We start from the raw sequence: 72,089 nt of genomic DNA, 5'->3' as shown, positions 1-72,089 counted from the left end.
AACTTGCCAGAGGTCATGTAGACATTGAGCAGAGTAGATTGAATTGAGCAGCTCATCAGACAGGGTTGTGCTGTTTCATCTGAGTCAGCAGACAAACTGCTCAGCAAGTAACAAGAAGTTTGGAAATGTAGGAGTGATATTGCTCATGAAAACTAGGAAAAAACCTGCCTGATGTCAGCATATGGGACATATATGGTCTAATTCAGGGGCCTCATCAGCTCAGAGGGAACATGCTTTCCACTAAATTCTGTTTCAACATAGCTGAAGATGAAGCATTTTCAGATCTCTCCTTGAGAGAGTAGTTGTCATGTGTCCCATGTTTTGGGCATGCTACTTCCAAATATTTGTTTGTAGTGGACTTCTTTTTCCTTTTTCCCTTACTCAAGGAAACTTCCCCTTCCCTTCCTTTCCCTTCCCTTCCCTTCCCTTCCCTTCCCTTCCCTTCCCTTCCCTTCCCTTTCTCTCACCATAACAGACAAAGTTAATCCAAACATGGAAAGCTGTCTACAATGAAAAGATCACTTAAAGCAAATGAATGAAATTCCGTGTTGGGGAGGCACTCTTCACCTCTTTCAGTGGTTTAGCTGTTGACCAGCAACTTCCAGGGAAAACAAGATGAGTTATAATAAATCAGGCAGATAACAGTATAGACAGAAAACAGGATGCATTTAAAAACAACTTGGGAATGAGGATAAGTAAAGAAATTTTGTCAAAAGAGCCTAATGAGTTTCAGGAATACCAAAATAAGAATGTCTGCAAAAGCTATTTTAATATGCAATGGATTGTTACAGTCAGCATCATGTACCCATATATACACAAATACAGAGACATGCACACACATATACATATATATGAATAGTCTTGATGCTATTTTAATCTTAAATTAATCTCAGATTTTAATACTGCCAGGTGTTCAAGATGGTTAATCAGTATACTGTCTGCAGCTGATACATATCCGGGGATAGGAAGGAAGGAACCTGAAGGCACCTGCCTTCCTACAGTATGCTCACAGGCTATGTTTGATGTATGAGGCAGTACAACAATTTGCTGGCAAGCTGGAAATAGTGAGCCAAGGTGACTTGGACATTCAGCAGCAGTAGTCAGTGACTAAGAGTCAATGCTGCATGTCAGAGATTCTGCAGGTGTACCATGTCAGATCCTGCAGCTGGATCCAAACATTCATCTTCTACATATATAGTGGATTTCATAGTAGGAGAATAGGCAAGCTCATTCATGACTTAATTTAATCAGATGGATCAAAAGCTAACAGGCACTTCTGCCATGTGGTCCAGATTGCTAAGGTATAGCCTTTCAGCCCATCCACACAGCTAAAATCTCCCACTAAGTTCTCACATCACAGTAGTTCTCACATCCCACATGTCAGTAGCACCCTTAACTCTGCCATGGACAAGTATGTCTTGTTCCACTCATTTCTATTCATATAGTTTGTTCTCCTATGGCTTGCATTCATCTGAGAGATGTTTCACACTTCTTCCTTTTCTCTAACATATGAAATAGGGACAGGTTCTTTTTACCTTTATAGCTTTTCACAGACCATCATGCCCCTTCTCAGATTCTTCTCAGCAGTATGAAGTGATATGAAAACACACTGAAATACAAGAAAATCCATTTAAACATTAGAAAACACTTTCTTATTGTAAAGGTGGTTTAACAGAGGAATAGGTTGCCCAGAAAGGTTGTGGAGCCTGCATCCCTGGAGATATTCAAAACCCAACTGCACATGGTCCTGGGCAAACTACTCTCACTAACCCTGCTTGAACAGGGAAGGGCTGGACTAGGTGATCTCAAGAGGTCCCTTCCCACTTCAGCGATTCTGTGATTCAATGAACTTATCTACCATCTCTCATTCATTATTGAACTGATGACTCTTCCTTCCAAAAAACATTGCTAGCAGCTTACGCCACCTAGGAGTTATATTTCCAAACATGTCCCCATGCCCAGGAAAACCTCCCTACAAACTTCTGCAAAGCTCCCCTCTTCAAGACTCTCCTGAAAACTTTGTTGCAGTCTATAAAGCCTATAAAAGTAATGTGTCAAGATGTAGACAGTTGCTGTGTCTACTTGTTACTCCGACTGTACTTCTATGCCTGCTCCTCCCTTTATAATTCAGGTTGTAAAATGCCTGAGACACAAACTATGCTTGGGTTTTATACTGCACCTACCGCCACTGTTTTGTTGTACATAAGTAGGACTGCTAGACACCCAATGAAAAGAAAGATAAGTAAGTACCCCCAGAATAGTCACAGCATGTTCCAGATTGAGTCAAAATTAAAATAAAGGTCTTAAACACCATTTTCAGTGTTAAGGAATTGTTTAGCTTGTACAAATACACAGAAACTGTAAAGCACCTGGAATCTAAGGTATTTCTTTGTTTGCTGTACTATGCATTTAAGTTTCACCAATTCCATGGAATTTAGCCTGAACTTTGTTAGCAACTATGGTGATTAACTGTAATAAATGAAGTGACAAAGGTGCCTCAGACTTTATTTACTGGGGAGTAAGGAGCAGCTAGAAACAGAAAACTGCTTTTCACAGACAGGTCATTCAGTCAGCCACTTACATAGACTGTTAATATACAGATGGGTTTTGAATCACTTGCCTCCACCTGTATGAATAGGTCTGTTTCTCCCCTTCTTTTTAATGGTGACGTGCTGAGTGCAACGAGACAGGCAGATAAAGTTCTGAAGGAGTTCCCATCAGGGGATGGAGTGGCACTGTGTCCTAGACAGATACATTTCCTCCAACTTACTTACCCTATGCACTGCAGTGTAAGCCTGCTGTCTGAGCAGGAGAAGTTGCTTTCCCATGTGTTTCTGGCTCTCACTGGCAGCAGAGAAGATGCTGTGTTGAATGTAACTATAACTATACATCCTGCTGTCCCTTTTCTTTGATGCAACAGGGTAGGAGGGAAGACCTTAAACAGGACTGCAGTTGCGGGCGGCCAATTATCTAGCAGAACGTTTGGGAAAGATCTTTTTGCTGTTTACACTTCATTACTAACTGTGCAGAAAGCAATTAACACCTGGCCCCTCTTCTTTCATTTCTGATACCTGTATAAACAGCAAAAAGGATGCTACAAGCAGCAGAAGAAATTCAGACTGATCTCTGTGATGAGAGTGATCTACTCAGTCCAGATGCACCAAACCCAGCAATGTTCTGTACTTGTCTCATACTGATCTCCATTCAAATAAGGCAGCAGCTGGAACAGCCAGGAAACACTGACCTCTTTGTCATAATGATAATAACAATACTGTAGCAGCTTTTAAAGTATGAAATTAGTAGCTTGATTAGAGCAATAAAATGTTCTCCTAGGATTTCATGAGATGAGCAGGAGTGCAGAAGGTTTTGCTTCCTTTTGGCAAGGTATCAGAGTGACGTGATACCTATGGTGTCAGGCAGTGTAAGGTTTTGCTGTGTTTCATTGCATCCGCTTGAATAGAAACACACATATGTCTATTACTGTGGTATAAAATTCACTGTGTGTATGAAAAGCTGACCCTTACATCACCAGAATTAACTTCCCTGCCTATGTTGGTCTCTTTTCAATGTTCCATACCCAAAGTCCTTAGAAACAGAACACTGGCACAGTTCTGCTGCGTAGACAGAAAGAAAAGCCAAACCAACCTCTTTCCTAGTGCATTACACCCATATTCCCCAGAAACATCTCCTTACTCAAAACATAGAAATGCTCATTTCCTCGTGTCCACACAATTTTCTTAGTTTGGGAGCAGAGAGTCACAACTTGGCCAGGTCAAAGTAGGAGAAGCTCTGGCATAGGCAGAGGAAGTCCTGAGACTTCCATACAGAGCATAAGTCAAATGATTTTGAAATATAATCTAGGGGTCGTGAAATATGTAATAAATCTAGTGCCCAGAGATGTGGTTTGAGAAATAAAACAGCTCAAGCTCCCCGTCAGCTTGGAAGGCATAACCCCACGCAGAGTTATAGGCACTAAGAAGCTCACTTGAACATAGTTTGTCGCTGTGCTTTCCCCTAAGAAACAAAACCATGCAGCACTAGCTTTATCTGCATTTCATGAAAGGCTCAGATTTTGTCCCAACAAGCCCCTGACTCTGATGATTTAGCATCCTGATAAACTGGTATTTGCGATTTTCAGCCAGGAGGCAGTAGCACCAGCTTTGCTTTTGAGGAATTATGCGTCATCTGTGAGCTGAGACTAACAGCTGACAGCGTCAAGCTCCTCTTCTACTCTGTTCCAGCATGCAGTCCAACTAGTGGTCTAAAACTGCAGTGTTTAAACGCTGCATTTGATTTAGCCTTGGTTCAGAGTATTTGATTACACCCTAGGTCTAAAGGGGTTGGGAAAACACCTCTCCCATTGGGCTTGGGAGAGCTCTCAAGTGACCTTTGAATGATTTGCATTTTTCTCTAAGGCTCCAAATAAACATACAGCCTTATAACGCACACACCTTGGGCGTAAGCAATTATTCACGACACAACAAGAAAAACACAAAAAATATGTCACTATGAATTCTTAGATGAGCTGGTTTTACTTTCTGATCTCAAAGTATTTTCTTTGTTTCATCTGTCATAAATATTTCTCTAAGCTCTTTAAATAGTATTGGCTTATTGATGTATGTGAGAAGATGACTTATTGCAGTGGCAGAACAAATTAAATTCTCTTTTAAATGTGAGCTACTAAGAGCTGCAAAAGAGAATGGGTGCTTCAATGCAAGATAAAGACCCCAAGGTCTCAGCACTAGTTGCACAACTCTGAAGGACAAATGTTAATGTGACAAACTGAACAAGGTCGCTGTTGAGACTTACTGGAGACTTACTTTCCTTCATCACTAGGACCATTATTTTTATTTACTTCTAACCAGGAAAAAAACCTGTGCTGGGCACCTACCTTTTTTTCACAGGCCTAGTGAAAGCCAGAGAATTTCAATGGCATGAATAAACTATATGATCTCCCCTGATTTCTAAAAAACTCAGCTACCGTTCAACATTAGTCTTATCACAGTGGACCTAACATCTTCCTGCAGTTTTCATTATATTGATTTCAAAACTTTATGTAACTCTTTACAGGGACTGGAGGAAAGAGAGAAAAAGAGGATGTTTAAAATGCATTGAAAACATGCTTGGCCTTGATTAAATACATATCAGTGTCAACCAGCAACCCTGTGTTAATAAGCTACCTAGCAGTGATAAACAAGTACCATGGGAGAAAGAGTGTTATAAAAAAGACTGAGATCTCATTTTCTGATTTATACTGCAGGATTTTTTTTAAAATACTGCTTTTTAATGATGTCTACACTGATCATTATTTGTGTTGCCACTAGAGAACTGGGCAGCAAGATCTTGCATTTCCTAGACCTGCTCCTGTCCTGATGGAGCTTTTCCACACCACAGCCTGGGTGAGACATCGAGGCTTCATTCACATCCAGCACCCTCAACTCCAGACAGCCCCAGAGGTCACTGCACCCTCTCCAGAGCCAACAGAGCAGTGCCCGGTGTGACAGTTTCCTCTCCTAGCTCCCTGCTGGCCATCATCCCTGGCAGACAGCTTGGTGTCAGCAGCCCTGGACTTGCCAGATGTCCTCACCCACCTGAAGATGAGCTTTCCCAAACCCATTGCTGCTCTATTTAAGCCAGAGGTGAGGAGTGTCACTAAGCTGCTAACCTGCCCTGGGTACCAAGGTCCTTGATGTGGCTCATATTTAATATTAAAGTGCTCTGTAGGCACTGCAGCTGCCTCTCCAGCATCACTGCCCTACATCTGTGCTGCCTGCAGCCAACACAGGTTCCTCTCTCCTCTCCCTCCCTGCCTTACAGCCCTGGATGTTTGACCAGGTGCATTAATAATGGGGTTTCCTTCCTGTGAATCATGGCACCATGAACAGAAACCGGCATTTAAAGGACCTGTGATTTGCTCTGCTGTAGCAAACTCTGTTTCTTGAAGGAAGCATGAAACTGAGGTTCTGACACCTTTATAATTGTATAAAATACATAATAAAATTTTCTTTTAGGTCTCCAAGTTGTACATTGAGGTCAGTAGGAAACACATCACACTGTGATCAAGGGTGATACAATGCCCCTAAAGTCAGTTTTCAGAACTCATATGTTCCCACTCTGAAAGCCTGGTGGGCTGCACAGACAAATGAACCCTCTTATACCATCTACCAGCATGCATGCATACAGTCCAGGTCACTCTGCTGTCCTTTGGCAGCCCATGAAAACCAGGCAAGGATTCCTCTTCACTCTTGCTAAATAAATGCCTGTTCTGCTGTGAGTGTTAGAGCTCCTCGACCTCTGCAGACTAGGGAGAAAGAAAGGACTGTGGGTCATACCTGACCTTTCAATAAAATAAAAAAAATAGCTTCAAGTGGGAAAACTCTTTGCTCCCTCTGTATTTCGGCAATATGCAGGAATTGGAAAAGCTGTTCTGCACTGGTATTACCAGCTAGGACCACTCACATTTGAAGCCATCTGATAAGCTTACATATTAACCCTGCTGATTTACGTTAACACTTAGCCATGGTGACAAGTACTCTTTGCACTTACTGTACACTGGCACTTTGTCTTTCTGCTTGCAAGGAATTCAAGTAGAGATTAGTGACGTTAATGAGGAAGAATAAGAGGGTGGATGTAAGCAAAGCTTGAGATATTGGCAGGTATCAAATAAGTCTGCAAAGGCAGCAAGCAGAAAATACTGGTTAACGCTCAACAGAAGTTGCACTTTCATCAGAACACAATGCTTGACAATTCAGGTCTGTCTGGTTTTGCATGTATTCTTTAAACCATTGTTAAGCTTTTTTTGTGGAAGGAAATCCATTTTTATTAATTTTGTTACAAATATCGGGATTTTTTTTTCTTTGTTTTGTTCCAACACAGAAGTTATAAAATTCAAGCCCAGAAACCACTGTTAAATAGTAAAAGTCTCATAATTCAGATACTAATGCCCTTTCTGCAGATCTACAGGGCCCGCTTTTCTCTGAAACAGAGAAGATGCAGTTGTCATTACTGCTCAGAAGTACAGTAAAAGAGTTTATTCTGTCTTTATCCTGTACAGGATTTTGTTATTGAAAACAGAGGCCTACCTGAAACAGAGAAATATGACTTAGCCAAACTATAGGCATAGCTAAACAAATCACCAGCTGCAGTTCCTTTGCCTGTTTGCTACTCCAGAACACCAAACTGTGCACAAGTTCTTCCCCAACCACAGCCGTGAACTACCTGTCTCCTAAGTGAAAGCAGAGTAAACTATTTCGTATCTATGGCAAGTGTTTCTACAAGGGCAGTTAGTGCAAGGTAGCCACAGTGCTACAAGCTCATACCCAAACTGAGACATACTTTGGCTGTGAAGCTGGACAACATCAAAAGCAAAGCACGCACCACATGTTCTGTTCTTGGAGAGGGCAGGACTGGGCTGTGGCAAAATAGTAAGTCCGAGGGACAGGCTAGCTCTGAGGTGCCAGGCAATGCAAGGGACAGAAGGAGGCAGGCAGTGCCAGAGATGCAATGCGAGGGAGGCAAAGACCTGCAGGAGATTCCAAGGCTGGTGGTCCTGAAGGGTGTGTGGAGAAAAAGGCAGAAACTTTGAGTCCTGCCTTTACCAAAAAATTGGGAACCCCTGTCTTTGTTCACACTGACCTCACTGTTACTCAACCCTGAAACTGTATCCTCAGATGAAAGGTCAAAAGCTAGGCGAAGAGACAACTCTTGTCACACTGTCCTGTCATGGGTCACTTAGGGAGCAGCTACTGATCCGTTTTCCTGCACCAGGAGATCAAATCCATGATTCCTAAAGTATTTCTGATTAACATTTTCTGCAGAGCCAGCCTTGGCTGTGTAGCCAGGTAGTTTGCTCTAAAGTGCACACCGTTTGTTGCTAGAGCTAACGTTTACTTAGCTGCATGTGGATGCTGGTGACGTTAATAGAGACAGATAGGAGGGGAGATGGAAACCAAGCCTAAGATACCAGCAGAGATTAGACAGGCATACAAAGGCAGCAAACAGAAAATATCGATTGGCACTTAGCATAGGACTGTACTCCCAAGCGAGAGCGCTCAGCTGACTCAGGAGGCTGTATTTTTCCTCTCACAATCTCCCTAAGTCATTTCAGCAATTTTACTGTGTTGCCTCTTTCCCCTCTGGCAAATAAGAATAACGCCACCTTCATAATACTCCTTTCCCAAGCCAGATAAGTAGTCAAGGCTCTTCAATCTTTTGTTCAGTTAGTTTCCCCCCCAGTTTTGTGTCATACTGTTGGTTTTATTTGCCAGTGATTTTGCTGAGCTCCTCTGAGCTCCCTGACAGTTGTTCAGTTTAAAAGAGAAATGACCGTGCTAATGCCAGTAGTCTCATCCAGGCCTTCCTCAGATAGTATAGGACGGACCGACTAGACTACAACATGCAGCTGCTGCTGTGGTGACACATACCCTGGTGTACGGTGTGGTAACAACACGCTGGTAACTCACTGCAGCTTGCCAGTTAGTACAAATCACCGAGTGTGGGTGTTGTGTGTCTGTGTGTGTCGGTGTGCTCCTGACACAACCATAGGGACTTTCAGGCTGGGGCTGCAGTAGGCCTAATTCTTTCCTGACAAAAGTGAGTTTGAGTAACAAAGGTATGCAAGAGCCAATATATGTATTTAAACAATAACAACAAAACACTGTCTAAGACATAGCAATGCTACAGAAGACACTATAAAGGGTTCAGGAAAGCTAAAGTGAAGGGAGGCCTCCACCAGAGCCACACAACAGCATCACTTTTCCACAGATGCAGCAGTCTGGATCAGTGTTTAATTAACTTCAAATTTCCTGGCCTCTGCCTAAGCCTCTCATTTATTAAAATACCAGATAAGGACTGCTGGGGTTAACTTCCTCATATTTTTTTGAAGAAAATTAAAGAATATTTCATATAAATTTACAACCAGAAAAGACTCGTATTTTCCATCATCCAAATTGGGAAGTGAAGAGAGATGGAGCATGGTAAAGGAAAAAGAGGTTGGGATTCTCAATAAGAGGATGAGGAAAAATAATAATGAGAAAACAATACAAAAGCGAATGATCGGAATGGGGAAGAGACTTAAAGAATGTCCTGTGCTGCAACCCAGGGGGAACAGCACCTTGCTTTCTTACATTGTTAGGCCATGACGACATGAACTCCAGTGTCACTGGAGACAGCATCTATCTCCTGACCCCTAAATGTGGAAAACTTGAGGTCAAGAGCAAGCAACAGGCATTGCATGACTGCTTTACAGAAGAAGGATGTAGACTGAAGAGCAACTCGTAAAAGAAACAAAGAAACTCTTGAACTGTCTTCTCTCTGCCTTTGGGAATTCAAGGGCCCTTATCCTACCATCAGCTGCAGCAATGGGGTATTTGTGGCCAGGCATGTAGGAAACTTAAATAGAGCATATTAACAAAACATATGAATGAAACAATATTCCAAAGCAAATTATTTTGGTTTTTACAAGTTGCCTTCCATGTCCGTGCTACCAATAGCAGTCAGGACAAAACTTTATTTCTTGCCATTTGTAACTGTGCAGTAGGAATATCTGGAGACTTTTGCAATACTATCTAATAGTTTGTTCAGACCTAGAATAGGACCTCATTATTGTGGCTATAGCGGATGGATAAAAGACCTTTTACTCCTTTGTAGTACCAGCCATTGAGCACACACTCCCATGTCAAAAGAAGTAAGTCACACAGCTGCAAAGTCTTCCCAGTTATGTCAGGACTGTATTTCCACCCCCACTACCAGCAGAGACAAAAATCAAAGTCTACAATATACTAAGTAGGAGATGGAAAACATCTTTATCCCTCTAGAGCTACAAAGGATCTGGACTAGGAGATCCTGTGAACATTAAAGGCAGAAAACTAACCTTGGGAGATACTTAAAAAAGACAGTGTAAAGCTGATAGGCCCTGGTTACCAAAACCAAAAGAAACAAACAATGAAACTTCACTGAAAAAATAAATACTTAGATCTCCATTGTACCTCTAAATACTACTTTAAGCATCAGTCTTTTTCAGTCGAACTACAGCATTTTTTTAGATTTCTCAAAGGATTTGGATGCTCTATTGTGGTCAGACTGTGATCTGGCTTCACTTCCCACAAATCCGTATCAAATGCAGAGAAGCAACCTGCTACACAGGCATTTTGCAGACTAAAATAGTGCAGAGCCTAATCAGGAATCTCACGGCAGGAAACAGGCCTTCCTACAACAGGAAGCGTAGGAAAGACTACTGGAGACAGCCATCCAAAAGCAGCTGCTTTGCCAAAAAAGACAAAATGGCTGTATACTGGCAACTCCTGCAGCAGGAAATCGCTGAATTAAGCACTCAATCTACAGAGCAATTTAGTATGTCATCTGCTTCCTGGCAACAGATATTTGGAATCACTTTTACATTGCATTTCAGCTCTATCTCATAACCAAGTTAAGGACAGTGTCCTCTCCAGTAAGCAAAGAGGCCAAGGTCAGAAGCTTCTCTGAATCTTACCCAGAATAAATATTTTTACCCCCTTTCCTCTCTCCATTTTCATCATTTTATCATTTCTAATTTAGGGGCCTGACATTCCTGTTTCTACTCTGATTTGGGGCCAGGGCAGACTGAGTCACTGATACAATGCCTGCCAAAGTTAACTGTGGCCTCCATGGAACTGTACAACAGAGTCTGATAGAAGATAAATATCATGTGCTACAGTCAAACAGGGAAAAGGAGGCCAATGGATTGTCTCTGTGATTTGTTTGATGGAGGGTCAGGAAACTTATTAGGAAGTTTCTCCTAAACATATATAAAAAGGAGAGAGAGAGAGAGGGAGAGGGAGGGAAGGAGGGAAAGAAAGAAAAAGAAGGAAGGAAAGAAGGAAGGGAGGGAGGGAGGGAGAGAGGAAGGAAGGAAGGAAGGAAGGAAGGAAGGAAGGAAAGATTTTTTTTCTTTGGGGCCCATGTATTGATACAGACTGTTGGCAAATTGAGTTCATTTTTCAATATTTACCCAATATGGCTGCTTGTTCATCTCACTGAAGACACAAAATATTGTTTCTGTTTCTTCATTGGTTCCTTAAGCCTTGCTGAAGACAAAATCACAGAATCACAGAATGCCTGAGGTTGGAAGGGACCTCTGGAGGTCATCTGGTCAAACCTCCCTGCTCAAGCAGGGTCATCTAGAGCCAGTTGCACCATGTCCAGACAGCTTTTGAATATCTTCAAGGATCGAGACTCTACAACCTCTCTGGCCAACATGTGGCAGTGCTCAGTCACCTTTACAGTAGGAAAGTGTTTCCTGGGATTCAGATAACACCCCCTGTATTTCAGTTTGTGCCCATTGCTTCTCTTTATTTATGCCCATTCCCATCACTGAGCACCACTGAAAAGAGCCAGGCTCCACCCTCTTTACATCCTTCTTCAGGTATTTATACACATTAATAAGATACCCTTGAGCCTGCTCTTCTCTAGGCTGAACAGTCCCAGCTCTCTCTACCTTTCCTCATAGGAGAGATGCTCCCGCCCCTTAGTCATCTTTGTGGCCCTTTGCTGGACTCTCTCTGGTATGTCAATGTCTTTTTTGTACTGAGGAGCCCAGAACTGGACCTAGCACTCCAGGTGTGTCTCACCAGTGCTGAGTAGAGGGGAAGGATCACCTCCCTCAACCTGGTGGCAACAATCCTCCTAATGCAACTCAGGATACCATTAGCCTCCTTTGCAGCAAGACATGTCTAACACAGTCATTGTGGTTTTGGCTTTGGCTTTTGAAAATAGACAATAGACTGCAGATAAAAAATACCGCAGATGAGAGAAAAAAACAGACAACAGATAATAACAATGACAGAACACAATTTTCTGCTGCCACATAGCAATATACATACGTGCATGCCACATTTAAAAAAAAAAAAAAATCATGTCATTATTGACCAAAGGAGAGAGAAGGATGCAACCAATTAATTGTGAATGCTTTTAGCACAGTTATATAAAATAGCTGAGCTTGCATAAAGTGATTGGTGTCAGTTAGATTTGCTGGAGTCAGTGATGTCCCTCTACTCTTTTGGTCACCCCAGGAAATCCCCCAGTTCAGGAGATGTGGAAGCTGTAAAGTGCCACATGTTAGAGACTTTAAGAGGCCTTTCACATTTGGCGAGTCAGGAGGCATGAAATCTATCTCAAAATTAGACTAACAGCAATAATAATCACCTCAATTCAGCTTCAACAGTTTTGATCAAAACCAGCCAATTACTTATTTTATCCTAATAGTTTCAGTATCCATTATAAGAGCAGGTTTTTATGACAAAAGAGACTGCCTAACAACATTATATTTACAGCAAGCAATGGAAAATAGGTTTCTAAGGAAAGCTTGCTCTTACAAAATGAGATGTGCCAAGTTTATAAGATGCATGAGCAAATTTGATCATGAACACTTCACACTTCATTAGAAAGAAATGGCAAGCAAATTTTGAACTATGGCTTTGTTAACAAGGAGAATAAAGCTTGCACAGAGCAGTCTGACAGTCCCTAAATTATGGGTTTGTTTCCATTTGTTGGTTTTATGTCACATTCTTTGGTTTATTATTTGTCAGGTTTTTAAATGTTTCCTGTGACAGAGAAACACCTTCCTATAGCTATGAGCATCAAACACCTGGCCAAGTGTCAGTGTTAGACTAAGGAACTCTACTTAAGCTAATGCTTTTGCAGCTAAGAGTTTCTTGACAATTAAACATTACTTGACAATTCTGCAGAAAGAGCTGACATATGATGGGACTTGATGAATTTCCATGTGTGCAGGTTGCTGCTGTATTTTAGCACACAGAGTTAGGGCTCTGCTAGGTGAAAAAATTAAAGAGGATCAAGATGAAAGCTGAGGGGTTTAAGGATGGGGTAAACACTTTGGAATTCTAGGCCTTGTGTCAGAAGACAATTTATTCAGTTGTTGCAGTTTCCATTGTTTCTGTTCTCTCATATTCATTTGTCTTTGCCTCAGAAATAGTCATAGGAGGGTGTGTGGTTTAGCAAGACAGTTTTCCTAACTGTGAAGGGATGACATATGGGACTTTTCTTTCACCATGCAGTGGATCTACGAAAGGACCTGTCTGTTGTCTTGGCTCCTCAAGATCCTGTCCCCTAGGCTTGGAGACATCTGAAGTCCCCAGTGCTTCTTCCAGCTGCTTCCTACATCTCTAGCAGTTAAATTCTCCAGATATGTAAAAATCAAAGAAAGCCCAAGAGTGCCTGTGTCTAAACAGCCCCTTAGCTCTCTGTATTGTAGTAATAGGCCAGAAACCCAACAGGTAGGTGTTTTCAAAGTGACCCCACTAGGACCTTCCCCTTGGACCTTCCCTGCGAGTAGCTGAAGTCCCTGATCCAGCTGAGCATCACTTAGACTTAGGGTCTTTCCTCAGCCCGAAAATACCTAAGATTGCGTGTCCCCCGTGAATGCTCTAAACAGACATAAAAGGGCAGCTCTTCCTGAAGTAATTCCACTTTGCATAGACCAGTTAAATATTATTGGACCAGAAACAGAGACAGAATATACCTACAGCCTAGGAGCTAGGACAGTCTCCAACACCATGAGTTAGGTGAAATGTGAGCTCACGGTAGGCAGAGAAAAGGAATGGAGCCCAGCCCCTGCTGCCACCTGCACACAGCCAGGCATGCTCTGACCACTGATAATAAATGTAGTAATGCTGTCACCTCTGCCTAGCTCCTCTCCTGCACGTTTAAGTGAGGGCTGCTATAGGGCCCAGCACCGGAAAACATTCAGCATGTTAAATCCAGTCAGAGTTGAAGACTCCTCTGTGGCCCAGAATAAAGAGTGTTTTCCTTTCCCTGGGCAGGGAACCTGGGCAGCTCCACACGAGCTGTCTCACCCCGCTGCTATGCCCTAAGCTGTTGCTGAGCATGTCCTCTTGCATATCTTCTCCCGACAGCTGAGTGTAAAAACAGGCTGTGCTGTGAGTACCGAAAAAGCTCACAGTGCAACCCAGTGCTTATTTCCTACAAGGCACCCTGTTGATACATCTTCAGCTTTGGCCTTTTCTGACACAGAGGGAGATTTCCAATAGAGAAAAGGAATGAAGAAAAAGGAGGGAAACTGAAAGGACAAAACAAAACAAAGAGAAAGAAAAGCTTGGACTGAGAAGGGGAAGTGAAAGACCTTTGGAAGAGGGAAACGTAGACAAGGTGTGTAAAGCCTGTTGGTACACTGCATCACTCTAGTTCTGCCAAGACACAGGTAGGAGACGATGGGATATAAAAATATGGCAAGTATTCCTGAAAGGACTGACCTCTGTCTGGCGCCAGGCATGTCTCTAACGCTTCGTCAGCACTAATGGGTGTGCAGAGTTTGCAGGGCATGCAGAACACGAATGCCCAAGGTCTAGTACATTCAAATCATTATCAGCTCCCTTTCTGGCCCTTTCCTTCCTGGTAGACACAGAATTATACCAAAATCTCAGTATCTAATGTCCCTGAACCACAACAAAGTTTAGATTTGATGCATAATCAGCCTCTTCAATGTGGCATGATCCTTGAATTACATGTATGTGGATGGAGTCCAGACGTTGACCCAAATCAGGATTTAGCAAGTCAGAAACACTTGAAATTCAAAAAGAAAGTTGGAAATTACAAAAGCAGCTCAAGTCTCCCTGCGTGTTGTGGGACAGATCTCCATTAGCACAATTTCACATGGAAACTAGGTGGGTGGGTAATGCGATTGAGTTCAAATGCAAGGGTGGATGACGAGAGGTGAATAGGGAGCTGGTGGTGGAATGTTAGCAGCACCACCCTTGATTTCCTTTTAACCTACTGTAGCCAGGCATGTATCCACCAAGCAGAGTAGCACGTAACAGCCAACTCCTCCATCTGAGAAAAACAGAAGAGAAAATTTTAATATGCTCTCAGACCATTTTCTTGACACTTTCTCTTTGCTCATATTTTTAACTTGCTAAGACAGCTTAAGGCAATGAATGCAAATTCAATGGTAAACAGGGAATTAACAAAAGTGCTAAGTGTGCTACAAATGCCACAGTTTACATCCGTATTGCAAAGGCATTGTTCCTTTTTAATAGCAGAACAACAGAAATTATTTTAATGGCAGTGGTCAGTCTAGCCTTCCAAACATGGCCTGGTTCAAATAGGCAACTTAGAAACATGGCAGAGCTATTCAGAGATGCTCAGCACCCAGCAACCCCATGCCCAGATTAGCTCTTCAGAAAAGCATTTCGACAATACTGACCTGGGGCAAGAAGTCCCAAAAGTCATGAGCAGGGACTTGGTGCACCACCCCCAAAAGTTCCAGCACTTTGTAGCAGGGAAATAGCAGCCAAATTGTGTCTTTCATGAACTTCTCCCTAGGTCACTTGTCACTCAAGATCCAGCCCAAATGCTGCCAACCTATTACTAACATGCTGGGTAAAATGCAGAAAGCATCAGAGGGATGTTAGAGTTGGATAGGGGAGCTGAAAGTCTTAGATGTCATGTAAACACTTCTGCAAGCTGTGTTTGGTTGGTGGGGAACACCACTGCCTGTGGCAGTGGTCTTCCACTTCCCAGAATAAACCTCTGTCGCTTGAATACTGTACGGAAAATAGCACTTGGGCGCGAACACGCCTGAGCTAAGGAATGGGGCTTAGACCTCAGTGACTACATTGCAGAGCACATAACTGCAAAAGGGTTTTAACACATGAAATCACACTTTGATCACCAGAAAAGAGAACAGAAATCTCCCTATTAGAGCAAACCAATGAAGTAAACTGTTAAAAACAAACAAAGCAAGCCAAAACAAAAATGTCAAGACTACTGCCAAGAAGAAAGCAAGGCAGATTTTGAGAGAGGGATCCTTTTGACACTGTCTCCCACAACATCCTTATAGTTGAGGTGATAAAGTAAAGGCTAGAAAAGTGCAAGGTGAGGTGGACTGAAAACTGGATGAACAGCCAGGCCCAGAGGGTATTGATCAGCAGCAGAAAGTCCAGTTGGAGGCAAGAGACTAGTGGTGCACCCCAAAGATGACACAAAACTGGGAGGAGTGGCTGGTATGCCAGAGGGCTGCACTACCATTCAGAGCAACCTCGACAGGCTAGAGAAATGGGCCTACTGGAAACTCATGAATTTCAACAAAATAAAATGCAAAATCCTGCACCTGGGGAGGAATAACTCCGGGCACCACTACCTGCTGGGGATCACACAGCTGGAAAGCCACATGTTCTCTGCAGAGAAGGATCTGGGGGTCTTGGTGGACACCAAGTTGAAATGAGCCAGCAGTGTGTCCTGGTGACAAAGGAGGCCAATGGTACCCCAAGCTGCATCAGGAGGAGTGTCACCAGCAGGTCAAGAGAGGTGACCCTTCCCCTCTACTCAGCACTGGTGAGACCACACGTGGAGTGCTAGGTCCAGTGCTGGGCTCCCCAGTACAAGAAAAGCATGGACTTACTGGAGCAAGTCCAGTACAGAACCACAAAGACAGTTAAGGGAATGGAGCACCTTTCATATGAGAAAAGGCAAAGAGAGCTGGGACTGTTCAGCCTAAAGAAGAGCAGGCTCGAGGGGATCTTATCAATGTGTATGAATACCTGAAGGAGCATACAAAGAGGATGGAGCCTGGCTCTTTTCAGTGGTGCTCGGTGACATGACACGAGGCAATGGGCACTAACTGAAGCACATGAAATTCCATCTGAATAAAAGAACACATTTTTTTACTGTTGATAGTTAACAAAGACACCTCACTTGGCCAGAGCAGGTTTTGCTTTTGTTTCAATGCCTGCTTTGATTAGAGTTTTCCTTCACTGTATGATAGGTATGCAGCGTGTCCTCAGTGATACTGATCACCAGTACGTTGCTTCGAAGACGTGTTCATCCTGGGGAAACTGAACTTACCCCTCAGTTTCTGTGTGTTCCCTGCTTTTCAGGAATACTGGATTAAACCTCTTGAATTCAAGCAAGTATGAGGACTCAACAAAAACAGGTCCTTCTGACACCTATGCAGAAGCTGGAGTTGGGTATGATAGGCAGGTTTTTATGGAGCTCTCATAGCCTATGCTTTTGAAAACAGTGAGGAAAAAGAATCTTTCAAAGTGAAACTCCCTAGAAGATAAGAGCTGAAATAGTCACTGCCATCAGCACTGGTGCTGTATTGCTAGAATGAATTATATATATTGTTGTAGGCCATATTTTGATGTATCATGTCAGTCCCGCTATCCCAGACAGGAAAAGAGAAACTGTGTTCCTTCCCATCAAGACTGCTCCTCGATTGTTTGTTTGGTTTTTCCTTTTCCTTCAGAGAAGGAAAAGAAGGCATTTGCCTTTGTCCTGAAGACCAAGCTGTGGGTAGGCTGTGGGGGTTCCTGCCTTCTGGGCAGATCCTGTTCCAAAGGCTCTGCCAGGACAGAGCAAAACTCTCCCCTCCAGTTAGAAAGAAGACAGTTGTAAAGCAAGCGCTTTAATTTAACATTATTTTTTTTGTGTTTAAACAACTCCTGTAGAGATCAAAGAAAGCCTTACTTCTTCCTAGGCTGATCCTGCAGCCATGACAGAAAGATTTGACAGGCTGAGGATGTTTGTAAGGTGGAGAACCACGTTGCTTCAGGGGTTCTGACATTTCCTTTCTGAACCTTAGTAAAGAAACTCAGTTGTGGAAGTTGCACAGTGCAGAAAGCACAGCATGCCCTGCTGTGAAAGAAATGACTCTGACAGACAAGTTGGAAGTTACAATGCCACCCTGAATGAAACTGAAGTTGTTATGCAATATCCATTAGGCCAGGTGACTTGAGGGCATGAAAAGCTTTACCTCTCCTTGACTTTGTGAGACAAGTAACTGTTACTGTACCTAAGCATGTTACTGTAACACAGAACAGCTGCTAATTTCATTTGTTCCTTAAACCAAGTATTCATGTCTGCACACAATACTAGAAAGTACCAAAGACAGGGGTTTATGTTGTGTGTATAAACAATGATACTTGTTAGTTTTTTTAGAAAAGCCAGAAAGGCCATTGTGAAAGCAGTTTGAGTGTTACAAATGAAAATGGAAGATTAAAAACTACATGCAGGGGAACCCATAGTAGGACTGCTACACAAAATTCCTCAAAGGTCGCAGAACTTTTATCTGGTAAAAAAGTGCCAGCATGCATCTTATTCCCAGTGACTCTTTGTTTTTTAAACACGATTCTTCTTTTATACTACATAAATAATTCTAAGAAACACATGGCCACATCCACAAATGCTTTAAGTATATGTACCTTGTCAGCATTACATCACCACTTCCAGTTCAGCAGAAAAACTGTTTGTAATAAAAGTATCTTGACCTAGTCTTGTTCACAACCTTCTTAAATACCACAACTGATGCAAAACCCCATTGAACCAAATCCAAAAAACATACTGAGTTCTATCTGGTGGTCCAGCAAAAGCTGGAGGTGAAGGTTCCTAACTACCTATGTGTAAAGGTAGAAAGAAGATCTCTACCTGCACCTGGGCATGGTTGCATACAGATTGTTTCTCATCCACATTTCCTCTGGCAGAATAATGTTTGGTGAATGACAGTCTCACTTGCCTTCTGATTAATATCCACAAACCCTGAGAATACAATCAAAAACTCAACAAAATATTGCCTATATTCTCCTTACCCTTTGGCTTCCAAAGTATTATTAATAATCTAATAAATCACAATTTCATACCTAACCACGAAACTACTGGTGACTGGGTCTTTTAGGCGACTGCCTGAAGTCTGGCAGCCTCCCAACTTTTTTTAGCCTCTTCTTTTTTACAAAAGAACACAAAGTTATTATTTGATTTATACAGTTTTCTTCCTCCCTGTTTAAAAAGCCCAGTTAAAGCATAATATGTAATACTAAATATGTGAAACACAAGCACATCACTTGAATAAACAATAAGTGCATTCAGTCCATTCTGCATGGAGTCTTTACAGCACAACTAAATCTCCTAAGTCCCGTTATGCTTTTGTAGCTATTTATAGCTACGTAAGTCCATCATTTGCATCCTATAGTTTGGGGTTTCTTTTCCAGATATAAACAGAGCTTCCTCCCTTGCTTTGTTTATGTGTCTGCCTGTCAATGTAGCGCCAGCGACTGTCTCTCCACTTTGCCGCTGCTGCTCCCTCATCCTGTTTATAGGTCAGTGACAACCGCTATTGCCTCCCTGCTACCGAGCAGAACTTCCCATAGCACTTCAGGATGTTTTAGTCACATTAACCTGTGCCGCCTGTCTGGAGCCAAACGTCTACCCTCCATGCTAGCGCTCCAGGCAGCATTCACCTCAACAAAACTCAGCTTTTGCTTCCCAAACATCTTCAGCTGTCCCCTGTGTCAAAACACAGCTGGGTCCTATTCAACGTCCCATCCATTGTAAAGAGCACAAACAGACACACAGCTGAAGAGTGAAAAAAATTCTCCTACACCTTCAGTCTCAAGCATGTGAAGCCTTGCAGTGGGCAGAATCCTTGCTAGTCATTGAGTGTGGAGAAAAACCCCTGGTACCTCTTAGTTGGATGCAGGTTTTTATTTTCCTTATCTAGCAATGTCCAAGGTCATTAATACAATAATTCTTTAGGCAGCAGGACGCAGCAAGAAAAACAGGTCGGCAACATCATGTGATGTGAACATGCACAAGGCACAACACAGAGGAAGAGGCAAATCAGCTGTTGAGCACAGAGCCAGTTGCTGAAATGGAGCCAGTAAAGCAATGTGTCTACATCCCCACAGCACTGGGAGAGTGTTCTTCCCTTCCAAGCCAGCCAGGTGAATATGGATAAATCCAGGACCTCTGATGAACATTAAAGCTTTGTGCTTTATGAAATCCGTAGGAATAGGAGTGAAGCACTTCTACAGACCACCTTTTCTGGTTACAAACACATAGTAGCCAAGAATTATTAGTAAATTCAGAATATTTTGGTCAGAGGTTGTTGAAAGACATTAGCATCTGTCTCCATGGCCCACAACCTACTGGATTACAACTAAGGGTCCATCAGCATGTGTACAGCAGGAGTATGTAAATATCTCCTTTAACAACAAGCTCACACAATCTGTTTTACAACACAGACTGGTAACAGTGTTCACAGTTGTTCCTGTGCTACCTTGCTGCATTTTGCTATTTATAAAGATACTCAGAGAACATACACTGTGTTTAGCCTCCTTTTTAGGCTGGATGATGGGGTGCAACAAATGAAAATAACAATGAGTGAGGCTGACCTGACCTCTGCCAGAAACTACTGTATGGTTTACAACCTCTGCAGAGGTTTCCAAAAACCTAAATGGCACTTACACACCTAGTGTTCACAGGTTTCAAGTTGGCAGTGAGGTCCTTAACTACCACTTGTGCCTTTTAAGAATTTCCTTCCTGGTCTTTAGAATAATGTCAAAAAAATGTGATGCATAAGAAAAATCAACATCTCAAGTTAAAAGTATTTGTTACGGACAATTGAGCAAAATGAATATATCATCAAAGCACTGTTGGCACGTAGATTGAAGTTAAGCACATGGCACAAATGCATATTCTTAGAAAAAAAGGCTGATTTAATCATTATGGTTTTTTAGATTCCACTGTAAGCTTTCAAAAACCTTTTACTGCAATAAAAAGTTGATGATTCTGACATACAGGCAGCATCCTCTGCACTCAACAGCCACTGATCTATGTGACAAGATCACAGCTTCACATGACCCAGTGTGACCAAGCTTTGCAAATGTTGTTATGAATCTCATGATGCTGTGCTTTTTCTGTGATAAAACCAGCTCTTGGAGTCATATGAACAAGTATGAATGTGTCTGGGTTTCTTGCTTTATAAAGAAGTGTGCTTTCATCCCACATTTTGGGAAGATGAAGTTGAAAAATCTGAAAACATTAGAAAACACACAACAAGATCCTAATATTTAAAACCTTCCCTGCCCCCCCCCCCCCCCCCCCCCCCCCCCCCCCAGGTATGCTTAGGTTTTGCTTCTTGTTGTACTCCATAGCTTTGTTACAGTGCAAGAGCTTATACCTATGTTTATCATTTCCCCACCTTACGACACTGAAAAAATTTCACTGTACAAGAAAACTGCCTCACTTCAGTAGTGCTGAAGGAGTGAGGTCCATTTTGATTTTGTTCAATATCTTATCAGAAGAGCTCCTTTGTGGTGTTTCTCATTGGCATAATCACAACACTGGGTTTCTGTGGTAGACTCGTTTGTTTTGTTCTCTTGTATTGTTCCCCTCCTCATTTAGATAGATCTGTATTCATTTCACAGGTAGTTTCCCTCTGAATCTTTTGTTCAACTGTTAATTATCTTATGTGCCACTTTCTTTTCAAAGGCTCCCAATACACGTAAAGAGATTTGATGGTCCAAAGAGGTGCATATACTTGATATATTCCAAGATTCTCATCTGTATGTTAGATTCTTATTTTCTTAAAAAATAAGGAGAGCGAACCAGAAAAGATCAATATACCTGAGCATGCCCCTGTAATTATCAAGTGACTATTGAGTAATGCCAAAATATGCTAAACTTGCCTAATGTCTCTGATGAAAAAACATAATGACAAGCTATGGAAAGGCAGAATGACATTTAACTCATTTTCCATTACTCCTCTGCCAGCTTTTGATGGTGTTCAATGATATAGCCCGCTAGTGTGTCAAATTACTCTTCTGTTTATAGCAGTTCTCTGTGCCAAGTCCCACAGATGTTCAGATTTTTCGCCCATGTGGATGGGATACTAGATACGATCTTACCTTCATATATAGTCCTGAGAGAAACAAGAGGTGAAGCCTACAGAGCAAAATGGCAACCTCCTTTTTGAAGAGCTGGGAATAAGGTATCAGTGAGGTAGGGAGAGAGTCAGACTCAGGCCTAGAGCTCCCACTCAGAAATGAGAACCTGGGAGTAAAATGATTTTTCACTGATCTTTTAGAGACATTTCTGCACATAGAATGATGCCTGCCTTTCTCCTGTGAAGACTCTGTGTGACTTAGCAGCAAAAGATCTTGGAAAGCAAATCAAGTTAAAAATATATCTAGTTAGCTCATGGCATGCAAGGACAAGGAGCATCCCAGTGACAGAGGGGAAAACTGAAGTCCAAATAAGTAAGTAAGTAAGTGCTACACAGCCAAGTTAAAATTGATTGAAATAAGAACAGTAAAAGAAAGTTACCTAGACCTGCATCAAAGAAGTAAAGTGTGGGGATGAAGGGAGTCACTGGTCAAATATCCTGAGAGAAAAGAAAAGGGAGAAGAGAGGAGAAGAGAGGAGAAGAGAAGGGAAGGGAAGGGAAGAGAAGAGAAGAGAAGAGAAGAGAAGAGAAGAGAAGAGAAGAGAAGAGAAGAGAAGAGAAGAGAAGAGAAAGAAAACATAAGTCTTTCTGCTGCAACAAGAAAGGGATTGGCGGTGTTATTCAGCCCCTAGCTACATCTTCCAGTGGTGTGATCTCACGGACGGATCTGTCCTGCTCTCTGGAGATGTTCAGGGTGTGTCCCAGGAGAGCAGGAAGCAGAGCAGGGGGTGCCTTATCACCCGCTTTTCCAAACCACATAAGTAAAAAGAAAATCAAGATTAGTCACAAGTCAAAACTAGTTCTAACCAACTTGTATTTTTTTACTGTTCTCATGATGAGTGTAAGGAAGAGTTACATTTCAGTGTATACATACCTGTACATAGGTATATATATGTACATGTATGTGTATACATATACATGTGCATGTGCATACGCATATACATGTACATGTATATCTACATATCGCATTGCATTCTCATTTGCTTATCAAAACAATTACAGACAATTCAAACCAGTGCAAGTAGCTGATTTGGACAGTTCAAAACATAGCCTATTTGGAATTATTGGCAGGATTTCATACAATACAAAATCTATTCTGAAACGCCTGTACCTATGAAGTCTGCTTAGGAAAGGTGGTTTTGCCTTTGAGAAAGACTTGTGTAAAGCTTAAAGTAGCAGACCAATCTGTGGAAGAGATCTTGCAAGGACAAGACATCATGGTTTATAGCTACTCACTGTATTTTACTATGGTATGTCTCAATGGACTTTTTTTTTCTCTAAATGTAAATAACTTTATTTACCTTTGCAGAAAGGTATTTACCTTTGCAGAAATACAGATTAATGTGTTTGCTTATTTGTTATCAGCTTTGCTCTGTGTCCTGGGGTAGGACCGTTTACCGCTTTATTCCGTCAGAGCCAACAATGCAAACAATGTTTAGCTCTAGGAATAGCTTTTCCCAGCTGCAGACGGCAGTGTAAGAGCGCCTTCTATGCTTAGATAAAAGAAATGCAAGGCAGAAAAGCCGTTGAAAACTTGAGTCCACAGAATTAAAGCCCATCTCTCTTGGGTGCAAGCTGAGCTATTCTTAAATTCGAAGAAGGAAGGGTACAAGAGCTTTCCCTCTGTTAAAGGAAATGGGTCAAACTCATCCTCAGGATAGCAAGAATAGAGCTGTCATCTTTGGAGTATGATTACAAATGCTCCTTACTGCAGTGTAGGTGTAGTCTCTCTGAGGAGCCTTGGCAAGAGTTCTGTTGGTAATTAAATTTTAAAACAAATTTTTAAAATAATTTTTGCTATTTTCTCTGTGGCTTTTAAGAAGCTATGTGGGCATTGATACGTTGTCTTCACAGGGCAAAATGCCAAATAGAGGTGTGAAGAAGCTGTCATTCTGGAGTGTTATTTTTCTCCTGGGTCATTTCAGTGATACAGTTTCCCAAATGGTTGTATTAGCCCAACTAAAGGAGCAGCAAGCTCTGGTGAAAGGATACAAAAAAAACCCTATAGCTGGACAGAAGGACAAGGCAAGGGGTAATGGCATTAAACTGAAAGAGGGTAGATTTTGATGAGATGTAAGAAAGTTCTTCACTATGAGGGTGGTGAGGCACTGGAAGAGGTTGTCCAGAGAGGTTTTGCATGCCCCCTCTGTAGAAGTGTTCAAGGCCAGGCTGGATGGGGCTTTGAGCAGCCTGGTCTAGTGGAAGGGGTACCTGCCCATGGCAGGGGCCTTGGAATGAGATGATCTTTAAGGTCCCTTCCAACCTAAACCATTCTATGATTCTATGACAGAAGCTACCTAAGCCAACACAATGCCATTGTATATAAAACTAAGCAGAACTTGGACCCTCAATAGCCACCTTCTGGGTAAGGGTCTAATTCCTAAGCTGGAAAACCGTGTTGTTCCTCTGTGGGCAGATCACCTAGTAAAGCTGTGGTCTGGCAAAGCCTTAGGAATATGCTCAGCTTCAGCTGCACATATACTCCATGTCAGTAGGACAACTTAGGACCTTAAAGCTGAGCACGTCTTGGCAGTGGGGCTTACTGTAACACATATACAAAGGGTAAAAAGCTAATCCCATTGAAATCAACTGCACAATGATCTTGAATTTCCATGCAACAGTTCTACCTTGATTTCAAACTCCACATAATTTTTCATTTTACTCTTTCCTTATGGATATCCATATGAACAGAAGTAACTACAGTCAGAGTGAGTTAGTTTTTCTCCTCCTCTTTGTCTTTCCATCAATCCAGTGCAGCTGTAACTGGAACTAGTACACCCAACACAGTCCTTCATGTGCTCCTGTGTGCAGGAAAGGACAGCCAAACCATGCCAAGTAAAGCAAAGACCTCCTGTGATCTATTCAACAACATTTATAGGGCTGGCATGCAAGTTGTCACAACACCTTTTCCTTATAGTAATATATAATCCATTTCCCCATCCACATCCAAAAGAGAAGTCAACCTTTGCTGAGAAACCAAGTGCTCTCTATTAAGCTTTTAATGGCAAGTCAGCTCAAGCAAAATGAGACCGATCATGCTGTTTGATGATTGAAAATTCTGTTTTCCAAGCCAGGGAACCCACTACACTGCTGAAACATCGATATGTGAAATGAGGTAACTCAGGCGAGAACAGATACAAGTCTAAGAGGGAATCACATGGATGTGGCAAGTGATCGCATGTGCCCAGAGCAGTCACTGCCACAACTTAACACCATGCAGTGAAATACCTTGCAGAGAGCCAAAGCAGAGACACAAACTGGAAGCGGTATCGGCACATCAGACCAGTCTTGTGCCCATTAGTAAATCCTTTGGAGTTACAGCTTTTATTGAGCTGAAGGCAGCACCATGCCAATGTAGCAATACTACTTTGCAACCCTAATTAGTCTCAATATGCTTTAAGCCAAGGCAAGAGTACAGAGACCAACCTCCTCTCCTTGCCTAACCTAGAGGAGATTTACTAGTTAAACTATCCTGGCAAACTCTTTTAGCAGAAATGAGACATATACCAGCAAAAGATTTCCCCTCTCCACTAGAGCTGATACAAAAGCTTTCCATATTGCATGCAGTTTCAGGGCTTAGCCAGACAGTCCCTTTATTCCATCATCTGTCTTGTGACACAAGTGTGGTCTACTTTTGTCAGAATATTATTCTTGCTTGGGAGCAGAATAGATGAGATCTTAGACCAGCAAGAGCTGTATTATGAACATCACTGGATGTCATCTGAAACGCCCTCTCTCACTGGCTGCAAAAAAATGGTTTAGTCTAATCCTTAAAGGATGTTTTCTTTACAATTAATAAAGTAATCTCACACACACACACACAAAAGGACAGGATAAAAAAGCCAGAGTAAAGGCAAGGCACAGATTTTGGAACTTAAAATAGCCCTTTCAAAATACAACTGTCTCAAAGGGAAAGAAAGATATGACTGGCTGAACAGTATAAAATCTAAATTATATAGTGCTTCACGTGATTTTATCCAGTCCAATCTTCATCTATGACACTGGCTTTCCTATGGACATTCTCAACCTTAAAAATTAATAGAAGAATCTTTTTTTAAAAATACTTTCATGGTGGGCTGCAGGCAGTGGATGGTATGTGATCTGTTGTCAACCACAATGGAACAGAAGGCAGGAAAACTGTTTCTATGCAATCTTGGACATATTTTTTTTTCCTTACCTTTACTTTGTTTCACTCTTACCACCTCTTACACAACAATGAAATTATTCACCCAGGCGTGTGCTGGAGACAAATTAGTTCTTGTTTTAAAAGTGTGATGAGAGATGGCTGTTATATGAAGTTCGTAATACTCAACATCATACCTCTGTAACTTATTTGATTATCACAAAGCAATCCAGCTTGATTTTAAATATAGCATATTCATCAGCATACAAATCTGAAACAAAGAAAATAAAAAGACTTTTCCCCCCTTTTCTGTCCCTGGCCTGTTGACTTCATATTTGGGCAAGCAACGCTGCTTTTCTCTTCCTCTTCTTCATCTGTCTTGTTGATTGATGCTGAAAGCTCTTTGGAGCCAAATCTGGACTATATTTCATGTATAGGTCCCAACATAAGCTTCCCTGCATATTCTCTGCATCACTGTAAAATATTAAAAATTAAATGTGCTTGAAGAAGTTTTGATTTGAGAAAAGCAAAGACGGTAACAAGTGATTTAACCAGCAACTAGTTGTCTTAAAATTACTCTCTCAGTTCTCTCCAGAGTTAGTATAGTCCACAACTTGAGGAGTTTTATTATCCTTGGAGTATATTAACAGAAACAATTCAAATTTAAAAGCTCTTGTGGTAGAGAGGTAGAATTGAGAAGCTGCCACATGATCAAAACAAAAAAAGCAACAGTGTTTTCTCAACATTTTTTCAGGTGAGCATAAAGATAGATGGTTTTAATAACTGTTTCCATCAGAGAGATCTTGATATTTAATCTTATGAGATGAGGGAATTACATTAAATGCTATGTGCAACAAAGTTTCAATTACCTAATTACACAGCTAGTGTATTCAGAAATGCATATGTAGATTTTTCAGCTTGCAATACTATTTAATAAATCTTAGGAAATTATATAATAAGAGAGGAGCTCAAGGTTAATATTTCAAATACTAATGAAGTTTTAGATACTGAGGAGCATTATTTGTGCCCACGAATACTTTTCACTGATCTCAAGCACATTAAAAACCTGTCTCAAACTGAGAGAAAATGGTCTAGTTTTCACAGCACTCACTTGAAACTTTGGAGATCCATAGCGAATTCATTATTCTGCCACTGGGTACCATTTTACCCATTTATTGACTAAATTTATGCAGGGTAAATCAAGAAAGCCTGGAGCTTTTAGAGATAGAGTTATCTATTTCTAACTATCTAGAATTGTCTCTAAAGACATAAGTCTGCTCAGTCCTGCATTATTTGATTCAGTTTTGAAGGGTTAGTTCCTTTTTTGTGCGTAACAGAATGCAAACCCGCATCTGGCACCAAGAGGAAAACCTTTCCAACTGTCTACAGAAGCTCTGCAACAAGACAAAAAATTCACGATTCATTGAGGCAGAAACAGCAAAGGAAGAAGTTGGAATTGGTATTCTTCCAGACTCATCTGGGAAGAAGAAAATTTAGGTTTCAGTCCTTGCACCTATGGCAGTTTTTTGCATTCTGCGTTAGAAAGTTATTGGCTAAACAAGCAGAAATAACACTACCCACCATTAGCACCCCCATTCCTTTGAATTCTCAGCCATAGATTCACAAGTAATTTTTTAAACAAAATAGAGGAATTAGTCAATTAAGCAACCCAACACTGAAGAGACCAGTGCCTGAGTATCTTTACAAAATGGCCTTTTTCTCTGGACCATGCCCTTTAACATACCTAGATGCCTAAAGCTACTAGAAGAGAGTGTCTGTTATCCGTTTAATAACTTTGGGGACCATTGGTCTCCAGACAGCACAGCACTCCATCTACACAATGCTGTAGCTAACACCCAGTAGAAAGACTGTAGGATACTCAGTTGTAAATCACCTTAAACATAGATATGGATTCTGCTTTCCTCTTACTGCTTGAAAAGACCATACAGATTTGTGAAGGTCTTGGGGGTGAATCTTTCACAACCTCAAACCGATACTGCTGCAAACACCAAAACCTAAGAAACCCATTAAAATCACAGACTTGGATTCCACTGACATGATTATGGCAAAACGGGCTTCAGACCCTACGTAGTCCACAGCAGTTTTTGCAGCATGTGCTGGCAAGGTCACAGTGGTGTTAATAACCAAATTCACAAGATGAAAGCTGTCTGTATGTCTGTTTGAAGTGCTATGGAGTGCTTGCAGACATACCTTGCACCCCTACCCCACCTAAGCCCCTGACATAGACATACTTCCCATGCCTGCGAAACACAAGTGGCTTCACTGAGTGGGAGTCCGACTCTTCATCCCTTTTTGTCATTCCTTGAGAATGATAAGAAAGTGGATCACAAGTTTTGGATATAAATGATGCTATCTGGCAGATTTTCTGCAAAAGCTGCCAAAGACAATAAAGATAAACCAGGACCTGACATTTCTAGTCAGTATTGAAAACGAAATGAAAAAAAGAACACAGAGAAGCCATAGTTCTGCCATATGGTATCATAGTGAAATGCCCACTTACGGTATATAGAACCACACCTTAGAAGATATAACAGACATACATATGTACATTTATTTTACTGTTTATCTTCAAAAAGCCCCTTACAAATTCCACTGTCTTAGCTCATAAGTAACTTAGAAACCATTTAACTTTGTCTAGGTAAGTAATTGCATGCTGGGAGTTTGTTTATATTTCTTTGAATCAGTAGCATGGAATGTACCAGAATATCAGACCAAGAAACATTCCTAACATTTTTGAAAAACATGTTTTTATACTGCTGCTGTCAAGCTTTCAGATCACTATTTCATATCTGTCCACACAGACACTCCCCCAAACAATGCAGGGAAACCCCACCTTACTGGTTATAGGTCTTATGTACATGCACAACAGCACTGCAGGTAAATTCCACGTACAAGAAATGATCTACATAAATCCAGTGCCATGCTGAAAATGAATTTTATTTTGTACAATTTGACAGGTACTTAATTTTTATTAAATTTTCTGCTTTGGCTGGAGCATGCATACCTATATTTGCAGGGGAGGGGGTGTACTGTATATATAGAGACATATATAAAAACAAGTCATGCAAGTCTTGCACAGGTTAAATTTTATGGTAACATGCTTAAGTGGAAGCAGATGAGGAACTTTTCAGGCTCAGGTCCATGTTTAAGATCATTAATCTGTTTCTTCAGCTGTCCTTTTAAGTATATGCACCAAGAAACACTCTTAAAGCATGCAACCTTTGCTGCATTTTTCCAATCGTAAGACAGCAGGGTACATTTACCATACAACAACCCCAGAGCCGAGTCCCAGGTCTGACATGTTCCAGAAGAGGCACTGCTTAATAGACCTCAGTCTCCACTTGTTGCAGCTATCTGCAGAAATATAATTTCTTTTCAGTTTCTTTCTTGTCTTCTTACATTGTCAATAAGATTTATTACCAACGATTCCAGCAATGAGATTATTAATTATCACCAATTCCAGCAATCATTGCAGTGCTCACTATATTCATAAAAAGTAACTCACCATATAGTAATCTCCAATAATATTCTTCTGTCACAGTTGACCTAATTTGCCTCAGAATTGTTCCTGCTGGTTGCTTTCCTACTTGAGGCCACAAATTATGAGATACAGTACTAGCTGGTTGCTGGTTTGCAAAGTATTTTTTTACTCTAATGAATACAAACATACAGAACAAACAACAGCAGCTTTCTAAAATTTGAAAAGTTGTCATGAATTGTAAATCCTTTCAAAAATATGTGGCAGGAGAGCTGGCTGTACAAGTCCATTAGTGCAATCAATGGAAAATAAGACTATGAGAAATGACACTTGAAACCGGAAGCAGCACAGGTCCCCCAGAATCCGTTTTCCGTTACTGGTCAAATTAGGATCTCAGGTGGTATGAAATAATAAGTTAAGACTTCTAAAAATACATTATTAGATTTGATCATTCCTCTTCTACTGCTGCCAGATAGTGAAAAAATCCACATACTTTATTCACAAAGTTAAAGGCCTAAAGGGACTGCTAGGTTATTTGGTGTTCTCTCTAGTACATCACATGTGATTAAGTTTCACCCAATTGCCCCCCTACTAATGAACCTGCCAACAGAAAGACATTAGATTTTGATCTGAAGAATTTAAAGTGCAGCAAATCCACTTCCTAGCTTGTCCTGAAGGTTTATGTTCTTCATTAATGAGTTGTTCCTCCTTCAAATTTGTACAGGATCAGCTGCTAAGACTTCACTGTGCTGCCTTCCTTGACTGTGCCTTTTTATAGCCGGCATGGCCTTCCTATGAAGACGCACTGTAATGAAATCATCTCCTAGACACCCTTCTGTTTTCACCTGCGGGGCATATTCTTCAGCCTTCAAACCACTTTTATGCATCTCTTCTGCTGTGTCTCCAGTTTTTCATTCTTCCTTTTGCAAAACAGTCTCTACGGTTGAATACCATGGCCCAGCAACACTGTCACAAAGGGAGAAGCTGTCTGCCTGGTCCTGCTGTTTTGTATAGGACTGCCTCAGTTGCTGCTCTCTGCGGAGAGTTGCAGCTGCAGTGCCTGCACAGGTACCTCTCCAGATCAGAAGCCCATGTTCTGCAGCCATGTCCAGCTTGCTTTGTTTCCGGATTATAAGCTTTCGTTTGAAAACGTCTGAATGGCCTTGCTTACCACATGATCATGATCACTCCATCAGCTGCCTCATCCTCTCGATTTAAGTCTGCTGATCACTACATTATCTTCACATTTTCTCAGTAATGAACTTAGACTGTTGCTAAAAATAAGCACTGGTTTCAGACTTGTGACTGTCTTGACAATATCTTGCTTAGAGATAAAATAGAAATCTATGAGGGTTCCTCACTTGCAACCACTTGTAGGATCTTTCATTTACCTTGATTTTGACCTATAACATTGATTTGATGCAAAACAGCACTAATATGCAAATCAGAACAGTGAACACTGCTGACAAAGCACCTCGACAATCATTGGTCACACTGATGCCTGTTTCAAGTACACCAGTCATCTCTTCAGCCAACTTCTCTACACCAGGTTAGTACAAGGTAACTATCCCTACTGGTTTTAAAAGATTTGCCATAGATATTTGCCATCATCCTTCTCAGATAATAAAGGACTGTAAGATTCTCCATAGGGTGCAGATGAATTCGTCTACTTCTTTACAGGCACACAGAGTTATATTTAAAGTTTTTTTTCCTCTTCCGAATCTCCAGCTAGTAATGTGCCTCTTAATTTTCAAAATTTGCTTTATTGCTCAGGTATTTACGCTCTTTATCCTTCTTTTTCCTGGATCTAGATTTTTCTTTTGTCTATTGTTTCATAACCTGCCATTTATTTTTATTACTATATAATTTTATATTTTAGCTTTATATACATATATATATGTATGCACATATAAAACACTTCTTTTTTTTCACTTCATCTTTGAGTCATGAAGTGTTCTTTCTAACTATCTGGTACACTACTATCTCACAGAGTTAGCAAGATATATAGCTGTACTGAGAACATGGAAAGTAGTACTGTCTTAAACAAGGGACCCGCTGTCACTGACATAGTCTTACCGCTGTTACAAAAGTAAGAACATCAATGCCTGTATGAATTTCTAATTTCCCAGTTCAGAATATAACACACACAGTTCCTTGGGATTACAGTTAGCGGACCCACCCAGAATGACAAAAGACAACAGGAGAGGAGACTAAAGGCCTTCCTTTTTCCTCCTGCTCCTCTAAAGGGTACAGATGCCCTTGCCTTGCAGCCAGGCACCTCCAAATACCTGCTTACAAAGTCATTCACCTCCCCAAAGAGGTCATTTGCGCTCTTAATACTCAGGTCTTTTGGCTGCATTGAAACCACAAGAAAATTAAAAAGATACACTTTCAAAGTTTGATTTGTATTAGTGTAAACAGTGGTAGCAAAAAGAGCTCAGCTTCACCTGATCCCAGCTGTGGTCACTTGGAACTAACAAATGCAGCGAGGTTTGCTGTGCAGAGACTGTGAGAAGGTCAAGAGGGACAGCCATGCTAGTCAAGGCTGAACAAAGTGTTTTAATGCAAGCAGAGAGCTTAAAAAAAAACAACCACCCAACCTTTAAGCTCCATAAATTGTGAAACTGAGGTGAAAAATAGCATGTACAGCTTGGAAGTCATTTCATAGGCAGCAGAACAAAGCCTTTGCTTATGCACTGAAATACGAAACCCAGTTTTGAAGTTGGACAACTTCTAAGAGAAGTTAGGAGAAAGCACTGAGGAGGATGCACTTCCACAGCAAGCAAGGTTCATGCAGTCAGCAGCTGATCCATTTCTCGCCCAGTATTCAGCTTTCAGAGACTTGGCCAGGTTACTTTCTTCCCTGTGTAAAGAATGTGTCCAACAAAGCAAGCTTTTCAACACTAAAGTCCATCAAGGGGGAGTGAATCCATCCAGTGAAGAAGAAGGGAGTATTTGACAAATTTCAACTTAGGAAAAAAAAAAGGCTTGGGGGGAGAATTGCAGAATTGCAAATCTTGTAAAACTATTACTAGGTCAATTATCAGCTTATCAGTGTCTGATACTGATTTATCTGTACAAAACAGAAGTTACTGATAGAGTCATAAATACCTGACCCACTCTTCAGTTTCCTCTGCCAAACCTCTCCCTTCACCTCCAATTTTGTCAGGTTTTGACTCAGAACCAAATCTAGTTTTAACATTCATTTTTCAGGCTTCTGGAAGAAATCTGTCATGGTGGCTTAATCATGCATGAAAAAGTCTTTGTTCCATTTGGTGTTTGCCCCTGCCTTCATTATCAGGAAATGGAGTATTTAAAAAGGATGATAAATTCCTCCCCAGCCCTCTCTCTTGCTCTCCCACCAGGATGAGCAAACTCCATATTCCAAACACAAAGATTTGACATGTGGGAGAGCAAGAGACAAGCCAAAAAAAAAAAAAGGCCAGGTGCAACAGTGATCCCTTGCCTACTTCTCGCTTCATTCTTCATAAATAGCCAGTACTGTGGTCCAAAGTGGACCCCTCCCAGCAGCGTTATCACAAGACTCCTCTGAGAACAGACTTTATCTTTGCTGGTTCTTTTTTTTCTCCTCTCTCCTCTCCTAAAGCCCTTATGTATTGTTATGCTTTTATTTTTGCCGGCTTTGAGCAAAGATAGTTCAGGGGAAGTCAGAAGGCAAAATGTCTTCATTTTAAATGGGCAAAAGTAATTACATTTCACACTCCAAAGTGGCTGCGTGCACGTGACTTTGCTGTTTATGTCTCAGCTCTAGCCAGAATTATGTTGTTACAGTTCTGCCCATAAGCTCTTCCCCAAAGCAGGTGCTTTGTAAACCCAGAAGACAAATCACTAACCTGTCTCTCAACGCCTGAGACACAGTCAAAATCATGCCTGCATAGCAAATGTAGGTGTGCTAGGAGTGCAGGTAGACATAATTCCACTAGCTTTAATCTCTCATTCACAGGGAACAGTAGCTGTTAATATATGACAGCAGGGACTTCAGAGTCAGTTGCACACTGTGCCAGGGATACAGGAGATGAAGTCACTTTTTATCCATCCAGTAATTTTCAGCATTACCCACGGTTGCTAAATCAAAGACAACAGGAGTTCACCTAGCCTTGTTACAAATTGGACTTTTATTCAGCTTTGTAGAAACACCTAGTCCAACCATAGCCTTGTGCAAACTCACTATCTAATAGCAAAGAGTTGTTTAAAGAGAAGGGTAGCCTCTCCCCCCCCCGCCCCGTATTATTTGACACACATTATGAAACATGCAATGCTCCTGTGTCATCATTTTGCATAAGTCATTCTCAAGGAATTACAGGGACCAGGCACAGATGATGTGACTGGACAAAGTAACATGGCTTTGCAATCATCCCCTGGCATACACTTACAGTCACTGGCATTAGGAAATGAGAGCTCATCACATACAACTAAGCTGCTTTGGAAAAACAGTCAGGAAACACATGGAAGTAATATTAACAAAAGCGTCCCAGCAACCCCTCCTAGTTGCCAGATGCTGAGTAGCCAACAGAAGCAAATGATTTTGGGTGGCTGCTCAGCATCTCTCCTCAGGTCAAGAGTGGATGCCCTTCAGAGAGAGGAAGCATGGCACACCGGGAGGCAAAAGGGTCATGCTTCTCCCGTAGGCTGAGCTTCCTTTGCTTTCCTTTCAAGTATATGATAGTTTTTAGTGAGACTACTCTGGGAGACAAGTTAGAGGGTAGAAGCAAAGAAGAAGTCAGAGACCTCTGAACACACAATTCTCCCATTTCTCATGCTGATTTCTATTCCGTGTATCCAGGATTTTTCTGCCATGTTCCTACACCTAGTACTATATCAGATTTTAGGGCTCAGCTAACCAAAAATGTTCCTCCATATGGACAGATCACTCAAAAACTCTGGTTAATTTTCCACTGGATCCTGCTCTGATCCTAATATAGAAACAAAGCACATTTTTAAGATCAAATGAGACCCCCTCAAATACTGTAAAACCCCCAGAAAGAAAATTTTCTGGACAGACAAGAGAGTGTATGAGAAGCTGTTGTGAAAGGAACCATTTAAAATCCCTCTCATATTGAAATAATGTTCATATAACATTTAAATTACATATTATCAAATGCGCTTCATGTATTAAACGCATATATTGATATTTTTAACATTCAGTGGCCTTAAGGCCACTGTGTACTACAGATTATCATTTTCCCTTTAAGCCCAACTATGCACAGGAATATATAGGCCTGTTTTTACTGCCATTTGATGTGCAAATATTATTATTTGTAAAAGTACTTACTCCTATGCCTAGCTTCACATTACACAAAGAAGAGTGGAATGCAAGGGTCCTAGGGTGAGAAGGGGAACCAGAACATTTCGTTCTCCGTTACTGACTCAGCTTGAGGTCAGCTACAATCCAAAGTTGTTTGCAGATGAACGGAGTTCAATGGTTCATGTGAAATAAATCATCACTCTCAAGGGTCAGGTCCACAAAATCAATCAGTCGTGCTGCTAAAAAGCAATATGAAGAAAAGAGAATCCAGAAGCCGATTCCTGAGCAGACGCATCCTGAGATGTCCCTTGCAGGTAGTCCCTGTCCTGAGCAGCACTAGCAGGATGGGGAGGAGGAGCCGTGCATTCGTTGCTTTTCTTGACCCTATTCTGTGAATCAAGAGATTTCCATTTCCCAGGCTGTGAGTATGCTTCTTTCCAGGAGCAGAAGATCTTCAAAAAATGAAGGCCTTATTTTGGAGGAATGGGAACTCATTTCCATACACCTCAGGAAGTCATTTGCATCAGCACAAAGTGAGTGAAAGAGACAATCATCTGATTTGGTAGCATTTCACACTCGCTTGTCACAACTTTGAAAGAATGCAGGAGGTGAAAAGTGCACGGCCACCATGAGCCAGTCCCAGTACACTGATCACATGTGTCTTGACCAACTTTGGGGGAGGTTCTCCAAAACAGATTAAGATCTACTTCAATCAGATTTCAAGGTAACATTTTTCTGCCATTCAACCACAGTCCAGATTTAACAATGACACCAATCCACTTTCATGGGCTAGCATTCGGTATGAACCATTAGTCACTAAGAAGGCAGCGGCCAACAAGTACCTTTCTTTAAGGAAGCAGATTTCAAAATCCAGGTGTTTCTACACAAGGCTCACATCTGCCCAGCTCTGAGCTCCCCCCAGTCTACAGTGGCCCCAAAACAATGAAGGAAGAGAACCAAAGAAAATGGGACATAGAGAATGAGGAGGGAGAAACCTTTAATCCTGGCCCACCCTGAAGGACATAACAGCATCACAGTGCAATGCAGGGCAGCTATTGACATGGGCAGACTTTCAAAGATACTTATCAAGAAGCTGAGCACTTCTGATTTGGTACTCCCCAGTCACACACTCAGTCTTGGGTGACTCAAAGGTGTTGCTGCACATGGCAGCTTTCTTGACAAATTTTTACTTTAGGCAGATGCAACTGGGATAAGCCTTAGTGTTAACAAAATAAACTGAGGCCAGTTGTTAAGGCACTGTACACAAACTGTGATTTCCAACTTCAGTCACAAGTGTAAGCTAGCTTAGCATACCAATCAGTGTCCTTTTCCTCCAAAAGAGAAAAGACTGACTCATGCTCCATGAGAAGCTGAGAAAATTATATCAATAGGAGGAAAACAATGAGCATCTTTTGAAAACCTTTTGTACATATTTTCTGCTAGATTCATACATGCAGCTGGAAAAGCTATAGCTAATAAACTTGCTAATCACCTTTCTGCTACAAAACTTATCTAGGTTAGGTCATAATTCATATAGATGTGCTTCAAAGCAATAACTCTGTCTGATCTTACTGTCCCAAGCTTCCCCAAATTATCATTTTTATTGTTTTGTTCAGACATTCTTATTTATAGGAGAAGGAAAAAAGTTATTGACAAACAGTTCAAGGTGTTATACAGACAGTGTAATGGGATCCTGGTTACACTGTGTCTCTCCTTGGAGAACAAATCAGCTCAGAGTGTCTTCTTGTGGTAGAAAGCTGCAGAGGAGCCCTTGTCACAGGCTATCAAATAGCCCTAGGGCTGATTTCTTCTGGTTTGGTTTGGTATAACTGCTTTGCTTTTTCAAAAAGGATATAATATGACAATGAACAGAGCTGCCAGAGGAGCAGTTCAGAAAGGAGAGCACCAATTATTGGGTGCTTTTAGTTCATACAGGGTTTAATGGACATACGCTCAGCACCCCCAAATCAAGAGAGAGGACATACCCAATAGTGAACATCAGATACTTCACTTGGCACTAGCCCAGCTGGGTGGTAAGCCTATCTATTTGGTTATTTGATTGACTTATGTAGGTCAGAGTCAGTCCATGCTGAGCAGTCAAATGGGAACCCAGCGACAGTTATATGGCTCCACTCACAGACATGCTGACAAGGCAATAGGTTGACAGGTTTGTACGATCAAGCATAAATGACTCAACACAAAACTTGTAACTTGAAATTTGTAATTGCTTTGGCCATCCACTTCTGTGGCAGTAGCTAAGTTCCTGCAGCTACTTCAGTGACTGGTAATATCAACTATTATTAACAAAGACACCTTTCTTATACCCTATGTTGATTAAAGGCCTGTTTTAGGTACCTGACAAAAGTTTCTTCCTCATGACTCAACTATGAGATATACTGTATGTGCTAAGTGTTAAGAAATGTTACCTACACTCCTGAACAGAGTCCCTATTGACGTATGAATGAATTCAGTATTTTTATGCTTTCAAACATATGTAATGAGTATTTGAAGGCCAAAAAAAGAAGAATAATCTGATGTTTCCACAAATAAGACTAGCTCAGCAGTTCCCATGGCACAGAATGAATAGAAAAATAACCCTAGGAATGCAAGGGGACTTGCTGACTCACGGAAAGTCATCTAGTGACTGCTGGCTGCAATGTGGGCAGGAAGCATGTAACAGGGGTAGCATTGAAAGAATCCGTTTTGAACACTGAGAGCTCCCACCTGAATGAAGTGTTGAGGTCATGAAAAAGGCTAACAGAACCACACTAGTGTCAAGCTCCTTGGGACAGGACCCGTGCCCGTATAACATCTACTGAATTGCCCAGTGTAGTATCGGGTATGGTGCAGTAAGGATGCTTTGACAGCTGCTGCCAAAATGGGCTGCATTAGGATGGCACACACAGTAGAGAGGCAAAGGGTCTTGAGAGTCTTCTCTCTTTTCAGGCTGATGATGTAACCAATAAAAAATCTACCACACGACCTGTTACTACAGACAGAACTCTCCTGATTTATTTCCCATGAAAAACCACTTGTTTGTTTCTGGTATCAGAGAGGTTCAGAATCTTGTTGGGACAAGCCCCAATGATTAACAACAATCTGTTGCTTTATTCAGAGCCCACGTCAGGGTTCTGGTTTAGGGAATTGGAACAGTTAGTGAAATCCTATCTCTAGAGAGGCATTTACAGGAAATGCTCTCCCAGACTGATGCTCAAAAAAAGGAACAGAATTTTTTTTGATTGAGAATAATTTTTCAAAAGAAATTAAAATTCTGCAAAATTTCTTCTTATTTCCTTCAAATGAAAGTAAGAAAAAAGCATTTAGTTTTAAATCAAAACATTTTGTTTTGAATCAAACAACAAAAACGTAATTAATTTTTCCATTTTGCTTTTTTTAGTCACAGATGCTTTATTTTTTTCTTTTTTTAATCAGCCCACTTTTATCCTGGGGAATTTAGACTAAATAACATTAAATCAATTTTAATTAAAAGCTTTAGTTATTTCCATGCAGGTTTGTTTCAAAATCAGAAATAAGTATGGAAGTTACTGGCACTATTGAGCAAATAAGTTTTTATTAAAATCATAGAAAAATTTGGGTTGGAGGGAACCTCTAGAGGTCACCTTGTCCAATCTCTCACTCAAAGCAAGGGTCAGTTTACTCAAGGTCTTCCCAAGCCACATTTGTCACAATCTCCAAAGACGAAGAGTCCCTAGCCTCTCTGGCATCTGTCAGATGTTTGCTCCATGAAGTAGCTTGAGTGGAGCTCTCCCACCATGTGATATGACTTACACATTTACCAAAGGTCAAAGTATAGTGTCTGCAAGTAGAACAAAGTTCTACTTGTATATCATGGGCCACTATGTGCAACTGTTGTGCAGAGATGTTGTTGCTGTTACAGGAGACAGGACTTGCATACACAGTGAGGTCTACCTTCTATGAAAATAATCTTCAGGAAATTCAGGGTGGTTACCCAGGTGTGGAGTGTCACAGTTATTCCAAGCCTGAAACTGTACAGACACCCCAAATCGATCACTTTTCACCTGTTTATTTCCTTGGATTGGAAGTAAATGGGGACAACTTTTAAGAAAGCTTAAACCTACAGTGAGTTTTCCTGCACTGCAAATTCTCACAAACTCTTCCTTAGGAAAGCAGAAACGAATGTTCTCATAAGCGGCAACAGTTCGTTAGCTTACCAAATCCCCATTCAACTTACTCTTAGAATTATAATTAAAAGATTCTCTCTTAGAATTATAATTAAAAGAACCTAACAGCTTTTATCCAGCTCATCCCTGAAGCAAGATCTGAATCAGACTCTGGAGGTATGCACCTCCCTTCACTGTGGATGGAGCCACCAGTGAGTGGGCAGCCTGGAGTATTTGCCCATATATGGTTAGGAGGAATCAAGGTCAAGGTGTATGTCTTTTAGGAAACATATGCCCTATACTTGCATCCAACTGTTAAACAGAAACTGTCAGTTTGCCATTGTTTTCCTTCTTTTTAGCTGAAGGAGCCAAGCAGCCATAACTACAACAGCGTAACAGGAAAAAACAAGAACATTTAAATCTTTGCTCTTGTTGCGCATTTCCTGTTCATTTTTGGTGTGCTCATTTCCACACTATTACCAAAAATTTCTCAAAGCTTCCAATAGCACTGTCATAACAGTTCAAAAAGCAAGGTACATCCAAGGTTGGCAGATGCCAAGATAGACTCAACTCTTTGTTTCATAACTCTCTAAAAATAAAGCCCCTGACTCCCCACACACTGATATTGCACAATGGTCCCATCCCAGCAACATATCCAAATTCTGATTATTTCTCTGGTAATCTACTGCCGGCTCCTCTTCATCTGGGGTTTTCAGATTCAAACCTTTAACATGGCCCACATACTGATACTAATATCCATAGACATAGGAGTCCTTGACAGTCTTCTTCCCTTCAGCTCTCTAGATACTTCACCTGACTTCTCTTCATTGCATATTTCTTTCTGCTCGTCTTCATGGTCCTCCTCATGTCCTCTGCCTTTCGTCCCCTTTGTTATGCCTCTTTCTTCCCAACCATGTATCCCAACAAACTACTTTGCTGAGCTTTTCCCAATACTTTTGTCCTGTGGTTTTTTCTTCTCTGTCCATAATTGCTACTAACATTCCTTCCTGATGGACACACTGTCATTCACTCTTGAATGTGCACTTCTCCTAAGAAGTCTACAAACCACAGCTTTTCCCCTAGAAAACTGCTGACTGATCAAACAAGTTAAAGTTAGAGAGAACAGTCGTTCTTGGGGGCAAGACCAGGGTCAGCAGAGCACATAGATGAGCAGAAGAAACTAGTGTTCGGTTCTCTCCTTTCTTTGAATATGTGTGTGTGCTATCAGGTTTCTGAGTTAATAATTTCATTACTTTCTGTAAAATGCCTTATTAATAATAGTAATAATAATCCTATTCATCATCCCTGTCCAGTTAATTGCAAATATCAGTCTTACAGTTCTCACCTGAAGAAAGTTTCGGGGACGTTTTTCCAGACTGAAAACAGGCAGCAGTGTGCAGGGCAGCAAAACTCCAATGCTTTGCCACTCCTTCCTTTCTGTTGCTGGAACAGTCATCCTACAGAGCATCTCATCCTAACAGCCTGATGCAAGGAGAGCCAGCATCTCATGTACCATTTTCATTGGCTGGAAAGTATTTTCTGATTCTCAAGTCTTTGAATTCCAGCTTTTCCAAACAAAGTAATCTCAGCAGGGTCCCATTGGTTATTTCTGCATCGTTTTATTTGAAAGGCTCATTCGCTTGACAATGAATTATAACATGTGTTAGTAATTAGCTGTGGAACTCTCATCAAATGTTAAATAAATTCCTTGTGATCAAAATCATATTAGGTAAATAAATACCAAATAATTGCTAAACAAAGGCTACTGCGGGAGTTTGTTGTATGAAGAAAACTTAACGAAAGTACTGTGTCCTTAAGAGCTCACCCGAAGAATGGAAAAGCAGCAGAGGCAGAAAGGCACCAATAACAGTAGGACTAGCATGCTCTTAAAAGAAAACAGAAATTAAAACAAGAGAGGGCTGAGGAGCTAGCCAGTGGATGGGTTGGGAGGAGGAGGTTGAATCATTCAAAGACTTCTGAGCCTGGAGGTTACCTGGTCATTCCTCAACCCTCTTTAAATGCACTGAGAAATAGTAGGCTAGATTTTCATTTAGTGCAAAATTTACAGCAAAAATTACTGCTGAGCTTGTGTCCTTCAGTAGGGTAGTACTGATTTACACTGGATGAGAACCTGTCCTACTCATTAAAGACTCATGCTTGGTACTAGCAGGCTGTTTGCTGGCTTTACAACCAGAGATGAGAGAACATCACTTGCCCTTTTAATCCAGATTTTGAAATAAAATCGTCCAAATCCATTTGTTTTTTAATTTTCTTTACACTCCCTGCAGAAAGTTGTGGGTGGGGGGAGACATTTTACAGAAGGATGACAAACCACTGGGTTCTTCTATATTTTGATAAGAAGAAAATCAAATATGAAACTTATAGGAGCAAATTTTCTCAGCTAGACTCAAAATCCACTGGACCATGATACAGCCTTAAATCATCCCTTTGGGGATTCATAAATCTTTGGTTAATTTGACCAGAGATCCCCTCTAGGGGGATAATACTTCTAATGGAATTGACAAAACAAGTGGAAAATGTCTTTTCCAGTCAGATTCACACAATTCCTGACTCAGGACGAATGAAGACACAACTGAGAGCTCAAGGAAAGCAGTTCTCTTGAGGTTTCTCAGGAACTGGAAGCTGGAATAATCATCCTAGTCTTCAACAGGTGAGCATTTTATTGGACCATCCATGTCCTGGTTTTTAGAAACAGGGCATGCAATGCTAACTATAAGCCGTATTTATTGAAGACAGCTCAGGATGGCATCCAAATTTCTCTGTGCTTTACTTCTGTTATCATTTGGAAAAATATAAGCAGAGCCCTCCTGACGCAGAAGGACTCACTGTCCAAAAGCTTTTTTCTAATTTGAATGTGCTAAAAATGAATATGCATACATGCAAACAACTGAGGAGCAGTAGGTAATAAAAAGGCCTTTCAGTGAAATATTTCTTCTCTTATTGCACAAAGGTTTCACATGGTCCATGTAAAATAAATGGCCATACTTTCAAAATAAGGGTATTTTCTCTTTGGATAGTGCTATTCAGAAGACTTCAGCTCCATCTCTGAAGCAAGGTCTCTAGCTCTGAGTCAAATAGTGCCAAATTTGTTGCTGTGATGATGGGTCAGTCCTACAACAAAGATCACAACACAAAGCAGCTCAGTATACTGAATAGTAGTCTCCCAAATCCTCTACTTCTGGGCACTAGGGAGGAGGAGCTTTGTAATTTTTAGTGGAGAAAAAGAACATTCCTTTAAGATGCAGAGGTGAAGAACTCGCTCTGTGTCAGGACCAGACAAACTCGGCAGCTGGAATGGACTGTGCCCTTTGGTACACCTGTGATCTTCACCAGGTTAATCAATATGAAAACACGTCCGAAATCCTGATATTGGGCAACATGCTGATTTTATTTGTTAATAAATCGGTCAGTGCATATATAAGTTTTTTTCTGATTATTTCACTATTCAAGAATAAAATTTAAATTCCTTGAATTATGTCTTCAAAACAAACAGACAAAATAACACATTTTTTGGCAATCTTCTTTCAAAGTACAACCGTAGGCTGTCAGCATGCTATACCTTTCCTCTTATTGGAATACGATATTGAAAGCTACAAAGCACTTTCAAACAATATTGTGTTCAAAACCAAAACCCCAGGGCAGCAAGGACATACTCAGAGTTAATATAGCCAAGGCATTCTTGACACCACTTCATTTTTCCCAGTCAGTGTGCACACTGTCTGCATACCAATAGTCTTACACAGCAAACTGTGCCTGCACTGATTGAGTTTCTAGGACAGCTCTCAGAGTTGTTGGAATGATCAGTCGGGAACCTTTTGCTGCTATGTCACTAATTAAACACCAGCCTCATGATAATAATGACTATTCTTTTTTAGCTACTCTTTTAATATCATGTGCAAAATAGGGCAGTGGTTTCAGCCTTGTTTCCAGCTGCCAGCAGCCACAATACAGAATGCACTTGTATAGCTGCAACTAGGTTGTTTGTTTGTTGTATTGAAAGCCTCCAAAGAGAGAAGGATGGAAAGGACTTGACAAAGAAACTCCCTTGTCAGACATAAGTGTGGCATTTGCTAATCACGACTGCAAGATGCTGGCAGAGTCACATGGATGAGCTTCAGGACTATCCATAGGCCTAAGTAGTTGACCCACGCACTGTAATGTCAGGACAAGAAATTGTATTCTAGTTTCCTTATACGAGGGCCCAGGAAAATCAGGCTTTTCTTCTATTTTCATGTAAAGGGTGTCATGACCTAGGCTCCCTCTCTCCCATCCCATTGCCCTGCAGCAACACATACTAAGTCCATTTCTTCAGAGATGCCCCCCTCATCTCCCATCTAAAATCCCCCTTCTACACCTTCAGCTCATCCCCATCCCTTCTTCTTTGGGGAAGCAAGAGCTTTGCCTCCATTTGGAGAAGCCCTGAGCTGGCTGCAGGAGCCCTTACCTGCTCCTGCCCCAGTTAAATAGAGAGCTCAGCCACCCCGTGCTGTGAATCTGTCACACCACACGAGCACTGCCAAGCCCTGTCAGCTGTCAGGCACCACCACCTGATGTCTGGCTCTAGGATGTCCTCTGTCAGTCCCTTTGCAAAGTTTTCACTGTAAGAGTTCATAAAGCAATTATTCTAGGATGATAGGTTTGCAGTGCCAAACGTAATATTAAATCCCATGTCTACATACAACTGTAAAGGAAACTTCTGATCATGACTGTAAATGTATTTATAAATTCAATTTTAAATCCCTTTGGCATTTCTTCTGGGATGGTTTTTTTAAATAAAGATTAAATTGCTAGAAAGTTTGCTTCTGAAGACTTGACCTTGAAGTGAAATTCAAACCCTTACATGTCTAGACTGCGCAGTGGAACCAGCTCCTTCCTCTGCAACTTGCTAACTCCAGCATTTCTCAGAGGACTGCAGTTGAAGATAAAGGCATCTGGTGACAAGGAGCAGTCAGACAAATGTGTACACATAGGATATTTTCTGTCTGGGGGATTTCAGATTTTTCCTACGTTCCTTTGATGAAAATATGGAAATTTAAAGCTTCCAAAGCACCTAGGGCTACCAATAACTCTGGGCCTCTTAAGAGACTTGGTTAGGAAATGGCCAGTTAAAAAACCCACAAGCTGTACCCTGCAAAAACTTACCTGCTTCAAAACTCCCACTTATGTAAAAGAAGAGAAAGTACGGGAGCTGTTTTTCAATGTCAATGCTGTTAAATCACATCTCATAAGCATTTCATAAAAGAAATCCACTTGACTGCATAACAGCTGTAGAAATTTACTTTGCAGGCACGCATTAAGGCACGCTGAAAGCCATGCTCACCATTCCTCCCCGGTCACATGGAAGCTGGCTGCTCCTGCAGTCGCACACGTGAGGCACGAGCACTTTGCTGCAGCCTGTGGAAAGCTCAGCCATTACATGTGAGGGTGGCTCTTCCCCGACTTCAGATTTCCCCCTGGCTTTTCTTTGCTCCTGCAAATGTCGATCCTACTGTTATCCACTTCTTAAAATATTTTCATTTATTTATCACTGCTCTATTGAACTACATAACCAATGCTAAACCCATCTCAGCACTAACATGAAGGCGTTTTATGAAAGAAAAGTCTCGGAGGAGCCAGGGTGTCCAGAACAGCTGCTTTAGTGCCCAGGGAGCCTTGCAGCATAAATCCTCACAGGCTGTTTCATTAATTAATAACCTGTAAGCATTTAATTGGTACCGCTGGATATTCAGAATGTCAGTCTGAGGAAGGAGGTGGCAGGGGAAGAGCTGTTTCAGGAATGTTTTTCCTGTGACTGTTCCTATATCTTGTAGCCTGCCACTTTATCAACAGAGCTCTCCCTTTCATGCAACACCCATAGTGCTCCCATGGGATACAGATGTCTCATGCTTACTTCAATAGATGTTGTTGGTCTTCTTGGGGCTGTGAAACAAGAAGAAACATAATCAAACCTACCCTTGAGCCTCTTCCAGAGGCCACATGGGGCAATGGAAAAGCTCCCGTTGACTTCGGACCCAAACCTGCCTTAGCCCACGCTCAAGATGGGTGAGAGAATGTCTGCATAAGGGCTGGAGGGTCTGCTCTAGGGAAGGGTTTTGGCTGCAGCAAAAAGTCTGTACTAGCCAAAGGCCATGACAGTGCTTTTAAGAAGCCTTTTTATACCTAAGGGTAAGCATCAGCCTTGTCGAGGTCTGTTTCCAAAGCATCAAAGGTGAAGGATGAGCCCTATCAGACACAAGGACATCCCTTCCCACCCTTTCTCTTGCTAAAGATGTGCATGATCTAAAATGAGGCATGTACCTTCCCACCTGAAAAAAAAGAAGTGACCAGCACAAATTAGGGCTGCCATGAGTAGGATTGGAAAGCCTTTACGCAAACTCACATCTTTGAGTAAATGTATGAAATGTTCATTGTTTCAAAATCCTTCATTAATGTACTACTTTGCTTCCACTATGAAAGAAACAATGCCCCTGCCTTGAGCCAAACTCCCAAAGGACAGATCATGGGAGTGTGAACACAGCTGGACCTCCCCAGTCGGACTGGTGGATGCTTCCAGTGGTGGATGCCTGGAGCTGAGGGCTGGCTCTCAGAACTGCAGACTTGCAGGTGGTGGCCGAGCTGCCACCAGACCAGCCTGGCAGCTGCCATGGTGCCCTCTGTAAGACCAGCTAGACCTCTGACACTGGAATTTAAAGGTGGGAGCGGTGGAAGGGAAGGTGCCTGCTGCCTGAGATCTCTTCCTTGCCTCAGAAGACGTCCGACCGTACACAGCAAGGACAGGGCTTCTTCCTGCCTCCCACGTCTCCAGGAAGACCTGAGAGGACTCAGAGCTTTGCCCTGCTGCTGTGGAAATTTGTTGAATCCAAGAACTTTTAAACAAGACACTGTAGTTTCAGAGACAAGATGTGTTTTGGTTAAAGTGCTTTGCCAGAAGGTTTCAAACTAGCTCTAATTATGGCGAGACCTTTCAAAACTCATCAGCCCCGTTTATTGAGCAGTTTGACAGATTAGCTGTCTCACAGCCTCGCCTTCAAACTTCTCCTGGGCCATAGCATTGCTAACGCTGATCCTCTTTTCCTCCACTGAACCCTCTAATTTGAAATTTTCTCTGCAGTTTCCTTCTTTCCATGTGGACACTTTGAAACCAAATTTAGCCTGTGTGCTCTCACATTATTCAAGTTGTTCCTCTTTTACTGTACTGCCTCAAGGTCTGTAACAGTGCTAAGCTACTGTGACCACTGATTGCCATGATTAGCTTAAGTGTTTCTGTCCACAAATAGTAATTATCAGTAAGTTCAATATAATAATATGTATATAAGAAAAACCACGGCAAAATCAGGAAAGATTAAGAAATATGACAGCCTTTTAGCACACATTACCACCTTCTGGAAGTTCTGCCTTTGGCCATTATTATACATACTTACAAGGGCTTGTCACCAGGCACTCAGGACATACCATACCCATTTTAGCTTAAGAGCAAATATTATTTTCCTAAGCAGCAGTTATTGTTCATTAAAATGCCCTTGCTATTACACCTGTTTGACATAACTCAGCAGGTATAAGGTAACGCCTCTGAAATTAATTGTGTAAATTCCTTAAACATTTCTGGAGACTGTTCAAAGGAATGTCTTTATGTCTTTACATTAACCTTATATTTGCCAGATACTTTCTGCCAACCAGACAAATTAATTGGATTTCCTAACACAAACTGTACATACAACCTCTAAATAAACGCGTAGTGTGACATAGATTGTTGCCTTATGCACTTCAGGTGGGAATTGGCTGTAAGTTAGCTGAAAAGAGAGCTTGAGCAAACCCACCCTCCAACTCAACCTAACTCTCTCTTTAAAAGAGCACAGCTTGCTCCCCGAGTGACCTTCTGAGCCCAGACATATGCAGATAAATGCCCTAATCTGGGAAGCCAGGCATTTTGTGCTCATCTAAATTTTGTCATGATTCGCACTTGAGGCAGGGAAATGCCAACACTCTATATGAGACTCCAAAAGGCCCAACTGAAAATTGCTCTGCTCACGGGCACACAGGGAGTGGGGATCCGGTTCCCATCTCAGGCTGCAAGTGATGCAAGGTGAAATAAAGATGACTATACATCACCTTGAAGCTGAACCACTCTGCAGCTGGGAGCGTAAAGCCCTTGAGTGAGAAGGTCAGCAGGTAGTTGAAAGCCAGAGACAATAGGTCAGAGAGCATGGGGAGATTTGTGTTGTAGTCCTTGATCTCAGAAATTATTACATATTTCACATTAGACACTCATTAGATTACACCCCCCCCCCCCCCCAAAAAAAGAAAACTAAAACACAAGTCGCAAAACCTACTTTGGTTTTACCTTCAACTACTATCAGGAAACCTGTGCAACCACTTTCTGTCAGGAGACAATTATAGGACATAAGACCACCAGTTAGATGTATTTAATGGCACTATAAATATCTTTCAAGCAAGACAACACCTGATAGGTAGGCAGTAGAGAAGCAAAGTAAAAGCATTTTTTAAGGATATTGGAGATTTTTTATATATATGCTCTACTTTTTCACATAATGCTGTTCCTCACAGATCTAACTGCATTTTAGAGCAATTTACCAAGGTTTTACCTCTGTTCACCTTTGTGTTGCATACTTCACATGCCACCACCTCAACATCTGCTTGATAGTGTGGTGACAGGCTGCAGGTGCCAGGGCTTCAGCCTTCAGACCCTTGCTGAACTCCTAAATGCAAGGGAGGGGTTAACTTAAAAACAGCAAATGGACACATAAAAAAATTACAGCCAACAAAAAAACTGTGCAAGCTGTCGCTGAATAAATTTTTTTCAGGAACCTCTCTTCCTTGCCTTGCTCATGGCATTTGGTACACTGATAGCTCATTTCCAGTAATAGTGGCTGCAGGGACTGTCGCACATGACTGGGTCACACATGCATAGCCTCCCCAGCTTGCCTAATTCCCCATGTTTATCCCTTCTTCCAGCCTGGATAACTTTTTTTTTTCATTGACCCATTTTTTTTTTTTTTTTTTTAAATTCAGAAAGCTCTGTATGCTTTCATTCATTTGAGGACTTACGTCAATCCTTTATCTGAGCTCAGGCTCAGCCCTGCCCTGGATACAGCTCTGTATGTATATCCAGCTCTGCTCCTGGGTATACAAACCAGCCCAGACCATAAAGATTGCATTCAACTGAAAGTTGCCAAATACTGAGGCTGGCTTCTCTTTTTTAGAGATGCAAAGTTGAGAAGTTGCCAGAAACTTTAATTTCCCAAGATTTCAGAGGTGTCTGGCTTCTAGTGACTTCAATGGGAAGGTTTCTGACATAAGTTGCATCTACATTCTGAAGCTGACAGCACTACCTGTCTCAGCTGAAGTATCAGCTCAATAAGTGCATCCTCTAGCCTTGCTGGTCAATGCCACTGACTTTGAGGACTTACCTCTTAACAGACATAGGAGTTTATAGACACCCCTCCTGAAGCTGGACCCCAAAATTTTCAGCTGTTGGTCCTACACAGTGAGAAAGATGCCACTCCTCCACAAACATAGCATTTCTGGGTTATCTGCTTTCTTCACATCTGAATCTATAGCCCAGCAATTCTCTTCTGACAGTACAAAGTTGATATTCAGCTAAAGGGTAATTTTAAGGGGCAAATACATGGTAGTCATAACTGATTGATAACCTGTGTTTTATTGTATTGAAGAAGAAACAAGTTCACATTTACCATAAGTTTTATTCAGTCAGGTCTATCAATAGAAGTGTTGAGTTCCATACTGCTGAATTTCCTGAGCTACATGCTTCATGAAAAAAGGAATGAATCTGACCTCTGGCTATTATTTGCAATGCTCCTGTACTTGTAATTGAGCCAAAGTCTTGGACAATGTTATCTGTCTAGCATAGTCTTTTATTTTCTAAAAGCTTTGCTACTGGGCCCACCATTTGTTACAGAGATGTTCAAGAAGACCCTGGAGCAAAGCTCATCTGTCAACAGCTACGGCAGTTCTTTGAGCCTCTATTGTGAGGAATTGTGCTGTTGTCTTTTCAGCATCTAACACCAGGTTTTAAATTGTTCAGCTAACATTATTAACTACTTTCCTAAGATCTGACTCACCGATATTGTACATCTGGTGCTGTCATTCACCGCCCAAAATAGTGTAAAGATTATGAAATATTACTGTTCTGATCGGTAACAAGCCAAGAGATTCATGCTATTATTCATCCTGTTAAGATGCAGTCCTCTCTATTAACAAAAGCAAAGCTACTTCAGCTAACATACCATTCACTTGCCTTAAAATTCATCAGCTGACTTCTGTTGGTCCATACATTACAGATGGAAAACACCCACTTTGGTCCATGAGTTGAAGTGCAAGCTCACAGTTTGGTGCAGGAAAGTTTAAACTGGAGGCAAGCCTTTCACTGAAGTGTAGAGTGAAGGGGAATCATTTTGTATACCAAAGTTGATTGCAGGTTTTGCAGAGCATTTTTGAACATCACCCACCTCTGAGAATCAAAACAAGGGTATGCCTACACTGCAGTCAACTAACCTTTCTTCTCAAAAAGCAAATGAGAGAGCTCCATGCTGCCTTGTCTGCCCATATCCCAACAGCCACCTAAGCTAGCTAATATGACTGACAAGTAGCACAACCCTGGCTGACAAATTCCTCTGATGAACTAAGCAGCATTGTTGAAGACCAACCAGACTAGTGGTATGAAAGCTTAATTTTTCCACAAAGCAATTTTTCCCTTTATTTCAGTGCTGTCTGGCTTATAATGGTTCGCATAAATTGTGCTGAGTAATTATAACGTTCCTTCAATCCAGGTCCAGATGTTCCCTTGCTTGAATCCTGTGACACCCACTCACATATTGCAACCTCTTCATCCTGAGCCAGCTTCACTTCTTACCCTAATGCTCAGCAGTCGCTGTCAGCACTGTCATTCCCTGATACCAGTGTTGAGACCACTTAGCGGGTCTAGATGACTGTGTAGCAGATGTCACCTCTTAATAAAGGAGAGAGATGCATGGAAATACTTCCCTATTCCAGGAGAAAGGATGGCCAAATGTATATGCAAACAGTATGGAAGTACAATTCTTCCTTTCATAAATAACAGACAAATGATTACAGTCACAATGATTCAGTGAGAAACTGAATTCAATTAAGAAACATCTACATCACTGTTCTTTGCTCTGATCCTCCTGTGTTATGATCCTCCTTGGGAGTCTGCCTTCTTAACAGAGCGCTGCACTGGTATAAGCACTTTATATAAGCACTTTACAGAGGCATCCACTTCTGGCTTGCTATCTGGGCTGCTATAAAGCAGCTTTCGTGAAAGAGTGTTAATTGTAAGGAAAAATCAGAACAGCTTCTGATCTCTTGTCTTAAAAAGTCAGAGTTTTTAATGACGGAAAGCAGACAGGTATGCCTAAGGGAAAATCCGACAATTCCACTGTGTGCAGCCAGCCTTAGGAATATATGAAACCAACAGCAGCGATGAGTAACACAGGTAGGAGGGCCACTGTTGTCTAGGTTTGCATGAAACATTACAGCCATTTCTGCATAAAGGTTACTCTTTGCATTTCACTGCTAGCTTATTTCTCAGTGGTCTGTTTTCTTCTAGACAAATACTGGATAATCCACTACTTCTCTAGTGCCATATGCAATCATCTCTGGAATTTGATAATATTATATCACTTATCATAATTGCCCATCCCTTTGTTAATAACTACAGTTATACATGGACAAAAAGCCTTTCATGTACTTACACAATCTGCTAGGCACAAGGCAGTATTAGGCAGGATTCAAAGTCCAATTGTTTCTAATTCCACACACTAGTAATTTCTGCAGCATCTGTCCTCCAAGGATCTTGCTGAACCTCCCTATATGCTACGCAAACCCACCAAATAATAGAATAGCAGATAGTGTCTTACCACCCATGTAGTACTCCCTGCCTAAAAAGCACACGTTCTCTGAAGAGCACCATAATCATCCTGATCATTGTTTTTCCCCCACAGTGGCAGCCCCCAGAGCTACCAGAAAATTATGAAAGAGCAGTTAGATCTAAGGAGAGAGTTCTGCCAATAATGAGAGAAAAAGACTCAGTCCACGTCATTTCAAGCGAGAAGAGATGTCTCCAAAAATAGCTGCTTTACCAAAATGTGAATCAGATGTTTAAAACTTTGAGAACTCTTCACTCTCTGGAGGCTGAACTGAGTTTTGTTTCCCACCTGCTTTGACTGCAACTGATAGCAGTGCTCATAAGACTGAAGAGAACCTTCTGAAAAACACATCTACAACATAGTCTTCTACAACAGCTTTAACTTTACACCATGTGTCTTTTTGATTAGCCTTGGCTACTGCTGGTTATACCTAAGTTACAATGGGGTCACCTTTATTTTACTTACAGCTAGGCACGTCAGCCAGACTGATGAATGAATGACAGTATGTTTACACAAGCTAAGTCAGGATGCAGTCTAGGTACAATTTATCATGAGCACGAAAGTAAATAATATAAGTCAGGGGAAGGTTTTTAGCACCAAAGTCTATGTATAATGTGTGGGATGAACGAGCACTTCCCAGGCTGGGTGCCATGTCCTTTCCCCAGCTATGTCCTATCTTTATGTTAGAAAGAGACATGGTTGTCACTCCTTTCCCTTACACCTCAGAGTCCCTCTGCAGGGCAGAACAGAGCCAGGGTATACCCCACCAAGCTTCTTTGGTTGGTAAAATACACCCGTATTGCAAATTGTGAAATGCCTCTGTCTTTTCCCAGGAGATGCCACATCTCTCCAGCTTCTCACGAAGTTATCTGGAGTCAGAAAAACTCTGCAGCTCTCAGTGTTCAGCCTCTGCATTAGGGGTCATCGGTCTTCAGCCTTTGGGGAAGGCACGACCCACCAGCACTATGGCAGAGTTCCTTGAAACACAAGCACGTGCCTCATCGAAGGAGAAGAGACGTAAGTCCAGACGCTGGTTTTCTTGTGGATATACCACATCATTGTATGGCACATGTCAGCGATGACAAATGACAGGATTTTCACATACCTACTAAGGTGGGAGAAAGGTAGGGTATGACTGTCGAGGCATAGGACGATGACATAATTTATGATGGTCAGACTTCCGGTTGTATGATTAAGAAGGGTTGAGGCATGATACCCTCCAGTTTTTCCATCATCAGCTACAAGGATGGGAATCCTGCCTGATAGGATTAGTTCCTACTGCATTCTTAAAGCCCAGTACAGGTACGTGTATCATATACATCTTCCTCTCTTTATTTCATAGAATAATACTGATGCAAGCAGCAAATTTGTCATAATGCAGACAACAGAAATTCTTTAGAACTATGCCATGGAACAGCTCTCCGAGTGAGCTTGTAAAACAAAGGTGTGCAATAAAGTGTAACACTGCAGCATTTCTCTACCCATGCATTTAAAAGCCACCTCCTGAGCACACCCTGTGAGGAGAAATTCAGTCTCTGGTCTGCTTCTGATTCTCATTTTGAGGTTATTATTCCAAGTGCAATCCCCAGCAATGAGGTAACAGAGATATTGTTGTTTCTCTGTGGGAGGCCTCGCAAGAAATTGTTTTGGAATACATGAAATCGTTCTCTTGAAAATCAAACATACTTGTAGTGTTGGTTTTGTTTTTGAGTGCTAAATGACCCCGGTCAAAAGACCAGAAATATCTCAAACCAGATTCAAAGACCTCCCATTTCCTTGGCCCCTCCTCTTTCCCCAGTTATACCAGTACAGAAGTGGTACTATTTCTTTAGTGGAAGTACACCACAGCTCTTAAAGCTCCAGCTTTCCACAGCTGTCTCTGCTGCGTGAGACGTTTCCACAGAAGAAATGGAAAATGCTCCCAGAGCTCCCATTTTAACATTTCAGTGGCACTGTGGTCTGGCAAATACAAGTAGGTTGCCTGAATTTTTTAAAACGTATTTCTTAAACCTATGCTAGCAAATTAATCAGTGGAAATTCCTAGCCATCAGAGCCTGATTGTCTGTCAGTGCAGTTGTTAATACACGGTTACAGTGCTCACGACTGCGCGTCCCTGGACCATGGGCCTAGCTGTGCCAAGCTAGGACTCGGCTCCTTCTCCAGGCTCCTGTTGCCACCAGAGACAAACACTTCATCCAGAGGACAATTCAGAGCAGGACCCTCACCCTCTCTGACTCATCTGCTCTCCACCGACGACCGGAGACAGCGAGGAGATTAGCCTCCCCTGGCTATGGTGAGCCTCTACAGACACTGCTGAGAATCATTTTTGTTGGTCCACCATTTGCTGAATGTTATTCAATATTGACTTCCAAAATCATCTCACTTTCTGAATATGTTTTGCTAATCCTTTTGGAAAGGTCTGAAACAGCTTCCCACATTACATCTACGATTCTAAAGTTGGCTTCTAACAGAATTCATTTCCCTAAACTCACTTTGGTGTATTCCTTCTTTATCATTATTTTATGACCAAGGATATAAATAAAATTTAAAAAATATGTATCGCAGTGAAAGAAATGCTTCCACCTCTCCTTGGCTTTCCATGGTGGCTGAGATGTATGATGTCCAGTCTTGCAGTGTCTGCTTCACAGAAGGGGAGAAATTGTCCATTCATCTTTTTTAAAGGACTTACATAGATAAAGTTGTCTGATTCTGACCATATTTTCTCTCACAACAGTCTTGAGACACTTTTTCAAAATTACCGTACATTTACAAAACAACAAAAAAAAACAAACAAAAAACCCAAACTGCTGGCAGAGAATCAATGAATGACATCCAATAGCTGGTACCTTATAGACATACTCATGTCTTTTCATATTGCATCAGTAAAAAAAACAACTTTTAAAATAAATTTATTTGGTAATGAGAAAAGAAATAAAACTGCTGGTCACTTCCAGGAGGAAAATTCCATTTAGTATAGCAACAAGATTCATCCATTTAAAAAAAGAAGATAATTTTTTATCGTATTCTCACACTGCCTTATCCATTTAATGTCAAACAGCAGTGAAAAGGAATCTACATCCATATCAGACTTGTGATTGCAGGGATCTTCCAGAGCATTGCACCTTTACTGCCTGACAAGCACCTTATGGAGAAAGCAAAGCGATGCTCACACAGCAATGCCACCCACAGCATCACTCTGCTCTGATCACACTGATTCAAATACCTGCAACCAAACCTAAGAGTGGCTGAATTTCTTTCAAAGGACAACAACCTCAGAGACATTACAAATGGAATCCTACGCTATATATGTATATATGCATATATATATGTGCCTGTGCACATGTATGTATGTTTCTGTAGGTGATGCTGTATGGGATGCCTTGCCCCTGGCTGACAGCTGGCAGGCAGTGGCTGTCATAGCCTGGCTCCTCCCAGGAGAGAAAGCCATCAGCTTTCAGTGCAGGGCTGACTTTCACCAAAGATTGGGAAGCATAAAGATAGTTAACTTGATCATAAGCGAACGTCATTGAACTGTGTTATGATTGAGTAGGTATTACAGAAATGTTTTTCCTTTAGTTAAAATTCCAGTCCCATAGGAACAACTGAAATTGCATGGACTCATTTTTTATGTGTAATGTTTGACTGTAAGAGAGTACTGAAATGAAAACCTATTCTGCTTCAGACCCACAAGCTTTCTATACTTTCCTATTATAAATTATTATTACTGAGGCATGTTGTTTTAAAGAAATTTGCTTTCCTGGAACTGTCTGGGAGTTAGAAAATCAAGCATAAGACAAAAATAATCAAAATGATCATTAGGTTCACCAGTCCTACTAAGTAAGAAAAGAAGCTTTTGAAATCCTTCAAGTCAGATTTACAGAAATAAGGCAGTCCTCAGAGACATGACTGACACTTCTGCCTTTTAACCCCAAAACCTGATTTTGCAAATTTTAAATTTTTATTCAATTAACTATGCTCACTGAAGGTTGTTTTGGGGAATCCTGATTAAACTATCAGTAAGGCATTTACGCCTCTAACATGCAGTATAGAGTAATTAAGCTAAAATATTTGCTTATTAATTGGGTTATAAAGTGAGCACATGTTTAGACTATTAATAGTATTTGGCTTTATGTCATTATTTTCCTTGAGAAATAATCAAAGCCGCTTGCAAATATGAGTGATTGAAGCCTTGCCATACACTTGTAGTCATTATTCCCACTTCACTGCTGAAGACACCACGTTGTGCTCTTGTACACCAGCACAGAGGGATAACAGGACCTTACAACAGCAGCAGAGAAACTTACCATCAGGCTAGAAATAGGACCAAGGTAACCAGACTCCTTGTCATGCATGTTAGGTGCAGAGGTCGAATCTGATTCTTCTCTCCCCACCTAACATGAGCAGAAATAAAATGTAAAAGCTACGGAGCTTAAAACTATGTCCCGTATGAATATACTAGCCTCTCAAATAGCAATATTCACCTTCTTTTGGATCTTCAAAGTTGGTCTGGCTTTTCCTTCCCTCCCCAGCTGGAAACAAATGGCAAAGCTCAGCTGTGGCTATATGGTGGCAGCAGGAGCATACCAGGCACAGAGTCAGTCCATTACTGAGGACAGTCTGGCTGCCCTGTGGCTCATGAGGAGTATGTTCAGAATCCTAGCGGCAGTTTGAGCAATCTGGCCTGCTACCAGCACATTCTTGTTACTAGCAGAAGCATAGTGCTGGTTTCCACAGTCACTCAATTCAGCCCCTGGCATAATGGTCATTATGAGATGCAACCTGAAATCAATAACATTTAATAGGAGAAAGTGTAAAAGTAAGTAGAGGGGCTGGCAGTGAAATTCTGAGCTTTTCCAGCTACAAGTACAAGTATAAGAACTTAAGACAAGCAGAGACAGACATTTAACATTATTTCATCTACCATCTCTAGATTTCTTAGCACAATTTTGCATTTTTCAAGGCTTTTCCAAAAAGGAGAATGAAAATTAACTTTGCGTAGCAAGAAAATTTCATCTGGAAAAGAAGGGCTGTTTTATACTGTGAGAGAGCAGAGATGTGTAACGGTACACATTCATTTTAGAGCAGGGAATACAGTGAAGCAAAACAACAAGGAAAACTAAAGCACGCACATGGTTATCAGTATGAAATCTTCTCATCTACTTCCCACTGTGTAATTTATTCATCCCATAGTATAAGGGTACATTGAGAGAAACAAGGAAAAATGCGTTTTATCAGAGTTCAATCAGTGTCGTGGAAGAAGAAAAAGCCATCTTTATCCTTTAGGCAGTCCTTTTTAACTGTGAACACAGTCCGACAGTCTTATAAGGCTGCTCACTGCAACTTCTCAAAAATAATTAGCATGGATGATGTTCACAATGATCAGTTTTAAAAAGGCCAGAGGAACTGAGATGCCAGCGTGAAGCCCAGCTTCCTACAGCACAGCATCTGGACGGTGCAGCGGGCCAAACCAGCCCCATCGCTGGGCAGGCTACAGCTGCCTCTTCGTCGCACAGCTGATGGGCAGTCGTGCCCTCCGCATCCCCCTCCCGGCTCACACCCTGCAGCTGGTGCTGTGGCCAAACTGCGCGAACCCCCTGCAAGGTAGCTGCCCACACCACTGCTGCTGACGCTGGTTTCTGTTCGGCTCCTTTCAAGCGGAGCTCAGTGGCTGCTGGAAGTTTAAATACTTACTTTGAGTCTGGCTCCAATCTGCCAGGGGACTGGGAGAGGTTCACAGTGCCTCATGAGACCCTTGGTGGGCCTGGAAATCTCTCCCCAGTACCACACTTCTTCTGGCAATTCCACTACAGGTTAATAAAGGGCCTGACCTGCAGTTCTTTCTCACTCTTCCAAAGACATCAGGTTTTTCTTATTGTGGCAGGCAAAGGACACCAGCTCAAGCATATGAGAAGTTCAGATACCAAAGTACTCACAGAAAGTTTTCACCTCTACATATTGATGACAAAACTAGATCTTCTGCAGCTTCTGCTGCTGGGCTTTAGGATGGCCAGCGTACAGATAAAGTCTGAACAATGTTGGGGAAACAGATATGTGAGAAGGGCAGTCTCTCTTTGTTGAATATTACATGGGAGCTGGGGTATCCAGTCACTCTATTTCCCTTTTCTGTCTCCAGTGCAATGAAAAGGAACTTCAGAGCAGCAGAGAGTAATGTCCAAAGAACTTGATTCCTCCTTTTTTTATGCCTGGGAAAAGTTTTTAAAACCCTACTGCATAAGGATAATGCTATTTTCTACCAAAAGCGCATTGCTGCTGACAACGGCAAAGCATTGAGTATTCAACCCCTGCTTTTATCCGATTCCCCTCTGTAATCTCCCAGATAAGAGCAAGCAAAGCATTTTACTTGTAGTCCCTTCATATCCCTCCTGGGAAATTAAAAGATGCAAAAACCCACCGTGGGATCCTATGGAGTTTAGGAGAGAAATAATGAACACTTGTTAGTGAGAAAGGAAGAAAACTTCAACAAACCTGAGGACAGAACTGTAAGGGAAGTCAGCAGTGACTGAATGGCTCTGGAGGGTAAGACATTAGCCGATACCAGTGAATAGATCATTATGCATATGGCCTTAAGGGACTCCACCCAGAGGAGATAGCAGAGAAAATTTCTGCAAGACAAGAGGGAGACATAAAGTTTCTGACCCCTTTCTTTCAGACTCCCAAAGAAAGAGGAACAACGTACCCTAAGGACAGCCTCACACTGAAGGACAGCACTAGCCCATCTGGCCTGCACAAACGCTGGGAAAGGGGGTCAGACTCTTCAAGTGAACTTCATTTCAAGGAAAGAATTTACTTTGAAGAGCCACACAAATTTGGCATCCCTTCATTTTTATTGTTGCAAGTTATTTGCAGCGGAAATAAAGAACAATGAAAGAGAGGATATAGACAGTTTTTGAAGGAATTCATTATTATTTATAGCTAAGGAATGAACACCAACATGTTTTACATTTCCCGCTTGCAGATGTCATTTGATGCCCTGCGTTAAAGGTCCGCGTTGCCCACTGCAGCCCCACCTGTGGCCCTGGGCTGCTGGGAAGTGCGGTGTGGTATTTCCCAAAAGCTCAGGGTGCTCATACAGACCTGGGCAGCAAGTACTGCTGGCAGAGGCGTGCACCATCAGCCCACCCTACAGTGCCTAGCACTGACCTACTAATGAGACTGGAGGAGTAGAAAAACCAAAGGGACCGTGTATAAGGGAGGCTGAGGGAGAGTCTGGGAAAAAGATGTTCGGAGATGAGAGGTAAAATGAAGAGCTGAAGAATATCAGTTGGGAAACATCACCTCCTGTGGTACCATATTCCTTTTTTTTTTTTTGGTACTGGTTGCTCCTCGTAGTACTGGTGTTGCTCTAAAGCACAAACCACCCCAGAACCATTTCAGGTGGGTCTCAAACCATGAGTTATTAATGTTGAAAAACACTCCGATGTACACAGTCTGAGCAGGGTCCTGTTAAAGTTTGATGAGACAGGCCAAAAGGAGAAGTTACTCCTTATGTGCCTGTCTATAATGAAATGAATCTGAGAATTCAAAGAGTATGTTATTGAATAACATACAGCCATTAGTGAAATGTGAGTATATCCTTCTAAAACTTTAGATGACAGCTTTCTAACACAACCTGAACATAGCCTGTTATTGACCTTATTATAGCAATATGGATATAATGAGTACTGAATCTAGAGACTAACAATTTCCCAGGTACACCATGTACAGGTTCCCCCTGTACCACTTGTCATTGCTTCATAAGCAGGAGTCATGACCACATTATAGGAAATCAGAGAAAGTCCCAATAGATAGTGTTTACACTTTTGTTTCCAAAGAGCTAATTTCCCAGCATTGAGGAAAATCAAGAACAAGCTGACTGATAATAATGAAATACTTCCAGTCAATTTCCAACCGAGCAGGAAGAATATTAAACAATTTTAACTGGAGAGAAATATTTTTGGAGCAGTAGATCAAGATAATTCATACCAAGGAGCATCAAAAGCGATGTGTGAGGTGTTAGCTGTTGATAAATTTTCAGTTAGAAGTGAAAATTTCAGAAGCATGTCAGTGTTGTACTAGTACTAAAACAAAAAGTGAGGTAATCTCTTTAACTTTAGCTGACATCAGTTTCAGGCAGAGTTATGGCAAAGCTGGAACAGGAGCTTATGACTAACAACAAGATTGGAGTGCAAAGGGAAAACAAGTCTTGCCAGACAAACCTGAACCCACGTTTCGGTGAGATTTCACATTTGTTTGATAAAGTTACCAGCACTGGTTTACAAAATTCTGGCAAAATCAAGACAAGTAGTGGTACAAACTTGTGCTGAAGAAAATGCACCTACAGCCCTCCAAACCCACAGGCAACAGCATGCCTGTCAGAGAGGGAGTGACACAGATTTGGTTTTAAATGCACTGTAGAATTTTGTTGCAAATTCAGTCAGGCACTAAAGACCAGTGTGGCAGTGTCTGCCGCCCTTCATGGCATGGATGTGATGTGCTTTCACAAAGTTGTAGGATCAAGAGTATCATGGAGTATGGAAATGTGTTTTGCTGCCAAAGTTCAGATGGACACAACCTATGGCAACAGCAGAAGAACAAAAAAAGGAGAAGGGAAATATGTTGAAAACTGCAAATTAACAGTTTTTTATAGGAATGGGCTGGTTGATAAGAAGTGAACTATGTGGAAGTTTTACACATTGACAAATTTATATCAATCAGCTTCATAAATCCTCCCCATGTGACTAAAAATCTTGGCTAATAAGCAAAAATCCTAGAGGTGCCTGCACAGCTGGGAAATGAGTTTTTCAATGCACAGGCAATCCGACACCAGAGGGGAATGGCCCCATGTGGGACTGGGACAGGGAAGCAGGAGGACACATGGGATATTACGGTGCTCCCTCCAGGCAGGAATCTGAAAAACCCAAGACAAAAGAGATCTGCAGCTGCCAGCTGATTCTGAAAGAGACCACAGACAGGATTTGAAGAACTCCCACTTTAGCAGGGAAGAGACAACTGAACTGACTGCAGACTCAGAGGGAACTTAACAACACTTGTGAAGCTGAGTTCATTGCTAGATTCAGACATGCTGCTAATGCAGCAGTAATAGAGACTTTCTACACATCTCAGTGGAGAATTTACTCAGATATTCAGATTTATTATTTAAAAAATTACTAATGCCATTTTGACTTTACAGTCAGCTGTGCCAGGATGTGATTTCTCCAAGCATTGATTTGTGAAATATATAAGATACACATATATATGAAATATATATAGCCACTGATTATGGGACAAAATAGTAACCTTCAGTTTCCATTTACAGTACAAATCTGCCACTGTAATCAATAACGGCCTGTTAAATATTACTGAAGAGAGAGCAAATGGGGAAATAGCACACCGGAAAAATCCCGCTTAGATTTCAATTAGCTGCCAAAAACCTTCTCTTTTTAACCTGTGGCCTCCAGGAATTCAGCATTCTGTTTGGCATGGACATTTCTCTCCATTTAATAAAAAACTTACTCTTTGAATGCCTGCAGCAGCCTGATGGGAGACATTGGAGAAAAAGGAGATTTCTGAAAAGACCTTGCTATGTTTGGAAGATCCCAATTCAATACAGCTATGTAGAAAATGTGATTCAAGAGGGTTACATACATGCTTACATTTTCATTTGTAATCACAAGCCCAGCAGGAGAAGAAAAAAAAAGGGGGGTTCTTTTCCAAACAGAATTTTAGTGAAGTGGGGAAAACTGACTGAAACCAGTAAAAAACAGTGTATCTGACCAGTATTGTCTTCTTGTTACTTCGGGTTCCCTCTTCTGCCTCTGCTCTTCCAGCTGCTACTCCTATATTTAACACATGCCCAGACTGCAGAGCATAGGATAGCAGTGAATGCCTCCAGACTAACTTTGAACAAGTTTCCCCAGGCAGCATACTGAGCAGGTTGTGCTGCGCTCCATGCTCCCACACCGGAGATGTCAGCCTTGCCAGCAATGGGTCACAATACCAGCAGTAAGGTGGTTGCTCACAGGACTCCCTGTTGTGAGACTGAAGCTGTCCACAGCGATGCTACATGTCTGGCAGTCCGCAGGACACAGGTCCTGTCCCTACATGGCACTAACAAAGTAGACAAACTGTGTTCTAGTCCTTTCAAAATTCAAGATCTTTTGAAGAATTAAACCAGCGTTGCAAGATGTCTCTCTTCTCACACAGATCCTGTACTTTAGAGGAGAGAGCAATTTTTCAAGAGGGAATAGTCTCCATCCAGTGGGCCTCTGTGATGTAACTAACTACTAACATGATGGGCAGATTAAGCCCCAGAGGATGGCGCAGCCGCATACCGCTGCTCATTAACTACCAACAGCAACACAGGAAGCAAACCAAAGCCTTATTGGCAGGTTTTTTAATCTGGATAATTTGACATTTAACAGCTAGGAAACGTGCCCTCAGAAAAAGGAATTTGGTGAGTCAGGGTGGTCACCGGAGAGCAGGATATTAAAAAAAGAAAAAAAAACCTCAAGTTTTGTAAACTGTTGTAGTGCCACTGAATGTAGCAGAGCTCTACTGGTCCACGTAAGCTCAGGCTCTGTCTGACAGGGCCAGATCTGTCAGGTCTCCACGCCTAACCAGTGAGCCACGCTGCCCACATGCTAATTCCTCGGGCTGTCCCACAGGTTTTCCCAATCAATCCACCCCTGCACAGTCCTTTGTCAGTGCAGTTTTGCAGCACAAACATTCAAATGAAATATTGCTCACTGCTGAAAAAGGACAATACTGTCATTTTTACTCAGAACAGGTGCCATGGTACTGCTCGGTCCAAGTGGGGAAGTAAGGTATTCTTCAAAAAAAAGAAAACATGGGCAGTAAATTGGACATTAAAAGCCTCCTTAAAGAGTCATCTGGACTGATTATGTGAGCCTTTGTGCTTATCCAATGCTGAGTACACATTGAAAAGCTCATTTGATTAGGAAAAAAGGCTGGATCTGGCAAATCCACATGACTAAGAAAAACATGTCCTGAGGAGGCTGTCCCTGCTACAGCACAAGAAAGCACATTGTGAAACCACCATGGTGTGGGTGGGAGAAGCAAATTCCAAAATTACAGATGGTATGTGGCAGCATATTGATCGCTCCCCAACAGGACTGCCTCAGCTCTGCACGGGCTTTGCTTGAAGGAGGCAGAAAGCAGAGAAGCAAGTTCTCCTGCAACACAGGAACTATTCTTCTGAACAACCAATTCATTGCCTATATGAAATTGTCCATCGTGGTTACAGTTGTTTAGTTTCTTCAAAAAGTCTGTGTATTCCTGGGCTTTGAAACTATGGAAACAGTGAAAAGGACTTTCCAAATCAGCTGTTAAACTGTAACATATTTACTTTAGCTCATTATATATAAGAGCTCTGTTTTTATAATAATGTAGACGCTTTTGTTTTTCTAAAGCCCTATGCAAACTTTTAGCTATGTAACACTAAACTTTGAAAGATTTGACCTTGCTCTTCATAACAGAAACATATGGTAGGGAGCCATCTCTAAGATGAAAGGCCCATAGTTCAACCCTTGCACTGTATTCAGCTGTAAAAACAGTCTTCACACTCCTCTGGAGAGCTATTGAGCAGGTTTAGCAGTAGAGTGCCTCAAAAGGAATTGCCTTCATGGCCCGCAGAGCCCACAGACCCATATTAGCTCATACTGGGGGAGAAACCTGAAATGCATGCTGTTGAAAGGCCATCACACACTGGTAAGTGGAGATGGGAGCAGATTCAAGTGCAGACATAAACTTTCTGCTCCTCACAACCCAAATTTTTGCCCACATTGCAGGCTTTGCTTGGCCCAAATCTCTCCATCAGGCACCCACCATTCACAGCCTGAGTTCAAACACTAAAGAGATGGCAGCATCCCCTGCCTCCAAGAAGGCAAATTGCATCTGGAAATGATTGCTGTGCCTTCTGGGAGACCTGTGGTGAGACCCGGACCTGCCTCTGTTTGATCGACCCAGACTACCTAAAGAAACAGACTCGGGTCTGCAATATATCTTCAGTATGCTTGATGCTCTGGATCTCCAGAGCCTGAGATACATGTGAAGTTGTGCACAGATAGTGACTGGATCCCATCCTTGGTCACATACCCCGAAGTTAGCATAAACATGTTCTGCTTGTCTTGCCATGTCTTGTTTTGCTTGCCTGCTTGTTGGTCTTCAGAGTCCCCTGAAGTAAAGTAACAGCATTTCCTATCACTCTTCGCACAGATTTGCAAGTATTGACAGCAAAATATTCCTGTTACTGGACATTAGAAATAGGCTTTACAGGAGTGACTGATCTCATTGAAACATATGCCATGAACAGTGACTGGGAATTTCAGGAGCACTGGTGAAGGAGCATCCCCAGCTCAAACTAGATCTTGTCAAAGCAGACCGAAATGCAGGCTCTGTAAACCTTTCCTCCAAGCTCAGTGTAAAGAAGGCAGAAATACTATTTTTCTACTTCTATCTGGATCAAGCCAACAAACATTAAGCCAAGTTCAGCCATTTCATTTTGGAAAAGCTATTTTGGAAAACTATTCCATGGCAATAGGGATGATGTTTCATATCAATATATCAGCTATATATAAGTACCTTGACACATTTTGTAAGGATGAAAAATTAAGCTTTGTGATAGCCCATTTGTATTAGGCAATTGGACAAACTGGCATTATTATCAGATGCCATTTAACATGGGCTCTTCAGAATCTGGGTGCCAAAATTAGGACATATTCACCCAGAATTTCAGACTTCAAGAACCAGGCTGTGGCAATGTGGTTTCAGACCTGTGGATAATATGAGCTCTCCACACCTCAGAAAGTACACTGACCTCTTTATGTTGACTGCACTATGAACTAGCACAAAAATACAAGTAAGGTGGTAAGAAGAGGTAGTACGTGTTTTAAACCAGGTGATACAGCTAGGGACAAAAGATCAGACAATCTTTCAGGTACACAGGCTTTTTGAATGGAAAGGAAACTCACTCTATTTGCCTGATGCTGAGCACCTGCAGACTGAGTCACATTCCAGTGCAGAGTATTGTTTTACAGTGTGGCTCAAGGAACTTAAAAAGTTGTTTGCCAGTTTTACGTGACAGTTACTGATGTCCTATTGAGAAACAGAACCATGGTCTGTTAACCTCCCTTCTTTGCTTTAATCACTGAATCGTGCTTTCTGTATTGGAACAATTCAATGAAGAGTGGGAGAGCTGAAACACAAACACCAAATGGTAGGACACTTGTTCCAATAGCACTTTACAGAAGTAGAAAGTGATGGTGATTTGACCCAGAGGAAAAAAATATAGATAAATACGAGCGTGCTACATTGCTAGACCGGTGAGGAAATAAATGGAGGCAATCAAGGATTATGCCTGCTCAAAATGTAGTCATGGCCAGGCACAAAGGCACTCGTATAGGGCAGGGCAAACTTTTGCTACTGTCACAAGTATAGGACCTCACAAACAAGTATTAGCACATATCGAGATCACTTTAAGTACTTCTGATGATAAATACTGAAAATTTCTATGGTCCAACTTAATTATTTGGTGCTAGATATCTTAGATTTTTTACCATAGAAAAAAAAATCCTCTCCTAATTAATTCTAGTGCCTGCTAAATTGTTCTGGTACTAATTTAACACATTCCTGTCTAGACTGAGCCATTCAGTATAGCTCACTGCAATACAGATGATCATATTATCCTGTGAAACTGTACTGTGTACACTGTTTATTACATCAAAAGCTTTTCACTCAGGCAGTAAAACTAGTTATAGACAGGACAACATGTCCCAGAGCCTTATGGGCTCAGAGGGGATAGAAAACTGCCAGGCAGTTGTTTCCTACCCAGCGTGGCAGTACCCTGGCTGCTCTGGGAAGGGAGAAGTCCTGTTCACAGATTGAAATACACAGAGGAGGAAGCACCTCTGTGCTGTCAAAGCTCTTACTTATGGCTTTCACTGGAGAGCTGCGAGCTCTAAAATGTGCAGTCTAGCCATTTTTCCTTCATATGTAATAAACACAAATGCTTTCTTGCAGAAATCAATGACTCGAGGAAAGGTTTGTTTGCTTTCCGAGTGATTTGGGAAGGCAGAGAAGAATGCTGTTGGGGAGTTCTTGGCACAAATTTACAGCATGAAGACAACAGCCTGCAATGGAAGTTGGGAAATATTTAGAAAATTTGAAAACAGATTGTGTTATATTGTTCCTGTCTCAAATGATGTGTGGACGGTGTTCACCTCCCTGCAGGAGGGAAGGGGGTGCGTGGCTGAGGAGAGAGGCTGGAATTCGCACGCTCCAGCCGCTGGCCTTTGCTTTGTTTTGGTACAGGGGGAGGCCGGAGGGCGAGGAAAGGACACTGCTTGTACGCCTAAAAAATAAAGAGGTGTTTCAACTAACAGGAATATATTGTATTATATTGTCTTGTATTAATAGCTTGGGGGGGGGGGGGGGGAAAGAGGCGAGGCAGAGGTACTTTTTACCCCTGAGCTACACAGCACAGGAAAGTACACATTTAGAGATAGCCAAAATTTTTTACTATATTAAATTTTGCTAAAATCAAAACTTGCCCATTTTGCAAAACATAAGCTGTCGCTGTTTTGACAGGAAGGAGGGAAGAGGGTGGGGTAGGGAAAAAAGTAAAGAAAAGAGGAAGACAAAGCACATGAGAACAGACATGTGTAACATTTCCTAAACAGTTCAGATTTTGATGAAAAGTGACATTTTGACACAACTTGGTTTAGTGAACGTTTGAAAGAGCTTGGTTTTGTTTCTGTATGAAACCAAAGGCTGTTTCAAGACCTCAGTAGGTGCCCCAAAATGGGATAGCCCAAGAAGATCCAACTATATTTGCTCCGGTGTATATCAGTCAGGGCCTGAATGTGAGTAAGCTGACAGACACATAATTTACACTCTGGTTTACACCATGCAAAACCCTAAGCCATTATGTTAATCATTGAGAAAGACCATGGACAACATACTGACCTGCACCTCTGTGGGCAGCCATCAGGTTGCAAACAAATCATTCCAAAACAATTTTCTTACTTGTGTCTTGAAACTGCTGTTTAGAGACACTGTAGTAACCCACCACCTTGGGTTCCTGAAAAGTACTGAACAGCACAAGAACAGAAGCTCATTAGGGTTAGAGGAGACAGAGGTAAGCAAAAGGCCAACCCAGTTCTCAGGTCCATAGAAACAATCAGAAAGAAGCTTTCCGCCAGCAAAGGTGGTCTCAGTCTTCTGACTGCCCAGGTGATTGGGTGTGGTACTCTCTGGGCGCAATGGATCATTTTATCTGTTACTGATGCAGCTCTGTGCCTTTCAAGAACAGTTTTACTCATCTGTCTGCCTGTCCTTGTGACTGATACTGGTGTAGCAAGAGCAGGGGCCCGAGACGGTAATCATCAAGCACGTCCTTCACAAGACCAAATGGAGCAGAAGAGCATGCCCTTTATTCCTGCAGATTTATTTCCAGTTCACAACCCACGCAAGAAGCCAGTGTGAATGATACATAGCTGAGATTAATCTTTACTTTAATTAAAAAAAAAAAATAATCTTGCAGCATCATACATACAAGTTTGTCTCAAAACTTTTATTATGCAGAATATTTTTACCTCCATTACTTAAGATGCACTGGAAACCTTAGAAAATTCAGAATATTGGTTTAAACAAAGGGCTATTTTTTTCTTCTGAATATGTTGGAAATACTCTCAAAAATAATTTTAAATCAGCTAAATATTTGTAAAAATTTAGCTGAAATGCTATGAAGACATGTTTTCAATTCCATTTACAGAAAAAATATGCATAGACTATGAAGAATTATAGTACTTCAGAAAGTTTTGGTTTCAGTTAGGATCATGTGTCAGTTTAGGCAAAGCAGCTAGTCCATAGCGACCCCAAGTAAACCACCACAGATTATTGCAACATTACAAGAGGCCATTTTCAACGTGGTTGATTGTCTTCCAATTACAGTCAATGTTACCTTGGTTATATCAGGTTACCCTGATTACATCAGGCGTAAAGCAGACCAAAGTCTTAGAAAAACCAAAGCTCAATTGGCTCTGTTCCTAAGCAGAAATCCTATATTTTGAGATAGTTGCCGTTCAGCTGTGCAGGGCAGCTCAGCTCAGAACACAATGGGTCAACCGTGGCTGTGGAAAGGAGCCATGTTTTCATCCTCCTCGCCCGCTGCTGGCTGCAGCAGCCCCAGCGACACGGCCGGAGGAAAACTGGAAGTGCCACACAGGGGATTACAGAGCGGATTGACTTTACATGGCTCTTAGCATCAGTACAGGACACTGCTTAAGGAGAAAGACTCCTTGGTAATATCTAGGCATCTAAAATTTAAAGTCAGAGGGAGTCGGATGTGTGCACTAGCCTTTTAACACCCTGTGCCATACGGCACTGCTGCATGAGCCTTCCTCTCTCATAGGCTTGTTGGGAGCAGGCATGTGCGTAACTAATGCACATACAAGTACTCATCGTGTCCAGCTCAGAGGGGACCAGTGCCAGATTTCAGTAACTGCTCCTTCCAGCAGCCCATTTCACTCCAGTTACGTGGCCTGTGGGAATCATTAGGGGGGTGTTTGCACAAGCCAATCTGAAAGAGAAGGCCAGCCAATGCTTATCTGCTGAGAAACTGGAAGCTCTGTGAACTTGTAGGCACCAGAACTCATTTGCTCTCAAAATCAGCACCGTCACATGCAAACGAGGTCAGGTCAATAACCTTCAGTTCAGTGCCAGTCTACATCATGGTCAGACTAGAATGGACAGTCTTGCTAAATTTGATAAATTGCTTTATCAGGTCTACTCTGGCGTCTAATTTCCATGTTAACCCCTTGCTTACCATAGTTAAATGATGCCTTAAATACTCATTTGACTGAGTTCTGTATCCATCACTTATCTATCATAATGACTTGTTATTAAATATGGAAAGAGTCAGACTTAACATAGTTAGGGAGATGGGAATGTTTCCAGGGTATGCATCTGTCTACTGCACACTAATTGGGTCACTGATGCACTAATAGACTCTAATGTGTATAATGTACTTACTGGATGGTGTCTTTTAATGCATGATAAACCTACAGTCACATTAGGTATATCTGCTATTTTGCCCAGCAAGAACTGTGCATATGCTAGGGTGACAAATCTGAGCAGCTTTTAAAAAAGACAAGAGAAGTAGTCTTCTGCTGTGTTCACATCTTCTCATGCACTCTTCCTGGAAACATTCAACCACCTCTTTAATTAGGTTAAAAGATCTGCAAAGATGGAGTTTATGCTTGCGCATGCAAGGATTTTTGCATTTTCCCTCTCTCAGTAGTCACACCAGCAATCTGGTTGTAATTATACTCTTATACTTGAGTGCAAAGGAGCAGTATCTCTTATCTGATCCAAACTTTCAGCCCTGAGCTACAGAGCTTGTGTTTTGCGTTCTCAGTTCTGAAAACGTAGGGTCAACAAAGGTCAGGAACAAATTTGTGAAATCATTTTGATTGATGACAGTAAGTTTGTTCACAGTCCATTGCCTCACTGAGCAGTAGGAGGTGTTTCTACGGGTGTGAGTCAGTGTCTGTAGCTGGAACTACATGCTTAACAGCAGGTTAATACAAAATCTAACACAAAGGGATCACCAAGGACTGAAAATCACACTAGTACTTTCAACAATAAAAAGGGGCCACAGCCAAAGGGCACAGATATCATTAGGAGTGTTCTTGCCACATATACCACAAAAACATTTCTCCAAACTAGTACTGGATGTACGTGACTTTCTGAGGAACCTGTTGGTGATCAGGAATCCCAGATGTTTATTTGGGGTTGTGATTATAGGGCTCAGCTCCAGTATTCTCTGATGTGAACAGGAGCACACAGCATCAGTCGCCTTGAACTCTTCCCATGCAAATTGGCATATGGACACTGGTGGTACTCTTTGAGATGCATCTGAAAGCAAAAAGTGACATAAGTCTACATCATCATGAGAAATTAGATGGCTAGATGTACATCAGGTTCTGTTTCAAGTGGGTTAGTAAGCCCTTAAGGAACAAATAGTACATTTACCCTCAACTGCTATACTTCCTGACAAGATCAGCAAAGCAAAATGATCCAACTTATTGCCTGTGCTTCCTTACAGATCTTGCTTTCTAATGACCTACATTTTTTGGCACAGTTGTCTTGGCAAAATTCAGTGTTTTCAAATACAACAGATGCACAGTCACAACATTTTCCATCATAGTCACATTTGGATACAGATCTCTTTAATTTTCTCTTAAGGATGGATTGTAGGTGTTATCTTTGTTTATGGTTTAAAACTTGAAAAACAGTCAGGTGCAACATTTGCCTAGAGGGACTCCGCATCTGAATTAATACACAGCTTTGAATGAAGCACTAGGCATTATCACATGTTTTACTTGTACATGCCTGCTCAATGGAATATCCATTGGCTCAGCTACCTTCAGCCCAACTTAGCAAATAATTCATCAGGTAGAAACCTGCCCCCTTTACAGTGAAGGCTGAGAGATCTACATTGGTTGGATGATTCCTGGAGTATCCAGCCTGCAAATGTTCTCATCAGTCCAGGTTTTGAGCTGAGATAATCAGATTAAACATAGTACATATTGTATTGGCTCTACACCAGAGCAGTTCTTCCAGTTGAAATACGATAGCTAGAACACTCATCTGCCGAAAAATGGTCCATCTGGAATGGTGTATCATCAGTTCCACTCTGCCAGTACCCACTCATATGAAATGTATGTGTCAACCATCCTTTGGATTTACCGAAAGTGGATTTACCACAGTTGTTTATAAAGAATCCGCTAAATGAAAAGCCCATTCATTAAAGTACAGCTTTAATTCATTTCAGGCTCTTTCATGCCCTGTCATGTTACGGGTATTCCTATTTCACAATCCAAGCAAGCAAAACAGAACAATCCATCCTTTGGTTCGCCAAAACATTCACATGAGCTGATGACAAATATCCATCATGGAAAAAAATAAGACCTTTCACACGGTGCCTGAAAAAAGAAATGTTCAAATTTCAGAGTCACGTTAATAAACAATTTAAGTTATTTTGGACAAATATTTGCACTCATCAGGAAATAAAACACCCGTTTTGTTTTTCATCTACTCATTAGAAACAACAAAAATAGAAGAACTGATAGGAATTCAAAAACACCACCAACTCCCTTCTTTCTCCTGATGTTTGTAAATTGTCTGCAGCAAGTGTCCCACATACACTGAGCAAAACTGCTGATCGCTGCCAAAAATGAGACAAATGGCACTACAGAGAAAGGTTTAGACTGAAGAGGAGGAGATTGACCCTTCCATCATACATCGTCTGAAAGAGGGCTGCTGCTGATTCCAGAAGCGGCAGAACAGGACAAAAAAGCAGCTTTTCTTGATTCTTGGGGCAAAGGGCTTGCAGCACAGCTTGTAGTTCTACCTTTCACTCAGAGTGAATGGCCAGAGCATGCTGAGCTTCCTGATCCCAGAGCCATGCAGCAGATTTACATCACCCCATGTTAAGCAACTCAAAAATGCAATACAATAGTTAACAGAATACTGATGAAAACCAAAGGTGGTTTTAGAGTCTTTTTAAGAAGTGTCTCCTCTCCTCATGTATATCTTCTTTTCCCTTTCTTAATTTCCAGATTGAATGTTCCCTGGTGCTAACAGCTTTTGGGCTTGACTTTTTAAACTCTGCACAGGATGTTTTAAGCTCTCCCATCTAAGTGCACTAGATCCCTTAAGGGGTTCAGCCATGAGGACATCACCTTTCTATACACAGCAGGGCAACGATCCATCTGTTGAGAGGGAATCTCTGTATTACAAAACTGTACACAATAAAACTTTGATTTCATATACACTCCACTGCTGATCTCCCACCTTTTCCTTTAAAAATCTTTTTTCTTTAATTTGGCCCACAGTTTGCTCATTTGTATTTAAAAGCTCTTGGCAGCAAAAGAAACTGGAGCAGAAGTACAATAAACAAATACAAGAGCAGCAGAAGTGTCTCGGTACATTTTTTGGTCCTTATCTTGAAGAAGTTTTACAACATATTTTGAGGTCAGTAGAAGGGTACTTATTAATCAGATTGGACAGTGCTACTTAAGCAAAACAACTAATCTGATATTCATTTTTACTTTGACTCATAGTAATTAATATGGAAACTTTGAAATAGACTCCTCTTGCCCTGACTCACTCTTTAAATTGACTAAAAAAACAGGGCAAGGGCCTGCTCTACCACAAAGGCATATGAAAGTCAGATAAGCCAGTCCAGAGGCAGCAAAATTACCCCCTATAATTTTTCCCTTAGAGGACATGCCCAAAACGCTCCCCACCACAATTGTTTCTGTTAAACTGCTTGCAGAAGATGATGCAGAGGATGCCTGTCTGACATCCTCTGGCCAAACGTCTGTCTTGCAACTTGACACTTTTTATTCACCAATCTACTAAAAGTCACATTGTGGGAAAGTGGCCCCACAGTATGGGAAAAGACACTGTGGCATAAGTGCAAGGGAAAGAGTTGTCTAGCAGCCTCGAGCCCAGTGGGAGAAGTGGTCTCAACTCAGTTCACCAGGGATAAAAAGGGAAATTACTTCAGCCACTTCGTTGCATCAGGATTGCATTAATGACCTCAGGTGGGAAACATCAGGCCACAGGGAGCCTAGATTTGTTGAGGGATGCAAGAGGAAGGCAGGAGGTGCATATGAGTTATACAGACTGAATGAAGGATTTATTGCAACAGCATCACTCTTTCTCTCTCAGTTCCCCTGCTCTCCCTCCACTCTTTTCTCCTCACTATTAGGTCACCTAGAAATGGAGGTGAAGCAAGGCTTGCAGTACTCCGGAAGCCTGTACTGCAGCTGCCAGCAATGAGGTAGGAAGAAAAATGCAGTTATGTAACTTTATGAACATTTTGCTTACACAGGAAATTTAATCAGCAAAGACATCATGTACTTCAGGACTTCCTAAATAGCAGTATTATCTATAAAAGGAATGAATGCTATTACATTAATTCCCCTTCTGAAGGTAGAAGTACATTTCATCTCCTTTGCCTCCTTGGCATATCTATAAACCCTGTAGTATTTATGGGTAATGAGCTCCAGGGCTACTGGACAGTGAATATTTTATTTGGGTAGCTCTTAGCCTCGTAAGCTCTTCTGAGCACCATCTGTTGTGTGACTCAAGAGGTGAGTTTTAAAACCTCCAGGTTCTTTCATACCAGTGACTTTCAAGCCAGCAGTTGTTCTGTAGTTGTGGTAACACAGCTCCTGCCTTGTTATCTGTGTCTCGGAAATTTCATTTGACATCTGTGATACCCTAAAATCTCTCCTCTTTCAGTTACACAACTGAAAATCACATTACAGGTCTGAAATAACAGTGCTGTGC

General features: G+C 41.5%; 2 long non-coding RNA genes across 2 annotated transcripts; one reads left to right on the top strand and one right to left on the bottom strand.

Moving 5' to 3' along the window:
- The first annotated feature begins 41,143 nt into the window (after positions 1 to 41,143).
- On the top strand, positions 41,144 to 64,971 carry LOC115344741. The gene is made up of 3 exons (XR_003924635.2): positions 41,144 to 41,434; positions 51,542 to 51,725; positions 64,746 to 64,971. It is a non-coding gene; the product is annotated as an uncharacterized LOC115344741 (long non-coding RNA).
- LOC115344740 lies at positions 47,397 to 55,323 on the bottom strand. Its single transcript, XR_003924634.1, has 3 exons — positions 55,190 to 55,323; positions 55,013 to 55,099; positions 47,397 to 47,501 (listed from the first exon to the last, which is right to left on the bottom strand). It is a non-coding gene; the product is annotated as an uncharacterized LOC115344740 (long non-coding RNA).
- Positions 64,972 to 72,089: the final 7,118 nt, after the last annotated feature.

This window comes from Aquila chrysaetos, chromosome 8 (genome assembly GCF_900496995.4).
Source record: "Aquila chrysaetos chrysaetos chromosome 8, bAquChr1.4, whole genome shotgun sequence".
Taxonomy (NCBI): Eukaryota; Metazoa; Chordata; class Aves; order Accipitriformes; family Accipitridae; genus Aquila; species Aquila chrysaetos.
Note: the sequence above shows the minus strand (reverse complement) of the source record. Positions and strands in the feature narration are given on the sequence as shown.